We start from the raw sequence: 72,089 nt of genomic DNA, 5'->3' as shown, positions 1-72,089 counted from the left end.
TCATAGTCGAAATACATTCAAATGTAAATTTCTTTTATAAATGAAATTCAACCTTTTTTCTTATCTCTAAGTAAATTAGACCATCCATAACTCTTATAGAATAAGATTATACTGATGATTGTGTTGATGACTATACGGGGCAGAAGAAAAAAATCTCAACTGATGACCTTACTAGACCCATTTGGTCCTCCAGCGCAATCCCTTCACGCGGATTACCTTTGCCCTGAAACTGCCATTGGGGAGGAGGACCTGTTGCATCAAGAAATCGCCGATGGGTCCTTCGGGTGCCGCAACCTATAAAAGGACGTCAGGGACAAGGGAGAACCGGTGTGGCTCCGGCCTAGGACTCTCCGATGCCTAAGTTAGATCTCTCTGAGCAACAGATGAATTGTTTGAATTCAAAATGATTTAATGGGGTAGAATACCTGGGTATTTATAGCTGGGTATGGCGGTGTGGAGAGTCCTAGTAGTTAGTGATAGGTCTCCTTAGTAGTAGAGTCCATCACATAGTAGATCACCTCCTTTTGGGAGGTAGAGTCCGGATTAGGGAAGGTGTTCCTTAGTAGATCGACATGTGTTTCCCTCACATGTTGGATAAGATCCTTGAGGGTCGTGCGTAGATGAGGTTCACCTCCTTGGGGATAAGGTTCCTTTGCCGATAGGATGATGTAGATCATCATGGTGACGTCATGCAGACTTATGTAGTGACCTTGGTCCTTGAGTGACCTACTGGGTCTCTTCCTCTTGGGCCAAGGATGAGTCTTGATGTAGCTGGGTCCGGGTCATTCTCTTTTTCTTGCCGTGCCATGTGGCAGATCTAGATTGGCCCGTATATTTATGGTTTATCACATGCCCCCCACTCTCTTGGAATGAAGTGCTCAAGAGAGTAGCTTCTTAGTTGGTGAGGGATCCATGGTGAATAAGTCTTCCTTAGGCGAGCTCCATGATAAGTATTTTTTGACTGTCTGATACGTCTTGATCTTCATGGTAGATTCCTTGCATTTTTTCGAGTGAGTGGAGGAGGTGAAGAGTTCAAGTCCTCCCCACTACATTTTTTCCCCTTTTTTTTCTTATCTTTTGAGTCTTCTATTTCTCTCTTCTTTGTCTCTCTCATTCTCTACTCATTTCTCATTTCACACTTTTTTCTTTCGCTTATCTCTCTCTTATCTCTCTCTTACTTTTTACTTTACTCTCTCTTCTTTTGAGCTCACTCCCTTTCACTTGCCCCCCAAGTGTTTGCTTTTGGGCCTTAGTGAGCAAAGTGGTCTTTCTCTCTTTTGGAATTTGATCAATCCTTTTGCCCCCCAAAGTGTTTGCCTTTGGGTCTTAGTGAGCAAAGTGGTCACACTTGTGTCGGTTTGGCTTGCCTCGATCACTCGGTATGTGCCCGCCCGCGTTCACTTGTCCTCTCGCGTTGTCCGTCGCCCATGATCTTGCGTCATCCGTCGCCCGGTCACCCACGGTCGCCGTTGCCCATTTGTTCGGTCACCCACAGTCGTCGTCGCCTGCTCGCCCATGTCACTCGCGTCGCCCATGCGCCGCTCAGGTATGGCAATTTTTTTTCACTCGCCCATGGCCTGTCGCCCATGGCTTGTCGCCCATGGCCCCCTTGGCCGTGGAAAAAAATTTATATATATATATATATATACTTTTTTTCTTTTTTCTTGTTTTTTCTTTCTCGCACTCTCCCGTAGCCTTGTTGCCCATGGCTTGTCGCCCATGGCCCCTTGGCCATGGCAATATATATATATATATATATATATATATATATATATATATATATATATATATATATATATATATATATATATATATATATATATATATATATATATATTTTCCACTCACCCGTGGCCTGTCGCCCATGGTCCCTTGGCCGTGACAATATATATATATATATATATTTTTTTTTTTCTTTTTCTTTCTCCCACTCGCCCATAGTCCATTGCCCATGGCCCCTTGGCCGTGGCAAAAAAAAAATTTATATATATATTTTTCACTCGCCCATGGCCTGTCGCCGTCGCCCGCGGCCCTTTGGTTGTGGCAAAATTTTTTTTTTTTAACTCGAATTAGTCTTCTGTTACAGGCACATCTTCACGCGGAGCCTCGATCTCAACCCGCCGCGAATTTCAACCTCGGACCTCGACCTTCTTGGTACGTTTCTCTTACTTTGTTGTTGTCGTCGGCTGTGCGCACTTTCATAATTAGGCTCTAAAAATTCTTTTCTGGCTGAATGTTTGCAGTTTTATTATCGGAGTGCTTTGCTTGGAGTCGAGGGGCGTCATCCAAGTAAGTGTTCTTTTCCGTGTCATGTCGAGTGAGTTGGACCCTGGTACTATACATGAGGGCTGTGATGTTGGTGTGCCGACTTCGGGCTCGTCGTCATCTGCTTCGGACACGGATTCTCTCCCTCCATTGCCTTCTCCCCGACCTATCCTTAGTGATGGGGAGGAGGCCACCGATAGCCCTGGTCCAGCTGATCGGCCCGATAGGGATGGTCCTGGGGTGGCACCCCCAGTCACAGACCCTGACAGTAGGATGGAACAGTATTAGCGTATCATGACTACTTCGGACTTGGCGAACTTCCATCGGTCGTACCTGTAGACACCACATTTTGACACCTTGGAAGTGTGTCTGGGCAATGATGGTTAAGGTCGTAACTCGTGTGGTGACTGAATGGTAAGAATTACCAAATTACCCCTACCCCACTTTTTGTAACCAAACTGTCCCAAATAGAGCCTAAACCCCTAGAATAGCCTTATTTAACCATTTTAAGTTCACACGTAAAGTTTCGGCCAAATCGGATAACTTTTATGAAAATGACCGTTTTGCCCCTGGCATGGTTCTCAGTATCCAGACCGCCCAATTTAGTCTGAAACACTTTGGATGACCTCATTTGGTCATATCAAGCTTTCACGTAAAGTTTCGGCCAAATCGGATAACTTTATGAAAATGACCGTTTTGCCCCTGACACGGTTCTTGGTATCCAGACCGGCCAATTTAGTCCGAAATACTTTGGATGACCTCATTTAGTCATGTTGTGCTTACATGTAAAATTTTGTGTAATTCTGGTATCATTTGGACCTTGATCGGTGTGAAACACCATTTATGTGCTTTCCTCGGTATCTGTGCCACTTTTAGTCAAAATCTGGCTATATCAGCCGCACGGATGGAAAGTACGTGTTGCGACCTTCGAGTCGATATGTGGCGTGCAAAAAACGGCCATCTGGATCAAAAGATGTTGATGTTTGAATGTGGACCCTTTAAAATGGAATCTTTAAAAGGTTTATATAAAAAATATATTTTAAAACAAAGTTTACTGAACCGAGTCAGACCGAGTTAACCCGACCCGGACCAACCCAGCCTGACCCAGCCAGCCTAGCCCTGTCGGCAGCCCAGCCTTGTCGGCAAAGGCTACAAGGCCTAAGGCCCAGGTGCACAGCCCATGGCCATGCACCTGGCCGCAGCCTGCAGGCTTGCTGTGCGCACAAGTCAAACCCGCCAGCTCCAACCCCCTTTTTTGTCAACCTGCCTTCAATGCCCCAGGGTTCATTTAGTCTTTTCATCGAACACATTTTTGCCTAAAAATAGGCTGTGTTTTGGAAGGTTTAAGGACACAGAAAAATTAGTGAAAAATTACCTTCACGCAGTCCTTGATCCCCTATTTCCAAATATGGTTTTTCATCCATAGGTTATGCTTCATTACTCAAATACAATTCCGTAAATACCCCTTCTTCACCACTCTTGCCATTCGGAGCAACCACACTTGGAGCTGCTTTTGGAGGTTTCCGGTGACTATTTACGGTCAAAAAATGTTATAAAGCTGAGCCTAGGCACTTCCACGCTTCAATGGTATTTTTCCATATTTTTTACTTATTTTTAAGCATTTGTTTTGATTTTCTTTACAACAAAGGTCGTTCTTCAGTTATAAAAATGTTAAAAATAATTCAAGAGTGATAAAATTCTGAAATTTTCAGGGATGATGTTTACCACTATGTTTGATATTCATTAATTTTCTAAAGCTCCAAATCATGGTTTTTGTGACATTTTTTCCCCTGTGAAGAATTTCGGATTATGTGAAATCTGAACATGTGGGTGGGTATTTGGACAAAGTTATTGTGACCATGTTAAATATCATGTTTTGATTAGTAGGAATGGGCTCTGGTTTGATCCAATTCGGATCTGTGATGTGGATTTTGTATTTTTCTTTGTTTTCCCTTCTTTTTCAGCATTTCAAAAAATATTAAAAATAGTATAAATGCATAAAAATTCACAAAATTTATGGGATGCACATTTCATCATGCTTGATTTTATGGAATCATTACCTACTGTCATTCATGCTTGATCGTTTTTATATGTGTTCCCAACCCCATTTAGGGATATAAATGTCATTTTTCTAATTATAATGAAAAATCCTGGAAAAATCAGAAAAAATATTTTTATGCATGACATGCTGTTTTAGAATGTTTTAGGATGTTTTCATATGCACACATGACCATCATGCTTGATAAATATGCATAAAAAGTCATTTTCGCCCTCCAGGGGCATTTTGGTAATTTACCAAATGCGGGCCCAGACTATCATTATGGAAATATCATTTGGTATGTTCAATCATTTTAGGATGTTTAACATCACTTTCGATGCCTACAATGATTCTAAGTGTCTTTTAGACACTTTTACCATTTTGCCCTTAGGGGCATTTTGGTCATTTTGCGACCAAACCTTGTTTGGGACCCCGAAAAGGCTCCTGCTACTTGCGCTGCATATTTTAACATTAATAAACATGTTTTTAAGCATAAGTCAGGATTTTCTACATGTTTGCCATAACAGGGGCATTTTGGTAATTTTTACCACCCCACATTTCCTTAGCATTTTATGTGCTCTTGATGATCCAAATACGTGATGTTAATGTTATTTAATCATGTTTTGTTTATTTACAGCATTTAAATATGATTTCACGCCTTTGTACATATTTTGGCCCTTCAATGGCATTTTCGTAATTTTGGCTATTTTGGCATGTGAGCTGTTTTGCTTATCAATAATTGTCCTTCTCCATGATATAATTAAACTTGGTTTTCTTTTTTACAGTCAACCATGTTTTTGACCATAGAGTTAGGCTTTCTAATTTAGGTAAAATCCATTAATTAGCTTAACTAGGATGCATAATGTACATAATCATCTAGCCTAGTGATAGTAATTAGGATTAAAACATTAATCTTAATTAGCCTAATTAGGTTCATAAATTTCAAGCAAGATAATCAAAAATCTTCAAAAAAATTAGTTTAATTAGGTACATAATATGTATAACACAACAGAGTTTGGTCTAGGAAGACCGGTCGTCGACCGGGCGGTTGCTGGGTGCCTAACACCTTCCTAGCCCGTAACTTGATACTTACCCAGAGATCTGGGGTAGACCATCCATTGAGTCATTGGAGTTATTTAGCGCCCCTTTTGCAAAGGAGGGGCACCATTCATGGGTCCTAGACCCTAAATCTAGGTGACGACTCCCATTTTCCCATTTTCTTTCTTTCCCCCGGGTGTACGCCAGCGACCCTCCGTCCGCTACACCTACAGTACCATGTACCTTCCGAGGTTATCCTCCATGTCCCCAAGGTTGGGGATCGTGCCTTCTCCCACCGAGCGGATGAAGTGTGCTTTTACGAGATTTTTTTCCCTTATGGCCTTCACTTTCCCGTCCTCCGATTTGCCGAGTTGGTCTTGGACCATTGGCACCTCACCCCTGGGCGGGTGCTGCCCAATTCTTGGAGGGTTATTTTGGGCTTCTATGTATACTTTGCTCGGCCAGGTCATGCTGCCACCGTTCCTCTATTTTTGCATTTCTACATATTAAGAAAGGGAGATGATGAGTGGTACCGCTTTTGTCGTCGCCCTCTCAAGGGTTCCTTTACCAATTTCGAATTCTTCGACGGGCTCACCAATTCGGTGAAGCGTGGGAGGGATCGATTTTTCTTTGTCACGATCCCCCAATGCCTACTACGGACCCACTGGGTGGCCATTGACCTGAAGGGTGTGAACCGTTCTCTTCAGTTGAATGACTTCGAGAGCGAGTCTCTAGCTCGGTGTCTGGGAGACAGCAGGTTTGATGTTCGCCAGCTAGACTCGGAGGCCTTCCTATTTCTTTGGAAGTTGAGTCCTGGTATGCTCCTCGCTCTTATCTTTATATTTGTGCTTGTACTTTGGATTTGTTTTTTGTTGACTTGATCCTCTCCTTTGTCTGTTGATGTCAGTGGACCTACGACCTGATCCTGCGTGTTTTCGTGCCTCCGCCACTAGACGGGGGGCGGCTCGGCTTGCGGCTGCCCAGGCAGGGCGTTTGGGTCCGAATACCTCTGCTGCTGGGGTAGGAGACGCCGACTCACCCCCACTTCCTCCTCCGTAGTTTTGGCCATGGGTGTCAAGAGGAAGGGGGGTCCTGGTCCCTCTAGCGACAGGAGGGGGTCCGTGGTCTTCAAGCTTCCTCGGGCTACTCCTACTGCTCCTCCTCCACCGAGTGTCCCAGTTGCTTCTGTTTCACCCTCCTCGAAGGGTAAGGGGGTGGTCTCCTCTTCGGGTGTTGACACCGATCCGCCTACCCCATCTCCCATGGTCCTTCCTTGGGATCTCTATGAGGGTGCTTCAGTTATGATAGGTCCCAACGTCGCCCGAGAGTGGTTGGACAAGGGCCGGCTTCCCGCGGGTCGCGAGGCTCTGCAGGTCATGACCGACTCAGATCTACTGAGGTCCCTTTATGTGGATACTGCTTCTGTGAGTCTATGCCTCTCTGCGCGGTAATTAATTTCATTTTTGTGATTGCCTGTTGGAGTTTTGCTGATTGTGATCCTATTTGCAGGTTCAGTACCGTGCTACTGAGGCGATGCTCCGCTTTGAGAAGTACGCCTTGCAGAGGGTTCAGCACGATCGGCAGGTGCGGGGTTTGGAGAGCGACCTTCTGGAGCAGAAGGTCTCCTATGAGGAGAGCATTGTCCGAGAGAGGAGAATGTCGGAGGAGATAGCTGCCTTATCTTCTCGGAGGGTGGCGCTGGAGGCCCAGAGTTCGGACTTAGCGGCTAGGGTCTAGGGACTTGAGGAGGAGATGCTTGTTCTGAGGCAGGAGCGTGAGGCTGACCTGGTCCAGGCTCGTGAGCAGGCCGTGGCGGAGTTCCAAAAGTCTCGAGCCATGTTGGACCTGTTTTATGAGTATAACGACGAGGTTTATGATATGGGCTGATGAGCACATTTATGTGTGAAATCTTAGGGCCATGAAGCATGCATTTTTATACTTGGAACGGAGCTACTCGAGGTTTTTGTTTGTGTTTTCAAGTTTTAGGTGAATTCTTGTGAAAATGGAGCAAATGATTCTAATGAGCCGTTTTTAAGCTGTTTAGTGGTGTTTGGCACTAGCTGGAAGCGCCCAGGAGTCGAGAAAATCAAGTTTGGATTGAGCACTGAAAGAATCACGTCAATCAGTCAAATTTGAATGTGAATACAGTGGGCGCCATAGCATAATTTTGACATGTTAATAGTATGGATGTGTAGCCCATCGAGTCAGCTTCGCAACGGTTCAAACGGCACTTGATTCCGAGTTGAAACAAAGAAGTTACGACCGTTTCCGTACCAACACGCGAAAATGGCATGCCACTATTTTCATTTTTTATTATAGGGGTTTGTTCATAATTATCAAAAATCGGCCGGGGACAAAGTAAAGCAAAAGTTTGGATTCGACAGGTCATATTGCAATTATCAGAAGTTATCTTAAAATTCAAGTAAACGCCGATCCGAAGGCTGATATCAAGTTCGATTTTTAGAGGCAGAACTGACGGCCCAGAATGATGCCGTGGCGTGGAAGTTCTGCGTACGCGCCTATATCGCGATAAGTCCAGAATTGACTTTTCTGTTAGCCAAAAGATTCTATTTGGAAGGCTTTGGAGCAGTCCAACTTCAACTTGAGATATCTTGGGCTCCCGAATTTCAAATTGGACAAAATTTGGGTCTATTTTAGGTGATTTTTCGCAAGAAATGCAACAGTGAGGCCTATATAAGCACCTCATGCTCCACGTTTTCTGGAGGACAGCAAAGGTATTTTATTTATTCTTGAGTGGAATCCTAGTCATCACTCTCTCTCTCCTCCAACTCTCCAAGGATATTTTAGGGATTTGACTATGGATAGATTGCTTTTGGAGAAGATTCCCTTATCCTTGGAAGGTTGAAAAGTCAAACATTGGAGATGCCTTGATCACTTTACTTGGAGAAGACTCCTGTAAAAAAAAAGAAGCACAAGAATTAAATTAGAAAGTCCACCTTTTAGAAAATAACAGGTTTAGGAAACTAAGCTTTGTATCTCTCCCACTTTCTATTTTTTTTTTTTCTTGGGATTCATGCTTTTTGTAAAGGAAGGAGAAGGGAATATTTCTCCTACCTCTTCTCTCTTCCTTTCTCCTTCTCCTATAAATACCCATGCTTTGGGGTTGAAATAAGTTAAATTTTTAGGCTAGTTTTAGTTCAGTTTTTTTAAATAAATTTTTCTTCTTCTTCTTCTTCTAATTTTTGGCTTTTCTAGTTCTAGTTTGATTTTATGAGTTTGATTCCATGGTTGTAATAATTTTATGTTTTCAATTAATGTCTTCAATATGATTGTAATCTCTTAATTCTAGTTTAGTTTTAAAGCTTTCTAATCTAATTTTCTCAATTTGTGAGAAGACTTGGAGATTTAGAAGAGGAAGCCATACAAGGATTATTCAAGTTGTTCAAGCTTCATCAATTACATTCATGCAAAGCCTAATTAATTCAAGCACTTTCAACTTTGGTAGAATGGAGTATTAGTTCTTATTTTTATTTTATTTTTTCTCTTCTTCTTCTTAACTTCTTAATTCTTCCATTAATTTAATTTTAACCTCACATTCATCCCCTCTATTCTCTCCATTCTAGTAGGACTTTCAGTCTCCACTTTTTATTTTTATTCTCATTCTCTACCTCTCTAATTTAATCATGCTTTTAGGATTTAATTTTTGTATTCACTATTATCATCATGCATTATGTTAGGATTTTAATTTAATTATTTTTGTTTTAATTTCAGATTTTGTAGCACCATTTCAAGTGTGTTAGAAGAAGCAAGTAATTTCAGTCCGGTTCAAGCACCTTCGGGTTTCATCTCTTTAATCTCTTTGCTTTATTTTTCCCTTTATTTTTATGTGGTTGTGGTGTGTGACTGCGATTTATTCCCTCCAATCCGCATTAATATTGATAGGTTAGATGGATATGTGTTAGGACGCCAATTCAATTCGTTAGATACGTAATTTTACTAGATGCTTGTGAGTTAGAATACGTTAATTTAATTATCATTAGTTTAATTCAATACTTTAATTAAATTGGTTCACTTTGCATTGCTTTTAAGTGAGTAAGATAGAGTGGCGTACATCTCCTTGAGTTCGACCCGTAGCTATGATTGATCCGTACGCTTGCGATTATTATTTCTTGTAAACAAGTTTTTGATGCCGTTACCAGGGAGATTAGTGTCCACTTTGTTTTTCTTATTTTTAAGTAATTCAGAGTGCTTATTTTCTTTTTTTTTTTCTTTTCTTCTAAAAAAAAATAAATCACATCTTGTTTCTCTTCTGTTTCAAAGACTGTGCTCCCAATCTAAAATTCTTCATATGCCCAAACCCAGCCTATCATGGTGTCCCTCATAGGATTTAGTTACCTATGACGCTGCCCCTTGATTCGTTTGGGTGGATTGGCATGTGACCTATCTTTGGAGGTGACCAACTTTGATAACAGGAAAGTGACATAGTGAGTGCTTTTGTTGTTAGTGATTTTTTCAAGTCCTTTTATTTTTCTTTAAATTCAAAAAAAAAAAAATTTGTTTTAGGGAGACCTCAATTTTGGATAGGTGGTTAGTAAGCATGTTTGGAAAGGTGGAACCATGCTAAGGCACATATGACTTTGGGGGAAAGGTTTAACCAGGCTAGGGCAGCCAAAAGTAGAGAGTTAGAGAACAACTTTGCACCACCCTAGTACAATTTTGTTTCTCAACCCAACTATGGGCTTTTAGGAAATTTTGATTGGTCACATTCTCAGACTATCCATGATATGGAAGGATGCCCTAATCTTTATGAAGGTAGCTATAGTGATGAGAATGTGAGTCCTCTATTTCAGTACAATTCTTTTGGCACTTACAATCAGGGGTGGAGTGATCATCCTAATTTCTCATGGGATCAATGGAATAACCCAGCTGGACCACCCAATTTCCAATATCATGGTCAGTTTGGTCCTCCAATGCCCAACCCTCCACCTCTCCTTGCACCGTATCAACAACCCCCTGATAGAATAAGTGAGCTTGAGAAGACTGTTGACCTTTTCATAGAAAGTAGTAATAACATGGAGAAAAAACTCTCTCAACTGATCACCATGATGCAGGAGGAGGAAACGGGTAAATTACCTAGTTAGCCTGAAGCTAATCCATGTTATAAGATTCCAGTTCAGAATGAACCGCCCCATCCCCAATTTAATGATGTTGAAAGTCCACCACCCTAGTTTGAAGTTAATGAGATTCAACCCCAACAAAATGATTTTCAAGATGATTTATTTGTTGAGATTGAGTTTCCTAAAGATATTAGTGAAGCGAAGTTTGATGAGCTACCTGGGGAAGTCCAACTTTTGTCTGAAATTTCTGATTTTAGTGAGCCTAATGTTTCTACTGATTTAGAATCAAATTTTCATGATAGCATGAAAACTCAGGAAATTCGATCTCCCCCTCTCTCTTTGAAAAACCCAGATGATTGTCATTTTTAGGATTCAACTGTCCCGTATGTTGAGTTGTCCAAACCTCCTAGGTTTGATGATTTTATTGAGGAGGACAATGTTAGTCATGATGCTCTTCAAGCATACTATCATGATCCTTATTTGGCAAACCAAGTTATACAAAGGGCAGATAGTTTTATTGCTAGGATTGATTTGAGTAAACCTCCCATTTTTTATGATTATCTTGATGAGATTACTGATATTCATGATCCTTTTGATGCTTACTGCGATCCATTCCTGGTTGATTTTTGTGACAATGACATGCATTCTGTATTGACCATGGGAGGGAATGGAAGGATTCATGGACTATTTTTCACTGCCTTCATTTTCCACTGTCCCATGTGGATAGATTTCCCTGTTGGATATTTCTCATTTGTGCTTGACTTCCATGTTATTTCTCGCTTTACTAAAATTTATGGTCGAGTGTTTTCTGATTCTGAAGCTCTTTCTACATTTACTGGCCATGGATTGAGATTTCTGTTGCGGCCCCTAGCACTTTTTGTAGAGCTCATGACTCTTCATGATCCTCTTTGTTGATTATATCTGATAAGCCCCCTCATCTCCTCCCTTATCCGTATTCTTTCTTTTCTGCATGCATTGAGGACATTGCATGAATTAAGTGTGGGGGGGGTGTTGGACTTAATTGGTGAATTTTGATTGTGGCAGTAGTTTTGGCTTTATGCATACGTTTCTTTGACTACGAAGCGAGAGAGAGAGAGAGGGAATTAGGTGTCCTGGCATGCGAAATAATAAAAAATCTCTTTTCAAGGACGATAATTGGTATGTATCTGGTGAGAGAGACTGAGTTGGAAAATATAAGCACTATTTCGTTTGATGGCTAGATTCCTTTATGTGTTTTATAGACCCTTTGATCTTTTGGCTAGTAGTGAGACCAATTTGTTTATGGCAAGGCAAGGCATGAAAGTGAATGAAAAAAAAAAAAAAAACAAGAAAGGAAAGTGGAATTCCTTGGGACTAGACAGGGCACTGTTGCCTCAGGAAGCAGGGTGACTTGTTTGAAAGTTCTTGGAAGGAAACTCAAAAAAAAACTCTTGCATCAATGTCTCAAAGTCTTTATGGATATATGCAAAAAGCGAAGCTATCAAGTACTTGGGTGTCTGGTGTATGCTCCACCATGTCATTTAGGGAACAGTAGTGGAGTAGAAATAGAGTTTACTATTGAGAAAGAAAAGCTTTTTCCTTAATGCCTGGAAAGAAAGAATGGTAAAAAATACTCAAAGCCTAAGTCTTTGGTTCCATCGATGCTATGAGTGGTTTACCTGAAGGTGAGTAGTGTTCAGAAAATATGAGGAGATCCCTTAATTTTGATGCATGCTTATTACTTGAATTGATGTGGGGTGATACATTCAAGTGTGGGGGAATCTTTGGCTCCTTGATCTTTAGTTGAGCACTTTTTGGGATTATGTGCACTATCCTACTTATGCCATGATTAAAATTTGCAGCATTCTTTTTAACTTATTGAATTTGGGGTGTACATTCACTGCAAACACCCACGAGACAAAACTCGTCCACTAGGGGTAACCTAGGGGTTCAAAGGCTTTTTGCACATGCTAAGTGCAACCATGATTCCTACGAAAGTGAGTTAGGATTTCTGCAATTTAGATTAGTTTTTTTTTTTTTTGTTTACTTGAGGACAAGTAATGTTCAAGTGTGGGGGAATCTGATGAGCACATTTATGTGTGAAATCTTAGGGCCATAAAGCATGCATTTTTATACTTGGAATGGAGCTACTCGAGGTTTTTGTTTGTGTTTTCAGATTTTAGGTGAATTCTTGTGAAAATGGAGCAAATGATGCTAAGGAGCCATTTTTAAGCTGTTTAGTGGTGTTTGGCAGTAGCTGAAAGCGCCCAGGAGTCGAGAAAATCAAGTTTGGATTGAGCACTGAAAGAATCACGCCAATCAGTCAAATTTGAATATGAATACAGTGGATCCCATAGCATAATTTTGAGGTGCTAATGGTAAGGATGCGTAGCCCATCGAGGCAGCTTCGTAACGGTTCAAACGGCACTTGATTCCGAGTTGAAACGAAGAAGTTACGGCCGTTTCCGTAACTACACGCAAAAATGGCATGCCACTGTTTTCATTTTTTATGATAGGGATTTGTTTGTAATTATTGAAAATCGGCCAAGGACAAAGTAAAATAGAAGTTCGAATTTTAGGGGTCATATTGCAATTATCAAAAGTTATCTTAAAATTCAAGTAGACGCCGATCCGAAGGCTGATATCAAGTCCGATTTTTAGAGGCAGGTCTGACGGCCCAGAATGATGCCGTGGCACGGAAGTTCCTCGTACGCTCCTATATCGCGATAAGTCCGGAATTGACTTTTCTGTTAGCTGAAAGATTCTATTTTGAAGGCTCTAAGCAGTCCAACTTCAACTTGAGATATCTTGGGCTCCCGAGTTCCAAATTGGACGAAATTTGGGTCTATTTTGGGTGATTTTTCGCAAGGAATGCAACTATGAGGCATATATAAGCACCCCATGCTCCATGTTTTCTGGAGGACAGCATGGGTATTTTATGTATTCTTGAGTGGAATCCTAGTCATCACTCTCTCTCTCCTCCAACTCTCCAAGGACATTTTAGGAATTTGACTATGGATAGATTGCTTTTGGAGAAGATTCCCTTATCCTTGGAAGTTTGAAAAGTCAAACATTGAAAATGCCTTGATCACCTACTTGGAGAAGACTCCTGCAAAGAAAAGGAAGTACAAGAATTAAATTAGAAAGTCCACTTTTTAGAAAATAGTAGGTTTAGGGAGCTAAGCTTTGTATCTCTCCCACTTTCAATTTTTTTTTTTTTTTTTTTTGGGATTCAAGTTTTTTGTAAAGGAAGGAGAAGGGAATATTTCTCCTACCTCTTCTCTCTTCTTTTCTTCTTCTCCTATAAGTACCTATGCTTTGGGGTTGTAATAAGTTAAATTTTTAGGCTTGTTTTAGTTCAGTTTTTTTTAATGAATTTTTCTTCTTCTTCTCCTTCTAATTTTTTGCTTTTCTAGTTCTAGTTTGATTTTATGAGTTTGATTCCATGGTTGTAATAATTTTATGCTTTCAATTAATGCCTTCAATATGGTTGTTATCTCTTAATTCTAGTTTAGTTTTAAAGCTTTCTAGTCTAATTTTCTTAATTTGTGAGAAGACTTGGAGATTTAGAAGAGGAAGTCATGCAAGGATTATTCAAGTTGTTCAAGCTTCATCAATTATATTCATGCAAAGCCTAATGCACTTTCAACTTTGGTAGAAGGAAGTATTAGTTCTTATTTTAATTTATTTTTTCTCTTCTTCTTCTTAACTTCTTAATTCTTCCATTAATTTTATTTTAATCTCACATTCATCCCCTCTATTCTCTCCATTCTAGTAGGACTTTCACTCTCCACTTTTTATTTTTATTCTCATTCTCTACCTCTCTAATTTAATCATGCTTTTAGGATTTTATTTTTTTATTCACTATTATCATCATGCATTATGTTAGGATTTTAATTTAATTATTTTTGTTTTAATTTCAGATTTGATAGCGCAATTTCAAGTGTGTTAGAAGAAGCAAGCAATTTCAGTCCGGTTCAAGCACCTTCGGGTTTCATTTCTTTAATCTCTTTGCTTTATTTTTCCCTTTATTTTTATGTGGTTGTGGTGTGTGGCTGCGATTTATTCCTTCCAATCCGCGTTAGTATTGATAGGTTAGATGGATATGTGTTAGGACGCCAATTCAATTCGTTAGATACGTAATTTCACTAGATGCTTGTGAGTTAGGATACGTTAATTTAATTATCATTAGTTTAATTCATCACTTTAATTAAATTGGTTTAGTTTGCATTGCTTTTAAGTGAGTAAAATAGAGTGGCGTACATCTCCTTGAGTTCGACCCGTAGCTACGATTGATCCGTACGCTTGCGGTTATTATTTCTTGCAAACATGGGCATAAACGACACCGTGGCGTATGTCCTTAAGGAGACTCCTGGCTATGACTTCTCCAGGTTTTTGAGCTATGCGCTGCCAACCACTGTGGACGAGGCTGTTGTCGCTCCTCTTGATGTCACTCCTCTTAATGTTGCTCCCCCTGCTGTCGCTCCTCCAGAGGAGGTCGTGGCTCCTCTTGACGAGGGGGTTGTTCCCTTTGAGGAGGAGGTGGCTCCTTCCCCTGTGGCTCCCTCAGAGGAGGACGCGGTTTCCTCCTTTACTTCTTTTGTGTCTTTCTGAATCATTGGATATTGAACTCGTGACCTATACTTCTAATTATTTCTAGCATCTTCTATATTATCTCCTTCTTTTTAAATTTCAGTGGTTGGATCCTCGCCCCTTTATACGTTGCTCTTCGTTGTCTGGTGGCCAGCAGGTCGTGGTGGCATTCCGCCTCGTGGTCGATGACCATGGTTGGCATAGAGCCTTGTGGCCGATGGCCTTGGTTGGCATAGAGCCTTGTGGTCGATGGCCTTGGTTGGCATATAGCCTTGTGGCTGATGGCCTTGGTGGCATAGAGCCTTGTGGTCGATGGCCTTGGTTGGCATATAGCCTTGTGGCCGATGGCCTTGGTGGCATGGAGCCTTGTGGCCGATGGCCTTAGTTGGCGTATAACCTCATGGCCGATGGCCTTGGTGTCATAGAGCCTTGTGGCCGATGGCCTAGGTTGGCATATAGCCTCGTTGCCGATGGGCTTGGTGGCATAGAGCCATGTGGCTGATGGCCTTGATTGGCATATAGCTAGGGATGTAAATGAATAGCCGAAATACGTTTTTGTATCCGTGTCCATATTTGTTTAGCACTATCCAAATCCGTCCGAAAGCTAAACAGATACGGATACGGATACGGATAGGCTCTAGCTATCCTCAAAGCTATATTTACATGTAAACGGATAAAATATCCGATCCGTATCCGTGTCCGTATCTGTTCAGCATTATCCGAATCCGTCCGAAAGCTAATCGGATGCAGATGTGGATATAGCACTATCCAAGCCAAATCCGATCCGTTTACATCCCTACATATAGCCTCGTGGCCAATGGCCTTGGTGGCATGGAGCCTTATGGCCGATGGCCTTGGTGCTTGTGCGAACTCGATCCTCGATGGAGAGATACACAGATGTATCCAAGAACAAACTTCTATTACCTCGAAATCTTCTACTTGAAAACTTTTAAAAAAAGGTACTTTAAACGACTGCTGTAACTGTAACTACCTACGGCTGAAAGCCATATGTCTTACTGGTAGTACTTCTTCAGGTGCTTTGAGTTCCATGCCCGATCTATCTTCTTGCCCCCCAGAGTTTTCAAGAGATATGTCCCTAGTCGTATCTGTTTGGAAGCTATGTAGGGTCCTTCCCAATTTTGCCGATAGTTAGGTCTCCCTGGTAGATCCATTTCGAACCATCTCGTTCTTTTCGAACTTCTCGAACTTGCGACGCCATGCGTTCATCCTTTGCCTCATACTCCTCATTTATTTGGTTTTTCACGGGCTGGGAGTCACTTCGTACGACTAGGTGGGTGACGTGGATGGCCCTTGTAACTTGTAGTCTGGCAAGTAATGCCTCGTACTCGGCCTCATTGTTAGATGTGTGGAAACCTTTAGGGCTGGCGGTCATGAATCCAGCCTTGCTCCTTGCCGCATTACTCAATCCATCTGCGAACATCTTCCATGATCCTCGATCATGCTCCTCACTCATTCGTCCACGAACATCTCCCACGATCCTCAACCATGCTCCTCACTCAACCTGTCGACGAACATCTCCCACGATCCTTGATCATGCTCCTCACTCGACCCATCCACGAACATCTCCCACAATCCTCGATCATGCTCCTCGAACATCCTATTGACCATTCTCTGATAGGTCACCCATGCGTTCTTTAGCCCGAACGGCATGACTTGGTAACGGTGGTTCTCGTTGAGGAATCCCCCAAGCTTGTTTTCCTGTTCTTCACCTAGCAGCGATCCAAACTGTACTACCTTGGTGGGGTCATCCTCGCTAAGAGGATACGGGACGAGGTCCTCCACCAACCTTCCCCTTTGTTTCGTTAGCTCGTCTCTCTGGTCGCTGATGAGGTTCTCTACACACAGTGCCATCCCCCGAGCGTTGCCATTGTTCTTCTTGACGAACATCGCGTAGCACTCCCTGGCCTTCTTTTGGTCTCCTCTTATCTCGTCCACTCCATTCTCTGTTGGGAACTTCACCTTCAGGTGGATTGGCGAGACTATTCCCTTGAGAGCGGTTAGGGATGGTCATCCTAGAATGCCGTTGAAGAACACTATGGACCTCACAACCATGAAGTTAACCATGATTGTGGTTTACCGAGGGTGCTCTCTGACGGTGAGCGGCAATTCCATTGCCCCTCTGATGGGGGCGATGGCGCCCGAGAACCTGTGGAGATGGGTTAGTTTTGGCTTTAGTTGATCGTTGCTAAATCTAAACTGCCTGTAGGCTTCCAGTGAGAGCACGTGCACCAATGCCTCGGTGTCCACCAGCATTTTGTGCACAACTCGATTAGCTATGTCCACCTGCACTATTAAGGCATCTTCATGTCGTAGGCTCAATCCTTCTAGGTCAGCGTCCGAGAAGGAGATGATAGTCTCGGTCTTGGCTACTCTGCTCAGCATCTCTGCTACTCCCACGAACCTAGCATGGGCTTTGGCCTTTCTTGTGGACTCCTACCCTGGTCCTCCCAGTATGATAAGGATTTGGGCTCCTCTAGAGTTGTTTGGTCCCGCTCTGTCCTTCCTTTCATCCTGGTGGTCTCTCTCTCTCTCTCTCGACCTTGATCTGTTCCCCTTTCTTTGCACCGTGGCTCCGCTCGTTCTTGGTCACGGCCTCTGCCTCCTTGGCCCGAACGGCCCTCTCGTCTTCCTCTCAGAAATCTATTTAGGCTCCCCGCCTTTACAAGTTGTTCTATCTCCCTCTTTAGTTGGATGCAATCTTTCGTGTCATATCCTGTGTCCTTGTGGAAGAGACAGTACTTGTGCGGCTTTCGCTTCTCGGGACTTGCAAGCATAGGTCGTGGCCAATTGAGCAAGCCATGGTCTTAGATCTGCATGAGGATCTATGACCTTGTGGTGTTCAGGGGAGTATAGTCAGGGCTTCCAGCTCGATTACTCCTCTCTGGGCAACGCTCAGTCTTCTCTGGTTGGTGATCACTTTTCTCCTGTCGATGCTCGGTCCTCAATCTCTTGCCCTCTTTACGATCCTCCGGCACCGATCTCTTGTTGTCCTGCGGTTTGGCCTCGATCACCTTCTTCCGAGCTTGTAGTACCTCGGCCATGTTGGCAAACTCATTGCACCACTCCAGAAGTTCTCTCATCATCCTGGTCTCATGTCATGCCAGGTCCTTGATCAAGTCCAAGTCTCTGATGCCCCCAGCCAAGGCTGCATGCTGGGTCTGGTCATCTAGGTCTCGGACCTTCAGGGACTCCTTTGTGAACCTAGTGACATATTCCCTTAGGGATTCCCCAGGGTTCTGTACCACGTTCAGCAAATTGACCATGGTCTTCTTTTGCTTGACGCTGCTTTGGAAGCAGGTGACAAACTGCTCACAGAGTTCCGCAAACAAACTTATCGATCGAGGCCTAAGCCTTGAGAACCATGAAGTGGTTGCACCTTTTAGGGATGCCGAGAATGCTCGGCAGGAGACCACGTCCGATCCCCCATATAGGGTCATCATCCCGTTGAAGTAGCTGATGTGGTCATTGGGATCGGTGGTACAGCTGTAGAGCTCGAAGGTAGGTAACCTAAATCTGGAGGGGAGAGATGCGCTCATGATTTCTGTTGAGAATGGATGTTAGCCTAGTATAGAGTGTGTTTCACCTTTTGTCTGCTTCTTCAGTCCTTCCAACTTCTCATCCAGTTCTTGGAGTCTTTTGTCTAGCTCCTCATCACGTGACTGTCTGCCACGCCTGGTTGCGCGCTCACTATGAACCCACTCTCGACCCCTCCTTGATGTTTCCTCCCGCTGTGAGTTTTGACGTGATGGCAAGTGGTCACGACATGATGAGCCTTGACGTGAACGTGAGGGACTTTCTTCATGATAGGTCTGACTCCGCCTTGGTGTGCGACTTCCTCCTAGTCTCCCTTGTAACACTGACCTTCTAATCGAACCATCCTGATTAGGTTCCACCGACCTGTGTCAGTGATGCCCCACGTTCTGATCGGATTGGCAGATCCACTGTTCTCATGGAATGATACGAAGGATCTCCTTGCTAGTGAGTTGAACTTGTGCGCCTGACGAGTTTTTCCGATCGGTCACCCCTAGGGGGTGACCTCCTAGGGTTTTGCTCATGTCGAAGGATTGGCTCTATCCTTGGTGGTGGCAACGCCCTACGGCTGTGGGACGTCACCCGCTGCCTCAGATAGTCTCAAAAGAGTCTTTGGTCTTAGAGGATCAGTCGCTGCAAGTCATTGATCTGACCTACAGTTGCTGGTGCATTAGGGCCAGGTACTGCCTCCATGGCTACTTTGTTATTGAGGTCGACTATGTCGACGTGTTTGTTCTCTAGGTTCTCCATCTCTTGGAATTCATGATTATTGGCTCTCCGATGAGAGCTCTACGGTGGAGGTGACCCATTCCTCTCCCTCACAGCATTGGTGGAGGGAACGACCTTCTTACCCCATGGTGCCATTGAATGCTTGAGGAAGCAAGCTAGTAGATACGTTGGCTAGCGTTGTTCCCACATATGGCACCAATCTGTTGTGTCAAGAAATCGCCAGTGGGTCCTTCGGGTGCCGCAACCTGTAAAAGGATGTCAGAGACAAGGAAGAACCGGTGTGGCTTCGACCTAGGACTCTCCGATGCCTAAGTTAGATCTCTCTGAGCAATAAATGAATTGTTGGAATTCAATATGATTTAATGGGGTAGAATACCTGGGTATTTATAGTTGGGTATGGCGGTGTGGAGAGTCCAAGTAGTTAGTGATAGGTCTCCTTAGTAGTAGAGTTCATCACGTAGTAGATCACCTCCTCTTGGAAGTAGAATTCGGATTAGGGAAGGTGTTCCCTAGTAGATGGACATGTGTTTCTCTCGCGTGTTGGATAAGATCCTTGAGGGTCGTACGTAGACGAGGTTCACCTCCTTTGGGATAAGGTTCCTTTGTCGGTAGGATGATGTAGATCATCGTGGTGACATCATGCTGACCTGTGTAGTGACATTGGTCCTTGAGTGATCTACTAGGTCTCTTCCTCTTGGGGCAAGGATGAGTCTCGATGTAGCTGAGTTCGGGTCATTCTCTTCTTCCTGTCGTGCCACGTGGTAGATCGGGAGTGGCCCATATATTTATGGTTTATCAAGCCCTTTATGTGATATGTCACTAGGGAGAAAGAAGACCTTTGTGTGATCTAGAAACAACGAGGTTATACCTTTGTGTGATTCACCAATTGCACCAACATCAAGCTGTATCAACATTTTCGCTAGTTTTGTACTCCAAGTTCCAGAAGCACAGAAGAAAAACCCCTGTTGATTGACGCATTACCTACAGAGCATAAAACACTCTAGAATGTTATTATTGGTTACAAAGAAGACGTGTAGCTAACAAAATAGGCGAAGGCACGGCCCTTTTAAAGGAGCACCATCGGTCAAGATCCAGTCCGGATGGACACACAACATCAAACTATTGTTCATCTTCGATTGATCTTTTCTATTCTTGTGAGGATCCGTTCCCTTTTTTTTGGGGCGCACGCGAAGCATGGGGTTTTATATAGGGTAGGTTGATCACCAGACCCCCCTTGCCTGCCCTCATCAAACAGTAAGTGATGTATGCCCGTAGCATAGAAATACTGCCCCGATTCCCACCTTTGGGATAGATGTTGCAGGAGATGCACCTACTCAGAATCCTGGCTATAGGCTTGTAGTCCCCCTCAGATTTTGGAGTCCTTTCAACTCCTATAAGAGCGTTGAACACCATCCTCCTAGTGTCCAGTGAGAGCTGATCTGAGTTGTCTACATTGGGCTTGTAATAACATCTGTCACCACTGTCAGGTATCCCCAAAATTTCAGCCAAAATAGTTGAAGTGAACTTCATGTCCACCCCTTTCACTCTACTCTCAAGTCCAAAGCCTTGTACCCCAGAAGCTAGTACAAGATTGCAATTGAAGTACCGAACCAGATTCGGATAGCAAGGTAGAGTTGTGATGAGCACATTTATGTGTGAAATCTTAGGGCATAAAGCATACATTTTACCACATTGGACAAAGTTACTTTGGTGCTTTCTTGTGCTTTTCAGGTTTTAGGTGATTTCTTGTGAAAATGGAGCAAAAGATGCTAAGAATAGCCAGAAGCGCCCAGGAGTCGAGAAAATCAAGTTTGGATTGAGCACTGAAAGAATCACGCCAATCAATCTAATTTGAATGTGATTACAGTGGGCCCCTTAGCATAATTTTGAGGTGTTAATAGTATGGATGCGTAGCCCATCGAGTCAGCTTCGCAACAGTTCAAACGGCACTTGATTCCGAGTTGAAACGAAGAAGTTAAGGCCGTTTCTGTGGATAGAGGTTTATTTGTAATTATTGATAGTTGGCTGGGGATAAAGTAAAGCAGAAGTTCGGATTCTAGGGGCCTTAGCGAATTATCAGAAGTTATCTTTCTGTCAGCCGAAAGATTCCATTTGGAAGGCTCTGGAGCAGTCCAACTTCAACTTGAGATATCTTGGGCTCCCGAACTCCAAATTGGACTAAATTTGGGTCTATTTTGGGTGATTTCTCGTAAGGAATACAATAGTGAAGCCCATATAAGCATCCCAAGCTCCACGTTTTTTGAAAGACAGATTTGACATTTCATTAATTGTAAGTGGAATCCTAGTCATCACCCTTGCTCTCTCTCTCTTTCAACTTTTCAAGGGCACTTTTGGAATTCTACTTGGGATAGATTTCTTTTGAAAAATATTCTCTCATCTATGGAAGGTTGAAAAGTCAGAGATGCCTTGATCTCATTGCTTGGAGAAGACACCTACAAAGAAAAGGAGGCACAAGTTAGAATTAGAAAGTTACTTTTTAATAAATAGAAGGTTTATGTATCTAGGATTCTTTTCTCTCCCTCTTTCTATTTTTTTTCTTTTTCCTTGGGATTCAAGGCAATGTAAAGGAGGAAGGAGAAGAGAATATTATCTTTTCTTAGGAAATATTTCACCTACCACTTCCTTCTTCTCTCTTCTCCCTTCCCCCTTCCCCCTTCCCCCTATAAATACCCATTGCCTTTTGGTTGTAAGAAGTTAGTTTTTAGTTAGTTTCTAGTTTAATTTTAATTCAATTTTTAGTGTAGTTTTTAGTTCAATTAATTAGTGAAATTTCTTCTTCTTTTCTTCTAGTTTTTGGCTTTCTAAGTTCTAATTTGATTTTATGCTTTCAATTTCATGGTTGTGATGCTTTTGATTCATGCTTTAATTTTATGTTTTCAATATGGTTGTAATAATTCTAGTTTAGTTTCAAGCTTTCTAGTCTAAGTTCCTAAGTTGATGACAAGACTTGGAGATTTAGAAGAGGAAGCAATTTCAATCCTTTTCAAGCACATCCAGGTTTTCATTCTCTAAACCCTTAATCTCATTCTCCCTCTCCTCCATCTCTCTCTATCTTCTTCTTCTTTTTCCTCTATTTCTTTTATTTTTTTTTTATATGGTTGTGGTTTGTGAATGCACTTTTATTCCCTTATTCCGTTTTACGTGGTTATTATGTGTGGCTGCATTTTTCAATTTGCGTTAGGTTGATAGGTTAGATGCTAATATGTTAGGACGCCAATTTAATCCCTTAATTTTGTTAGATGCTTATGAGTTAGGTTGCATTAATTTTCAGTAGTTTAATTTAACACTTTAATTTGGTTCACTTTGCATTATGTTTAAGTTAGTTACAAAAACCCCTTTTTAAGAGGGAAGCGAGAGAAAGAGGGAATTAGGTGCCCTAGCATGCGAAATAATAAAAAACCCCTTTTTAAGGACGGTAGTTGGTTTGTATCCGGTGAGAGGGATTGAGTTTGAAAATATGAGCATTATTTCATTTGATGGCTAGATTTCTCTATGTGTTTTATGGACCCTTTGATCTTTTGGCTAGTAGTTGAGACCAATTTGTTTGTGGCAAGGCAAGGCATGAAAGTAAAAAAAAATAAGGAACAGAAAAGAAAGTGGAATTCCTTGGGACTAGACAGGGCACTGTGCCTTATGAAGCAGGGTGACTTAATCGAAAATCCTTAGAAGAAAACTAAAAAAAAAACAACTCTTGCAGCAATGTCTCAATGTCTTTAAGGATATATGCAAAAAGCTAAGCTACCAAGTATTTGGGTGTCTGGTGTATGCTCAACCATGTCATTCAGAGAACAGTAGTGGAGTAGAAATAGAGTTTGTGGTTGAGAAAGAAAAAAAAGGCTTTTGCCTTACTGCCTGAAAAAAAAAAAAAAAAGTACGGTAAAAAATACTCAAAGCCTAAGTCTTTTGTTCCATTGATATTATGAGTGGTTTACTTGAAGGTGAGTAGTGTTCAGAAAATATGAGGAGATCCCTTGACCTTGATGTATGCTTGTTACTTGAATTGATGTGGGGTGATAAAATTCAAGTGTGGGGGAACCTTTGGCTCCTTGATCTTTAGTTGAACACTTTTTGGGATTATGTGCACTGTCCTATAAATGCCATGATTAAAATTTGCAGCATTTATTTACAATTGAATTTTGGGTGTACATTCACTGCAAACACCCACAAGACAAAACTCGTCCACTTGGGGTAACCTAGGGGTTTAAAGGCTTGTTGCACATGCTAAGTGCAACCTTGATTCCTACGAAAGTGAGTTAGGATTTTTTGCATTCTAGATTAGTTTTTCTTTTGCTTTACTTGAGGACAAGTAACGTTCAAGTGTGGGGAAATCTGATGAGCACATTTATATGTGCAATCTTAGGGCATAAAGCATACATTTTACCACATTTGACAGAGTTACTTTGATGTTTTCTTGTGCTTTTCAGGTTTTAGGTGAATTCTTGTGAAACTTGAGCAAAAGATGCTAAGAATAGCCGGAAGAGCCCAGGAGTCTAGAAAATCAAGTTTGGATTGAGCACTGAAAGAATCACGCCAATCAATCTAATTTGAATGTGATTATAGTGGGCCCCTTAGCATAATTTTGAGGTGTTAATAGCATGGATTCGTAGCCCGTCGAGTCAGCTTCGCAACGGTTCAAACGGCACTTGATTCCGAGTTGAAACGAAGAAGTTACGGTTGTTTTCATGGATAGGAGTCTATTTGTAATTATTGATAGTCAAACGGGGATAAAGTAAAGCGGAAGTTCAGATTTCAGGGGCCTTAGCGAGTTATCAGAAGTTATCTTTCTGTCAGCCAAAAGATTCCATTTGGAAGGCTCTGGAGCAGTCCAACTTCAACTTGAGATATCTTGGGCTCCCGAACTCCAAATTGGACGAAATTTAGGTCTATTTTGGGTGATTTTTCGTAAGGAATACAAAAGTGGGGCCCATATATGCATCCCATGCTCCATGTTTTTTTAAGGACAGATTTAACATTTCATTAATTATGAGTGGAATCCTAGTCATCACCCTTGCTCTCTCTCTCTTCCAACTTTTCAAGGGCACTTTTGGAATTTTACTTGGGATAGATTTTTTTTGAAAAATATTCTCTCATCTATGGAAGGTTGAAAAGTCAGAGATGCCTTGATCTCATTGCTTGGAGAAGACACCTACAAATAAAAAGAAGCACAAGTTAGAATTAGAAAGTTACTTTTTAATAAATAGAAGGTTTATGTATCTAGGATTCTTTTCTCTCCCTCTTTCTATTTTTTTTCTTTTATCTTGCGATTCAAGGCAATGTAAAGGAGGAATGAGAAGAGAATATTATCTTTTCTTAGGGAATATTTCTCCTTCCACTTCTCTCTTCTCTCTTCTCCCTTTCCCCTATAAATACCCCTTGCCCTTTGGGTTGTAAGAAGTTAGTTTTTAGTTCAGTTTTTAGTTAGTTTTTAGTTCAATTTTAATTCAATTTTTAGTGTAGTTTTTAGTTCAATTAATTAGTGAAATTTCTTCTTCTAGTTTTTGGCTTTCTAAGTTCTAGTTTGATTTCATGCTTTCAATTTCATGGTTGTGATGCTTTTGATTCATGTTTTAATTTTATGTCTTCAATATGATTGTAATAATTCTAGTTTAGTTTCAAGCTTTCTAGTCTAAGTTCCTAAGTTGATGACAAGACTTGGAGATTTAGAAGAGGAAGCAATTTCAGTCCTTTTCAAGCACATCCAGGTTTTCATTCTCTAAACCCTTAATCTCATTCTCCCTCTCCTCCCTCTCTCTCTATCTTCTTCTTCTTTTCCTTCTATTTCTTTTATTTTTTTTATATGATTGTGGTTTGTGGATGCACTTTTATTCCCTTATTCCGTTTTATGTGGTTATTATGTGTGGCTGCATTTTTCAATTTGCGTTAGTTTGATAGGTTAGATGCTAATGTGTTAGGACGTCAATTTAATCCTTTAATTTTGTTAGATGCTTATGAGTTAGGTTGCCTTAATTTTCATTAGTTTAATTTAATACTTTAATTTGGTTCACTTTGCATTACTTTTAAGTTAGTTAAATAGAGTGGCGTATATCTCCTTGTGTTCGACCCGTAGCTATGATTGACCCGTACGCTTGCGGTATTATTTTAACTCAAACAAGTTGGAGACAGCATTGGTGCCCAACCTAGGGCATTGAACCTCGCAAAAAGTTTTGAACTGGTGAAAGTCTTCCACTTGCACCACGCTTCCATTCACAATGTTTTTGGAAGAGAACCTCTCCCAATCACGTGCATGCTCATAGCGTGAGAACCAATATTGGTCAAACTCGTGGTCTTCAGATGAAGAATCATCTTCGAAACTAGGAGATGGCACGACCGATGGTGATGGCAGCGACGGATCAGACCGTAGACGCTTGCGGGTCACTACTTTCCTTGTCGTACTATGCTTTCCACTAGTAGACATTGCTGCAACATAGCAAAGAGAAAAAAAACATAGGGAGATTAGGGTTTTGCAAACTGAAATTAAAAAAAAAAATGGAGGAAGAAGAGGGAAATCCATTAAAACTTACCTAAGGCACGTGTGGGTGCGAAGAAATGGTGATGGAATGCTTTGAAATGATGGGGGGTTAGTCTACAAACTCCCTTCGTCATTTTCCGCTTTAAGAACGTGGAGGATATGATGGTTGTTTGGAGGAGAGGTCCGATGCGAGTGGATGGCCAATTCTTGAGGTTTTAACAGTGGCGTAAGGACTTTACAGTCAAGGAGCAAGCCATCACTCACAAGCTTACCTGGGTCCGATTTCCGAATTTACCACAGGAGTACTGGCATGAGAATATCCTGCTATTAATTGCGAAAGCTGTGGGTCGTCCTATTGCTATTGATAAAAGGACAAAAGATTCGTACTACGGATACTATGCTAGGGTGTGCGTCGACGTTGATGAATCTTTTCCCAGGGTGGAGGAAGTATATGTTGAGTGAGAGCAGGAAGGCTCTCTAGAGATGTTCGTGTTCATGCAGCCGATGATCTTTGAAGACCCGCCTTCTCGGTGTCTAGGGTGTCGTCATTTTGGGCATAAATTGGATGCATGCCCTAACAGCGAGACAGATAGAGAGGCTAATGAGGCTATTCCAGGTGCTAACTATGTTGATGAGGGTGTTCAACCGAGTAGAACTAGGCAACAATGGTGACCGAGGGGGGCTCCGACAGAGGTTCTGTGGAGGCAGACTCAAAGAGACGTACACGATGCTAATTTGGAAGTTGAGAAGAACTCGGATCCTATTACGACTGCTAGGGGAACTCCTATTCTGAGGGAGGTTAATCAAGAGGAGCAAGGGCACGTGGATTTGAGAGATGACTCCCCTTTGGAGTCGATTTATAGAGTTTGCAACTCTCTCTCCAACAATCGTGAAGATGAGGATGAGGTGGTAAAGGGTGTTAGTGGTAATGGTGGGTCTCCTACTCAGATTGAAACGCCTTTGCCACCACTTGCTATGGGCTCAAACCAAGTTTTGGAGATGAACCGGGTTGGATCGACTCAAGAGGGTGGGCGTTTAGAGGTTGTGCTTTCTCCGGTTTCCATTACTAGCTGTGATAATGGTCGAATGGCAGTGGTACATCATGCTGGTACCTGTGAGGCACCCATCCTCATTTCAATATAACATATTTCCTTTGCTGGCATAAGGCCACGTAATCACCCTTTCGATGCAAAACATTTTCATTTCCTTTTTCTTTTCTTTTCCTTTTTCTCTTTCATATGGGTATTCCCATAGACATCCAACACCTAAACCCATGTTGGCAAGGGTGCGTAGCACAGATGATGATTCTCTAGCCTAATGCATTCTGTATGACATAGTATGAGTCGGGTGGTGTCAACCGCATTCCATTCTACGGGCTACCACATGCCTCATTTCTAAGCCTGCTACGACATCTAGTCTAGCAGTTCACATACAAGCATTCATTTTTCATTCGCAGTATCCATCAGTCAAGCATTCCGTATTTAACAGAGTATAAAGCAATTGAAATAAGTGAACAGAGTAAATAGAATTATTGTAATTGTCATGACTCGTTAGTCATGTTACATTTACACACACAGTGTAATTTCACTCACCTTGTTCTAGTCCTACTTGCTCAGCTGTTAGCTCGATCCCGGCTGGTATCTGACACTGCACCTCGAGCTCGGGATCAAAACCTAGTTAACCAGACCATATAGTGTGTCAAACAAAGTTTAAGATTATATTAGTGTCCTAGAGTTGGTCTAGGCTTCATTATACTAACTCTGTATTTATACAGGTATTACTTAAAATTCTCTGGGTGGGTCTTGCACTGGGCTTTCGGGTCCATCTCCCGGTGCATCATCCAGAGATGTGGGATTCATCTGTCTCAGAATTTCCACAGCATGGTCTACCTATGCATGGCTTTATCAACCTCATAAACCAGTGCAAAGGTTTATAGCCTAACTGAAACTAGTTTTGTGCATGGTTAGCTAGCCCTATGGGGCCCACTTGAGCATATGAGGCATGGATGACAGCAAGGGCCAATGGGAAAGGGTATTTTGGTCATTTTCATCCTCCCCATGCTGTCCTAGACCCATAGGTGAAGGTCCAAAAAGCAGAATTTATATCTAAGTCCAAATACCATCTCTGGGCGTTTCACTGGGCGTTTGGGTCAATCGCCTAATACATTGCCCAAAGCCTGTTTAACACGAGTTTCAGCTCAGTTTCTTGGATTTTACAGTAGGCTTGGCCATGAATTCAATCAGGGAAGCTAGTAGGATGATCATGGACCTAAAATAGGGCTAAATGGATTGGTCCTAATGCATTCAAGGTTGGGTTATCCATTTGGAAGCTGGGGTGAGCTTTGACAGCACAGAGAATGGTTGTCCTGGCTGAGCTCAGGCTTTGGATCCAGTTTTGGTTGCATGCAAGGCATGAATTTCATATATTTACACAAAACAAGTCTGGTCTTATGCCAAGGTGTGAAGAAATCTCTTTGCATGCAGAGATCCATGCCCACACAGCATGGCTGGGTGCAAGTCTGCAGTGCAGCTCTTCTCAGAGACTGACTTCGATCTCTACTGCAGTGGCAGCATCAGATCAGCTCATTTGATGGTCCAATCTTGCATTCAATGCTCATGCATGCAAGATCCAGAGCTTCCCTAGGCATTCAGGTAGGGATGTAAACGGATCGGATTCGGCTCGAATAGTGCTATATCCGCATTCGCATTCGATTAGCTTTCGGATGGATTCGGATAGTGCTAAACGAATACGAACACGGATACGAATCGGATATTTTATCCATTTACATGTCAATATAGCTTTTTGTATTCGTATCCGTTTAGCTTTAGGACGGATTCAGCTAGTGCTAAACGAATACGAAAACGGATTTCGGTTATTCATTTACATCCCTACATTCAGGTGGTGCTCTGAGCACTACTGGTCAGAGACACATCAGTCTGGCATGAGAATTGGGATCTAACATAGTGAACAACAGTGTACAGGGACTGTAATCTTACCTCTGATCTTGTATGGAGGCTAAGAACAATGCCCAAGTCAGCCTTGGTCTCTTCTTCCTCCCGTCTCCTTCTCTTTCTTTCTTTCTATTTCAGTAGAGGTAGTAGAAATGAATGGGAGGTTGGTCCCCTCCTATTTATAGCTTTAGACCAATTAAGGCTTGTTTGGCCATGGGTCCCTACTCCCAAGAATGCATTTTTGAGTGCATTCTGGGCTATTCCAGTTTCACAGGTGGGGTCCACATGATTCCAGAGGTGGGTAATGGTTTCTAAAATTCCCATCTACCTCTAGAGGGTGTTCACAGGCTGTATGCATGGTTCCTACATGTCTGGAGTCCAAAATATCAGTTTCAGACACTCTGGGTGTTTCACTAGGCGTTTGGTTAATCACCCAGTGCATCACCTAGAGAATGTAATTTTACTGTATTTGCTTTGGGCTTGCACAGGGGTTAGGCCTATCACTTGAGCATTCCACCAATACCCCTTCCAAGACCAAATACACATCTGAACAGATGTGGCCCCCACATATTTAGGTAGGAGAGAGATTACCTGGAGCTGGAGCTGTACATCAGGCTGTGGGCAGAGCAGCTACATGGGTATGCTACCCTCCTTCTCACAGGTATACTAGATGACATCCTCGGAGGTTCTCCACTGAATTTAACCACCAGGGTGATACTCCATAGTGTGTTTGGTTGACTAGTCACAGGCTTCTGACCTTCATTCAAAATCCCAGTCAGTCTGGGGCAGGTTTAACAATAGGTATTTATTCTTACTTTTAGTTGTGGTGCCACCAACACCATAGTTTTGAATATTCGAATTCATATTAATTGAATGTTGAATTTAACTGTTTAAATCTTCCGCTGTGTTATATGATGGTATTATTAAGGATTTATTTGGAGATTATGAATAATGATTCAATTTTGGTTCATCTATCTAAAACCATTTCGATCTTGTGGATTTGTGTGATGACCCTTACCCCTAGGCCGATTTGGGGGCATGACAACACTGATTACTTGGGACTTGTTCCCTTTTGATTCTTTTTGGGTCTCGTGCCTTGTATAAACATTCACTGTTATAATTATATTTTGTGTAGTTTCGTTATGGTCAATCCGAAACATTGTGTTAACCTTATTGTATCACATAGTGATTGAACATAATGTAACTATTCTAATAAACGTTTTTGCTTACATTTTAATATCGAGAAATGTAATATTTACCTCTTTTCTGCACTTTAATATTAATGTGATATTGATGTTAGTTTAGGACTGTGGATTGGGACACTGTATCTGTGATCCTGGTAGCTTAGTGGGATGATGTGTGTCATCACAATCACCCCCTTTGTTATTATTATATTCATTGTTGGAATAGGGGCGTGACAATAACACACCAGTTGGTCACAAGGCTTAGGACTAGGTTTCAACGGAAACCTAGCCAAAAATTCCTAAACCTAGGTCACACAACCACAAAAATGGAGAGGGGAAGATGGGGAACATGTGTTCCTACCTGGGACTGAGCGTGGATAACAACTAGTGCGGATCTGAGCTCCTCTCCCCTTCTCCTTTTTCTTCTTCTTTCCATCCTTCCTCTCCCTTTCTTGGTTTTTGATTTGTAAGTTAGGAGCCTTAGAAGCTTGTTCCTATTTATAGGAACAAGTGACTAGGGTTCGTTTGCTCAAAAATGCATTTTTACCCAAATCACATTTGTTATCCTGTCAGACTATGCGGGCCCATCACCTTGACCTCATAAGGTGTATGAAGTTGTGGATAGTTCCCATGATGTGATGAGGTTCGCGTAGAGGGGCCTAATTACGAAACACAAGGTCCCATAGACAATAACCCATTCGGGGGATCTCAGACCCACCGAATGAAGGCCTCCGGTCAATCATTGATCAATCGATGGATCTAAGGTGGATCGACCGGTTGGTCATATATGATCTGTTCAAATTGGATTTTCTCCTATGTTTTTGCCTACTTTCAAGGGTGTTTTAGTGGGACTTTGTGCAAAGTAAAATGATAATATACTACCATGCATTAATAAGTTTTTTTTTGGGTAATAACATTAATAAGTTAAAGCAACATGATTCAGTAACTTATTACCTATCATCCAGAAGTCCACACATATATCTTCTTTTGTTCTCTTCACTCCATGAGCATGTGCATGTGAGGGTAGTCAACAAATCTACCTAACTTATTGACTGCCACAACCCACAAGTCACTAGTGTTGATAGTCGGCGGAGCAGCACCTATTATGAATAGTTCAAATTAGAACGGCTTGGGCACGGGTGTAATAATCTTCCCCAAGCGGTCTAGTTTGGGCCTGCACACAAGAGAACTAGAAGACAGAGCGGATGAGTGGCCCGGAGCTGGCTCCGGGAGGGACTCTCCGATGCCTAAGTCATATCTTAGAGTAAAACAACAGTTAACAAGGCTGGAGACGAAAAACTAACATAAGAGCTAGAAGATCAAATCCAATCGAATAGTGCCTAAAGAATTAAGTTGAGTTCTCAGGAGTTACCTTGCTCAAAGGGTGGTTTCCTTATTTATATGATTTCGTCCCCAATGTTCTTCTTGTCCTCAAAGTTGCGTATTCCTTAAGTCTACTGGAGATTAGAGCGGGAACCGTTAACTGAATTTATCAATGGCTGAGTTGGCATTGTTGATGATTGTGCTTTCTGTAGGTCACGTGTAAAGCTCCTCACACATATTTTGTGAACCGTATCTTCGGCTTGGCTTTTTACGTGTCGTCATATTATTTTAGATCTGGTTTTGTGTATATCAATGGGGATGCATGCCAATATACACAAGAGCATTTGATTTAATTATATTTTAAAATTGGGAAAATTTTATTGTAACCTTACTTTTATTGCCCTCTGCTTGATTATTAAAAGTTATTTTAATAATGGATAAAAAAGGGCTTTCAAAATAAGTTGAAAGTGATTTATCATTATGTTATTTTCAAAAATTATAATTGTTCATATGAAATGACAAGATTACTCATATATTAAATAAATTTTAGGAACAAGATAAGGGGCAAAAAAGTCAAATTATAACTTCTTAGCTCACCTATTCGATGACAACAAGATGCACCCTTTAAAATTTGACAAGTGATTTATCAAAAACCATAACTTTTTCCAATAATAATACTTACCAAAAAAAAAAAAAAAAAACTTCTTCCAATAATAATAACCACATCATCTCATTAGTCAATCTGCAATGTTTAACCCGGCATATTTAAACCATTTTCCTTATCTTTTAGTTTGCTTCACTAAATTTTACAAAATTTATCTCTTTCTTTCCCATCTCATCTTATGATATTATGAAAAGTATTCTTTTTTTGGTAAGAGATGTTACGATATATTCGGTCTCATACAAAAACTGCAGTAAACTACAGTGTATGTGAGTTTCCTTTAAAGTCCCAACTGTTACCTGCATTTAAGTAAAGGCCAAAAGGTTGTTCAGTTTTTCAGTTATATTAGTTAGCGTTTTTATTTTAAAAAGAAAATAAAAAATAATTTGGCGTTATGAGCTGAGCAGGGCTACGCGTGCACACTTCAGTTATTACATATAAATTGCAGAGGCATTTCAGTAATATCATAATTCGGAGAAAATATAAAGCTTCAAATCTATTTAGTTTTAGTATTGGTCGTTTAACTCTGTCATTCGTTCTCTCGTCGCAGCGAGAAGAACGAAGCGCACTGCGCACCTGCAACATAAATATAAAAGAACTCGGTTTCTGAACCTGTACGGATATCCGCATTCTCGATTACTGAAACCACGGGTTATCGATTTAGATCATCTTCTTCTGTGTCTCGGATCGTCTAAAACGAAGTTTCTGCCTGATTATCGTCTCTGTATTCTTCCGCAGCTCAACGAGTTCTTCTCTTAGGTACTTTTCTGTTCCTATTTGGATCTAGAAATCATTTTGAATATTATTATCGTTCATCTGCTGGATTTTGGTTATGCTTTTTAGGTATTTGGTGTTTAGGGCGGTTTCTCTGCGTGTAATATGGAGTTTTTTAAAGGATTCTGACAAATTATTTGGTTGTTTGGTTTTGATGGGCACTGCATACCCTCCGTTAGTGTTATTTTGGTTCGTTACATAGTATCAAGCCTGGAAATGGCGTAGTTGTTTGGTTTCTGCGCTTGTTTGGTAACTTATTTTATTTTTACTGTTAATGGGTTGGATTTGTTCTACGTGCTGGTTTTCAAGATTTTTCGTTTTATATTAATCATTTTTGACCTTCTAGATCTTGTTATGTTAGATATTCTCAGCGAGATTGGATCTGTTATTTGTATTTTCTACGATTTTCGTTTACTATAGCAAACAAATGCCACATTCTTGAAATTTAGTCGTTTTTTTAAAGTTAATTTTCTGGTTTATTGTTTAGTCAGACAGAGTTTCAAACAGTTTGATTTCTGTCCAGATCTTCAGTTGTCACATATGTGTTCTATCTCTTCCCTGTTCCTCCTCACCCCTATCACCAATTCTTTAATTGATTTTTTTTTGGTAGATTATTGCTTTTTCAGTGTTCGAATTGGAACGAACAATGCATACAAAATACCCCTTGAACATTTTTTAGCAACTTAGTATTTTACAGTTCAAGTGAAGAAAAGTTGGTTATTTTCTGAAGTAGGTTAGTTTTAGTTGAATTCTGGACGACACTTGTAGTGTTGTCATAGAAGATGTCACAAATGGTTGCTCTTGCTTGTATGACGCTAATCAGATGGCTGTGTGCGTGAAACTGGTATGCAATTTACGTTTTATGCAGTTGCTCTAATTTTATAAGCTAGGATACCATACCTTGCCTTCTTTCCTGCTTTGCTTTTTTTTTTTTGGTAGTTTAGACATGTTACATTTGCAAATCATGATTTGTGTAGTGTTTCTCCACATATTGCTAATTGGTTCTGAAATTTTCATTTATCGTGACTACAAAGAAAGCTATGATCCTGATTATTCATCTGTTTGATGCCATTGTCTTTGTTTTTCCAATCCCATAATGCATGCTTCCAAACCAACCTTACAATCATACTCCTTTAGATGGTGGTAATTGAATATTTATAGGAGACTTTTCAAACTCATATCTACCGGCTTTCCCTTTTCTGGTGGAAGGCATTTGTCATCGCAACTTTGAATATCTTTATGTTAATATTCTGAACTGTTAAATTATGTACTCCAGAATACTATGGGGGTATTCTGGTCATTTGGAGTTTTATTTTTATGAGTAGCCGATTCCCTTTGTAGGCTACAGCAGGGCATTATTTTCCAGTATTCTTTGTTCCTTTATTATAAATAGGAGGCTTGGGGTGATCACAAGATCATTCAAGTATTACACTCTCATTGTTCTATTAACATGGCATCAGAGCCAACATATGATCTAGGTTATAGAGCAACCACCCTCTTCCATCGTCTCTCTCTTCTTCCACCTTTCTTGTTCTCTTCTTTCCTTCCTTCCCTTGGTCTCACACTTCTTAAATGGCAGCACTAATGAGGTGATCAAATTGATCTAGTTGCTGCCCTCCACCTACCTCCATGATTTAGAAATATTTTTGGATCAATACCTACTGGGTTCCCTTTTGCGATATTTGGAGTCTTCCTATTTTTTGGAGATCGAGTCTTCTCTTGTTGGAGATCCATAGCAAGCACTGTGAACAACATCTATCAATTTTTTCATTACCAACAACATTCCTTTTTCTAGATTGATCTCAATTGTCAGGGTTTTGACAATTTTGCAAAACCCTGACACATCGATTCTAGGGTTTCACTTGTCAGAAGAAGCTAGTTTTTTGAGGGCGGTTCTGCGCTTCCTAAAGTAACATTCGACCTCACTTTCAAGCTGCTTCATTGAAGATTTTTGGAGATCTTAATTTTACACCTTTTTGAGAATTGATTTTTCCACTATATCGATCTGAATTTTGGTGTGGTCTACCTGCACCAATCTGCTATTGGATTTTTGGTGATAAGATTGAGTGATAATGTCTGATCTTACTACTGCCACCCATAGTTGTTAAGGTGGCGCCTAGGCATCCATGCGCCTTGGTCGCCTAATTGGTGTCACTCTGATTTTGGACCCTCTCCAACGCCTAGGGTCGTCTAGACGCTGTGACAACTATGCTCCGGAGTTGAAGGACAGACAAGGAATGACTATCTTCCTCTTGTTGCTGCCATTAAGCTGAATGGTACTAATTACCTGATGTGGTCTAGATCTACATATTTGACCATTGCTGGTCGTGGTCTTATTGGACATCTCACTAGAACCACTATGAAACCAGTTGATGAGGGTCCTCTCCAGGATCAATGGGTATCCAATGATGCTATGGTTAGTCTTGAAAATGTAAGTATCCATGGTCAGGTTCAGCTCTAATACCAAATAATGCAATCTGAAAATCCAGATTACGGATTACAGATGCAAGCATATACCCAATGATCAAACTGTAATAAAACCTGAGATAAAAGAAGCAACAGTTTATTAAGGGAAAAAATTAGGTCGATGGAAGGGAGGGAAGAGAGATGAGATTGAATGATTGATCGTCTAGGGAGGAAGAAGAAGAGAACATAAGAGAATAGAAGAAATTAGGTTTGGGATTCCAATCCCGTATGCACTGCTCAACTACACCAAAACTCTTAAAGAAGAAATTCATTCTTTACTCAAATCATCTCTAATTAATGGGACTTGTATTACATGTATAAAGACCAAAAATCCTAAATTGACTCATAAAAGGACTCTTAATCATACTCACACTCTTCAAGTAAAATTCAAAAAAGAACTCTATCTATCTAACTATTAAGCATTCTAATCTAACTCAAACACTTAACTACTGATCCCGGCATACTATCTTTATCTCCACTTTATGTGCTTATATTTTTTGGCTAAAGGTCAGCAATATATATATATATATATATATATATATATATATATATATATATATATATATATATATATCAGCAGAGGAAGTAACCTGAGCTCAAATTGGTCAAATCTATACAGGGGTCTTTCCTGACCATCCCACAAAATGTTCTCAACAATATAACTAGGAGGAGTTTCCCAGAGATCAGACCTACGACACACCAAAGCTTTCTTTGCTTAGGAATCTGCCATCACATTTATTTCTTTGTAACAATGAGAGATTCTCCAAGATATAGCATTCAAGTATGAATCAATAAAATTCCATCTTTGTTGAAAACACCAAGGAATGGCCATCTCAGATATGCAGAACACAACTGAACTTGAGTCACATTCGATCCAGATCCTTTCAAAACGGTGCTCCCTGGCAATTTGATTGCTTCAAAAAAGGCACTAAATTCTGCCACAAAATTAGGGGTAATTCCCACATAGGATGAGAATCTCAATATGTGAGAACCAGAAGATGATCTGAAAATGCTACCGCACCCTGCATGACCTTGGTTTTCCAATAGCACTTCCATCTATATTTACTTTGAACGAGCCATGCAGAGGTTTTCCCAAAATATTTCAATGACTTCTTGACCATGTTGAGCAACAGTATTAACCTGTAGACTTTAGAAATGATGAGATCCTTGACTGATTTAATATGGCAGGGGTGATTTATACATATCGCTTGCAAGTTCTGGAAAAATGCTTTAACCACAACTTTAAAGTTCCTATGATGATCATCAAACCTTCTCATATTTCTTTCTGACCATATCTGAAAAGGGATAATGATCACAGCAGCTAGCCACACCTCCTTCAAAGGAGCATTCAATGCCTTCCTTTCCCACCATGAAAAAAGCAACTGAATGGAGGGAAATCCAGACCAACATAAATCAAAGATCTTTAACACTTCATTCCACTCCGATCTAGGAAATTGGCAGTCCAGAAAAATATGATTTCCAGAAAAATATGATTAACATTTTCCGAATCATGGAGACATAGATTGCATCTTGAAACCATTGGGATTCTTTTCTTAATAACATTATCATCAGATGGTAAACAGTTATTAATCAATCTCCACCCAAACACAAAATCTGGGATATAAGAATTTACTCCATATGTAGGATATGAAGGAACCATAGGACCTTCAACCGAACTCCCTCCCAAGCAGATTTAACAGAGAACTTACCAGATGGTGTGAGAAACCAAACCTGTGATACTCATTGGAATTTATAGCACTTTATGGGATTATAAGCCCATTACAATGAAACCCAATATATATATATATATATATATATCCAAAGGTCAATTTCAGCCCATTGGACTATCACCAGTACCTAATGGGGCTCCCAAGCTTGTGCATACGCCTCCATACAACTGCATGAGTTGGTCATGAAACATTTAAACACCAAACTGCCACGTGGCAGATATTTAAGACTGTAATAGTCAAGTGAACCTTCATGGGCTGCGATTCTGGGCAACAACAATGCCAATAACTATAAAAGAAGTGAAGCAGGCTGTGAAGGGAACAACAACAACAACAACGGGAATAACTTTAACAGTTAAGTAATGGAATTGGTGGACAAATTTTGAAATTGGATCTTCAAGTCGATAGCAGGGTGTATGGATGGGTTTAATTTGTCTATTTTTGGCTGTATTGTGGTGAAGGGAAAAATGGTAAATTCTTAAAACATTTATTTTTATTTGAATTTTTTTATTGTGAAAAATTTGTTTCGAGAGAAAGTAACAATTGGCATTCCAAAACAACCCTGAATTTTTTTTGAGAGGGGCATGATAAATGATCAATGCCCTGAAACATTTTGTTCAAAATACTTCAGTTTTATAAGGCTATAAGTTCACACGCAGTTATGCATGCGCATACAATATACATGCATTCACACTCACAAACAGAATGACAATTGGCATTTTGAAACAACCTTGAAATATTCTTGGTAGAGGCAGGATAAATGTTCACTGCTCTGAAGTATCTATTTCCAGTGCCTTCACCCTTTAGAATTATTCAAGTTGTAATTTAGTTTCACTTCTATAATGCTATTTCACATTCCGGTCCGCACACATGTATACACATTGTTTTTTGGGGGGAGGGGGAGAGGGAGAGGAGAGATCATGGCCTGCCTGAAGCATCTTTTTCCCATGTTTATTCAAGTTCTTATGCCGTTGCTTCTGTGATTACATTGAGTTTGTTGCTTATGTGTGCTTTCTCTGTGCCTTTGCTATTTAAGTGGTCAAGTTATTAACATAGTTCGAAAACTCGGGTTTCAGTCTCGTTTCAGCCAGACTGAAATGACCATAATTTTGCCGTGGGTTTCCATTAGCCATTTTGGGACACAAACGGCCGAAATGTCCGAAAATTTTAGCTGAAACAGTGCATTTTTCTCTACAATGTAGGCATGACCAAAATTTTGACCGAAGTGATCAAAATTTCGGCAAAACACCGAAATTTTGACTGAAATATTACTGATTCCTTAATTCACCTGTTATTTTTTCTCGGCCTCATCGAAATCACTGAAATTTCCGGAGTTTCGGCGAGTTTTTGAACTATGGTTAACTTTCTTCTTACAAGATTATATTTTTCACTAGCAATTTTCTTAACTGGCTGACCTTTGCTCATTTATGCTTATAGGTTACTGTAGATCAATTCCGATGCAGTCACATTCTGATGATGCTGTCCCTAAGGTGAAGGAAGAAACTGACTTCACAGATACTAGTTCTCAGAGTCATCTGGATGACACTTTTCAGAAATCTGTAGATGTTCTTGAGGTGGATGATGAGGTACAAATCATAGATGATGAAGGTGACCAATCCAGTGAAAATGCCTCAAATCAGCTGGTGGTTTATAATCCAACGAGTGATACCGATCAGACTGAACCGTTTCCTGAACCCATTGGATATCAGCCTCCACCTTTCCCTAGTGACTCAACACCACACCCCCCTTCGAGAGTTTTGCCCTCTGTAGGGGCATTCACCGTCCAGTGTGCTATTTGTTTTAAATGGAGGCTTATCCCAACAAAAGAAAAGTATGAAGAAATCCGTGAAAATATCTTGCAGCAACCTTTTGCATGTGAAACAGCTCGTGAGTGGCGGCCTGACATATCTTGTGATGATCCGGCTGATCTTTCGCAAGATAATAGCAGGCTCTGGGCTATTGATAAGCCTAATATTGCACAACCCCCTCCTGGGTGGCAACGACTTCTTAGGATCAGAGGCGAAGGGAGCACCAGGTTTGCAGACATGTACGTATCCGTCTTACTTTCATCTTTTTTTTTTTTTAATGAAAAAGCTCCTTTTCCTCCTATGGGAGTGGTATCTGTAAAGATAATTTTGTAACCCACTTTAGATGTTAGTTTAGAAAATGTTAGCATGAATTCATTGTAACATGATGCAGTAGCATTATCATGGCTGGACCGGGATGACCTGATCTGGAGACCCAGACCAAGGTGAACCGGACCCAAACCAGATTTTTGGTCCAATAAGGTTTGGGCATGACCTGATCTGGAGACTCAGACCAAGGCGAACTGGACCCAAACTGGATTTTTGGTCCAATAAGGTTTGGTAGGGATTTATTTAGTTATTTGGGGTTACTCTTATAATTTGGGTTTTTTTTTTAAGATACGCAGGAGAGTCTTTATTCAGTTTTCTTGTTTGAGTTAGTTATCAGCTTTCAAGTTTCCTGGTAGGAATCGATTTCAATTTTAGGAGAATCTATTTATACATTTAATGGTTTAGTGTTAGGTAAGTCACAAGCCCTAACTTCAGGCAGGATCTCAGCAAGAAAACTTATTCAAGACAAATCGCAAGCTCTGTTTTGAGTGTATATTGATTAGCAGTTCTAGCAGATTAAGCCTTCACTAATCTGATGAAATTCTGGCAGGATGATTCCCTTTGGTTGGGCTTTGATAGATCAGTAATTTCCTGAATAGAACGCAAGTACAGGATTCAATAGACAAAAGAAAAAGAATATAGAAGGTAGAAGGTGAATAAATAGGATTGAGTCTCACTCTCGGTGAAAGTAGGGGTTAGGGTGCATACATTAGTGATCCTCCCTAGACCCTGCAGTGGCGGGAGCCTTGTGCACTGGGTACACCCTTTTTCTCTCATTCTCTCCCTTATGCCTCTCACCCCTCACAGGTATAGGTATCTCACGCTTCCCACTGCATGTCACAGCATAATATGGTTTCAACTTTCAAAACCAAAATCTTTTTTTTTTCCTTCAATTTGTTGGCTATAGAATCCAGCCACATCCTTGTATTTATAAATTTAAAATCGACTACAGAATTTTAGATGTTTTCCTTAGTAAAAAAAAATTACAAAGCAACCCAATCTTAATCTAATTAGTTAACAAATAAAGAATCCTAGAAAAAGGAAACTACTAATAACCTATAAAAAGAAACTAATCTCGAGCTAATAAGCCCCTACACAAGATATAAAAAACTGTAGAAACCGCTTCCTCTAAAAGGCCGACCTTGTAGGAAAGGGAGGAAACAATATGTATATCATACAGGAGCTCTAACACGGCGGACTATCCAAAGGGGGACACGGGTGGATAAATAATTTTTTTAACACCTGCCCGCTCCCAGGGGGACTAGATACCGTGACCCCTGCCTGCTCTGATACCATGTAGAAACCGCTTCCTCTAAAAGGCCGACCTTGTAGGAAAGGGAGGAAATAATATGTATATCATACAGGAGCTCTAACACGGCGGACTATCCAAAGGGGGACACGGGTGGATAAATAATTTTTTTAACAAAAACCTTCTAAACTTTAGGACTAATAAGGCTGTCAAATCCTCCTCCCCCATGGCCAATTAATCTTCAATCTTTATCACCAAGCTAGCTGGCCGTGGGCCCCACACAACCTGATCATCACCTCCTCCTTAACCAACAATGAAATTTGGGAAATATAGAAGTTATTCTGAAAAATATCTTCCTCCGATTAAGCTGGTCAATGTGGCAGAATGTGCTGGCATAGGTAACTTGATATGCGATTGAATAAACCCAGAATTTGGGGAAGATACAACCCTGGCTTAGCCCAACCGAGAGTCCTTGCTGCACCATGGTTGTAAATTGGATTCGATGGACAGAGATTATTGAAATATTGAGTTAAAGTTTTCTCTCCGTTGTGAGTATGGTGCGTGCTGTTTCCTCTTTCTCTCTCTTTCCCTGGCTTGAATCAAAGTCTTTTTTTTTTTTTCACAGTTAAGTCCCTCTTGTTTCTTACCACCATTGTTGTTCTTCCCTTGTTCCTTCTTCTCACTATTTTTTCCCGTTAGTATTTTCCTGTCCTGCTCTGGGCGGTACCTGCAGCTGCTTTGAGTTGGATCGATATCATCGTGACAGCTTCTTTTGACCTAATATTCTATATTTCTATGCGTTGATTGCCCACTTATAAGTGACCCAAATCCTAGATTTTCAGTTCCTAATACCCTTTCAGCTGTGAGGGCCAAAACCGCGATCAGACTTGAACTTTAGCTTACCGCCAGCGAAACTTACAGGGATTATATCCTGCTATTTGAACCAAGGTTCGAAAACTCGGGTCTCGGAGCCATCTCGGCCCAACCCAAAACCGAGTCCAGTCGGCGAGTTTTTGTAAATTTCTTTTTTTTCCGACTCGGAAGCCCATCTCGGTGGGTTTTAGACCTCTTCTGGGTCTGAAAGTTGGTATTAAGCCTATTTTAGGCCATTTAAACACAATGGCACTATCAGATTTTGCAAAAACAAAGTCCAAATAGGAGTTTCAGTTAGTGGGAAAGCAGGACAGACACTTATGCTAGAAACCAGGAAGGACACTGGACAAACAAGCTTATTTATGTCTAATATCATTTAAGTAAATTCTTTTGTATTTGTATTTCAAAACAAAACTTTCCAACAAGTCCAAGATTGCTAAAATCTGATTTATATTGAAAGAGTTATGTACTGGTCAAACTTAATTCGGTGTGCACGAATGCTGTCAAAATCGCTTTGAATGAAAATAGTTTTTTGGACATTAAAACAAATGAATATTTTACCGCACTTTTGGTTTTTAGCAATGTTTTACCATAATAAGATTTATGGAATTTTTAGATTTGAGAAAAACCTCAGCATTAGAAAGTTGAAAATTGCACCAACCGCCGAAAATCCAGTTTTTGTTCTTGAACTGGGGGGTTGATTTTTTTTCCTTTTGGAATTTGATTTTTTAACTATTTTTGTTGGATTCAAATAGAGGGGTATTTGCTTATTTATGAATAATATCTTAAGTAAATGAAATACAAAAACATTTACTTGAATGATATTAGGCATAAATAAGTGTCTGTCTTGTTTGTCTTGGTTCCTGGCATAGATAGGTGTCTGTATACCAAGAATTTCCAGCAAGATCTCTAGATCTGACACTCATATAAAGGACCTAGATCTCGACCGAGATCCGAGATCTCGGCGAGATATTGTACTTTTGTGACTCGACCCCCATCTTGTCTCGGATTTTCAAAATACCGAGAAACTCGGCGAGATCTCGCGAGTTCTCGAACTATGATTTGAACTAATGGTTGGGTTATTACCTGATTTTTAGAGGACCCATAGTTGCGATTCAGTCCCCAAAGGCCCAGCTCGATTGGATCTCTTAAGGGAGATCTCTTCTTCTAAGTACGACTTTTCTGTCAGTGGTCTGCTATCGAGAGGTTGAAGACAACCTCTCCTTCACTATACTATATTTGAAACTAAGCCCTTTCAGTCCTTAGTTTATTTCATTCATTACCTTTCTTATTATTAGTTTCCAGAAATACCCCACTTACATATTTGCTTCCACTTAAGTTCATAATTTTGTCTCTTCTTTTGTTGGTTTTGAACTTCCATATAATTATGTAATTGTCACTCAATGATTATTGAGTTATTTATTATTCTTGTGGGCCCATAGTGATCCCAGATCAAGGGTTTTGTGACCGTAGATGGCATCATGCACCTCATTGTTCAAAGATGAATTAGGTCCGAAGTCATTGTGTTCTTGTAGTGAATGTGAAGGTTGCAGAACTGTGGATAGGGATATATGTTATATTAGAAAGATGTAGACATCAAGATATTGTAATGCCTCATATGAGCTTTTGTACAAAATGAATCAAGTCAGAATTCATTGGTTGATTTTACTGTGAATGCAAATTACGGGGAGCTGAGAGATTGCCCAGATTGGATCTTATCCCCCAGCCCTTTTCTTTCTTGCTGTGTTTGGTTTAAGTTTTGTCAATTTGTTGAAGTGAAGTTCTAAACCAGTTTTTTAGCGGGTGGTACCTTTGTGGTTCAATGGTTGTGATCTTGTCATTCTTTTAGAAAGTATAAAGGGCATACACCGCATACCCAGCTCCCGCCACTGCGGGGTCTGGGGAGGGTCATAATGTACGCAGCCCTATCCCTGCTTTCGCTGAGAGGCTGTTTCATAATGTCATTGCTTTGTGGGTACTAATGAGTATTTGCCTTGTTAACCCTCAGGTTGTATTCCTTTCTGGATTGGGGGGAGGGGGCATTAATTCTTAGGTACCCTTGATCTCGGCATGTGAAAGTACCGCTGCTGCCCTACAGTAGACTTGAGTTTGCTTATTGGAATTGAGTGTGGAGCTATGAATCTTGTTAATTCTTCGAAAATATCATTAGATTCATGAGAGAAAGGCTTTCTATGGGATTTTTTCTTTGGTGGTTGAAAATATTTGTGTACTCCTTGTCCATGTCCTTCAGTTAGAAGAATTTTCTCTATGGACTCTTTTCCTGATAATAAGTTTGATTTGTTGTTGACCAAAGAAAATTAAAACCATTTGCAGCAGAGGTTCTCTCTCTTTTTTCCCACCTGGTTGGACTTGGTTTTTTTTTCTACCAAATTGCTATGATTATACAACTACTATGCCCCTCTATTATGATGATCACCATCTTCTTCGGTATACAATTTACGCATGCTTGAGGGGGCTACATTGAGGAGGATCCAAACTTTATTATGTAGCAGCATCATTTGTTTTGTATATGTATAACTATTGGGACAGTCTAGAAGAGACAAAAGAAGGGATTAATTCTTAGTTAGAGCCTTGGAGGTCAACCTTGGAAACAAGAGGCTTTAAGATTAGTAGAACGAAGACGGAGTATATGATGGGTAATTTTAGTCACACAATGAGGGATACTGTAATGGTGCAAATTGAGGAAAGAGAGATACCGCAAAATGACTATTTTAGATATTTGGGTCAATCATAAATAAAGAAGGTGACATAAAGGATGATGTTTCACAGAGAATTAAAGTGGGATGGATGAAGTGGAGAGGCGCGTCCGTAGTGCTGTGTGACTGAAGAATTCCTTTAAAGCTTAAAGAAAAGTTCTATAGGACTGTTGTTTGACTGGCCATGATGTATGGGGTAGAATGTTGAGCAGTTAAGAAGTGTCATATTGATAAGCTTTGTGTAGTAGGGTTGAGGATGTTAAGATGGATGTGTGGAAAAACAAGGAAGGATAAAGTACGGAATGAACATATGAGATCGGACTTGAGAGTTGCACCGATCAATGACAAGCTCTGAGAGAGTTGTTTAAGGTGCTATAGTCATATTCAATGGAGGCCTAGGAACGCCCCATTAAGGAGGATTGATATGATTCCGATTGAAGGAGCTACAAGAGCTAGGGGCAGACCTAAAATGACTATAATAGAAGTGGTGAGGAAGGACACGCATAGTCTAGGTCTTGTACCAAGTATGACCTCAAACAGAGCCTATTGGAGGGCAAGGATCCGTGTTGCAGACCTCATTTAGCTGAGAATCTCCTGACGTGCTGGGTTGTGTCGACTCTTTCCTCTTACCATCTTTCATCTTTCTTTTTTCATTATTGCACACCTTTCATTTGTCTTGTTCTTTTTCATATCCCATCTTTTTCCCCATCCCTCTTCCCCCATTTCCCTTTTTGGTTAGAACTCTGTTTTCCCTACTTTGCTTTGGTTGGATCCATGTAGCCGACCCCATTAAGCTGGGATAAGGCTGAGTTTGTTGTTGTTGTTGTAGTGCAGAAGATCTTAGAGTTTCTATGTAGAGCAGCTGGAGGAGTGGTCCAAAAAATAAAAAACAAAATAAAATAAAAAGACATTTGTAGTTACCGTAAATACTGCTTTTAAGTATATGTCCTCATTCTTGAGATGCTTTCAGTAAATAGATTGTCCTGCGAATAACATCTGTGCTTACAGACCTTGTCTGGGCATTCTGATTGTTAGCAAGCTTTATTATTTTATTTTGTGGTATGGGATGTTATCTTTTCATATTGTATGAATATCTTGCTTGATCCAAATTTTTGTTTTAGGTATAAAACTTGACATCTGAGAGTGATACTTCTGTTATAAATGATACTTTGAGATGTTAGCTTTCAATACATTTTCATTATTTGAAGTCATCTTGATCTTGGGATTTTTGGTATTTCCAGTTATTATGTTGCTCCATCAGGCAAGAGACTGCGCTCCACGGTAGAGGTCCAGAAGTATGTCTGCTCCTTGCACTTCATCACTGAAAATTCAACCCACCTCATATAGTCGTTCAATGAATCGAAGTGTGAAACTATAATTTACTGTCCAAACTAATGCGGTTAAAAGAGTGTATGACACACTCCATATCTCCTTCTGCTTCTTAAAGTTTCCTGTTGTACAGGTATCTGCTTGACCATCCAGAGTATGCCACTGAAGGGGTCACTATGGCACGATTTTCATTTCAAATACCAAAACCTCTTCAGGAGAACTATGTTAGAAAGCGCCCAGCACGTGTGCCATCTTCATATGATAGCCCTGGACAAGGGATATCTAGCCCCCTTGAACCCAGGGAAGGTATGTAAAGAAAATTCTGTATCCATCTTCACATATTAAAGAAGAAATGATCGCAATTGTCAGAGTACACTGAAGATGGTGTTGACTAAAATGAATTCTCTTCTAGCTTGGCTTAAGAAATATTTTGTGAGTTACTTAAATTAAGTTTAGGATGGGAATTCATCTGATTGAGAGTTGATTTTTGAGTCCAAGCTATAATTGGGTAGTTGGCTTTGCCAGCCAAGTTCAGCATTTGTTAGGCCAAATAGAGTCAAAAGTAGTAAGGCTTCAACCTATTTAATTGTTAATTGCATTGCTTATTTCTCCTTTATTCCTTTAATTTATCTTTAGATCTGTTCTTATACGTAACTTACTCTTGACATTGTTATCTTAAAGTTTTAGATCAGCAAAGTTTAACATATTAAATGGACAAGCATTGACTGCATGGGATGATGGTGATGGTTTCTTTCTTTTAGTAAATGATGATTAAATACCCTGAACGGTTGATGTGGTCATGTCTTTGAAAATTTGTTGATATAAGACAAGGATTTGTACAATGTTGGAGAGGTGGGATCAGGCTAACCTCCAATCCTGTACAAAAGAGAAGCATTCTCCCAAACCTGAGAATCCTTTCTATGAAATAGACCCCGGTTCCTCTCTATAAAAGAAGAGCATCCACCGAAACATGAGATTCCTCACAATGGACAAAAGAAAGATCCAGATATTCATCAGTTGAATTCTTGTCTGACAAAGGTCTTGATAACCTGATGTGACCTAGAAGCAAGGTAGCAAAACTTTTACTGGTATAGTAGCTGTGGGGTTCTTTCACATGTTAACGCATAGGGATGATTGCATTACTAGCTGTGGAGTTAGTATTGTAAATTTTTCTTCGATTTTTTTTTAGTAGTTATTTATTTGGGGTTCTTTCACATGTTAACACATAGGGATGATTGCATTTCTAGCTGTGGAGTTAGTATTGTAAATTTTTCTTCAATTTTTTTTTAGTAGTTATTTATTTGGGGTCTTGGTTTATTTATTAATATGACAATCTGTTGACAAGGAAATTGAAGGTGGATGAATGTTAGGTTCCTTCTTGAAGTCCAAATCAAAACATGGGCCTCATATATCATTGATCTCAGTATTTACTGGTGTTGGAATGCCATTAAAATGCCATAAAATTGTGTGTGTGTGTTTACAAGTCTTTGATTGTCCTAGGTAGGTTAAAGTACAAAGGCACCTCCTATCTCTTTCCTTTTTCTTATTTTTCTTGGTACTTCTGACTTTTTACTTTGAAGTTCGTTCTTTTAGAAAAGAATTTAACCGCTTCAACTTCCAAGTAGATGTGTGTGTGTGCAAATGTGTGTTTAGAAGTCTTTGATCGTCCTAGGTATGTTAAAGTAGAAAGGCACCTCCTATCTCTTTCCTTTTTCTTATTTTTCTTGTATTTCTGACTTTTACTTTTGAAGTTCGTTCTTTTAGGAAAGAATTTAACTGCATCAACTTCCAAGTAGATATGTGATTGCTTTTGCTATACTTCTTTCAATGCCGTAGTGTGATACGAAAGAGGAAAAAACAAAAGGCAACTTGAATTGTTATTTCCTTGTTCAGTGGTAGAGGTTTTAGGATATGTGGATTAGGAGACCAAGTTGCTTCACCATCTTTTTAGGATAGGCAAACAATTTTGATGTTAGGTTAGTGTGTGAGTTTTGCTGTGAAATTTATGTAGACTTAAGTTGCAATAAGGGAACCAGGTTTAATCCGGGTCCAGAATTGTCACCCGATTTCTGGGATGCTATTGCATATTTGCATTGACCTTGAGATCAGTCTACCATCACCATTATCCATGTCTACTGCATGTGCATTTTTTGGATTGGACTTGTCATTTAACTGTCATTATCCAAAAAAATGTGATAGGTCTGATGGTTGGTTATCCTTTCTGATCTGCCTTTTGGTATGAGAAATGCCTGAGGTAGGCACACATCCTTCAGATATGAAGAAGAGATACCTGAAGGGAATGTTAGAATCAACACAGTTTACTGCAGCGATTGAATTAATATGTGCAATATAGAATATAGAACTTAAAGGATAACTCAATTATTTGTACGTATTTTGCAGTTAATCCACTCAACTGGGCAAGTCCTGCTGATGGTGAGTTGCTGATTGGTAGGGGAGGTCTATTGAATTCCTGTCTTGATGCCCCTGTTTTGGAACCTGTTACTCCACCAGAAAAGAAGCGAGCCAAGAAACCATCCAATGATATGTACAGTAGTACAGTATATAATCAGCCTCAGATCAAGTCAGAAAGTTCTAACCTTTTTAGGAATGGATAAGGAGACTCGCCTTGTTATACCTTGCCTCTTTTTGGGCCTTAATACATTGTACGATCCTATATTTTGCAGAAAATGGTGGAGAAAGTTTTGTTATGTGTGGTGAGGAGAGTTTTGGGCAAGGTCCTATAGGTTGAATTAATCATACGATGTACAAGGATTCATGTAAAAGAACTGATTATTGTAATGCATATCTCTTTTTGAGATCGTCCACTTGCTCTTGCTGTTGTTAAAGGTGATTTCATGGTGTAGTGGTTATGTAAGAGAGCTGCTACGGTCAAGCTTTGCACCTTGAGTTTTGGAAGGGAAATATAAAGCTCAGATGATAATTGCTAAATACTGTGAAGGGTCAGTTTGATTGGGAATTAGTTCCTGGTGGGTTGAGTTTAGTCTGTCAGAAGGATTCGAGCAATAATAAGTGGTCATTTGGAGATGCAGTTTTTGAACTAATGCCATTAAAACGGGTGAAATGCATCATCTCTAGTTGATGGATTTCTGGTAACCCTTTCTTTTGGGTTGCTATGTGTCTCACGCTGAATCTTATGGTAGCTTCAGCCTATACTATGCTGCAGGGATGCAACTTGGGCGGGCCAAACTTAGTCCGAAGTCAGCCTCCCCTAATCGTTCTGGGCCGAGAAGGAATCTTTATTGCTGTTGTTTAGGTTTGGTGGCACAGTAGGATGTCACATTTTGCACGTGTTGATCTCTCAGGCCCGAACTGCAAGACACCACAAGATTAAGGCACTGCAGAGGATTTTTTTCCTGCGCACGATCAGGTAACATTCTATTACCGTAATAATAATAATTCACCATTTTAAATAGAAATAATACATCACAGGTTATATGCTAAATAAATAAGTAGAGATATAACCATCTAAAATATGTCTACCAACTCCGTAAAACATATCGTGGGTGTCTTATGTATCCGTCACAATTTGCCAAATACTCGGCCATAGAGTTAGAATCCGGATTAGTTCCTCATACGAGTTGCAAGGTTTCTCCTTGCACGCTCCCTAGAGTATGCGTGTGAGAAAAAACGGATAGTGTCTCATTTCCTCCTTCCTTCTTCTTCTCTCTCTTTCTTTCTCTTCTTTTATTTTTTTTATTTTTTTATTTTATGCATTGAGTTTGATTAATTATTTGATAATCATAGGATGTAAAAGAAAAATCCGAATCGATCTATGTTTCGCTGCGCATTTGGGTATGAGATGGATCCCTCTTTCCATAGGTTGGAAAAGAGATGACTTTTTCAATTCTTGTTGATCACATACATTTTATGTGACAAGAAAAGAGCGGTTTTAGTAAAAAAAATTTATACCAAACTCTAATTGGGATACAATAGTGTTAGGATATGGAAACGGGCTCGATAAGAACGAGCTATAGAGGTCGTCAAGCCAGGTCAGGGCCTCGAGAACGTCGATCGCAAGCACGTGCATCCCGTCTTGCACCGGGGGTGCGTAACTCGTCATCTTAGAATAACACTAAGAAAGAAGAGAATAACCCTTGCGGCTTACGTAAGGCACTATGAGTCTATCATGGACCAACAGGGTTCGAGACTTTCGCCCACGTCACGCCTAATCAAGAGTGTGGGAAGCAACGGATAAACATTATCTCCGAATTACACTCTCTAATGGTCTCATTCCACTTCGGGATTCCAGCTTTCCAATTCAGGCACAACTCGAACTCTCCACCATCTTAAATAAGGGAGGTAACACGTGTCTAAGCCATCTGAACACTCATTGAATTGACTATTGCTCAGAGATCTAACTTAAGCATCGGAGTGAGATCATCGGCGACGCCCGGTACTCTCTGCTAACCGCTGTCTTGCAGGAAGAACTCGCTCCAGTAGGATTTCTGATGCAACAGTTTGGCGCCGTCTGTGGGAAACGATACAATTCTCAAAGCCTTAGACTCTCTATCCAGTTGAACTCGAGATCATGGCTAGAGAACCAAACGTTGTTCCATCCAATACTCAGGCCCCTCCGGCCGTAGTAAATCCGGTGACACGTCAGGCGACGAAGAGCACTCGTGGTGGCGCAAATGTGGGGAAGAAAACACAACAACGGCGGACAACCACTGCGCCTGTCGATCCCCCGCTACCACCAGCCGGAGAAACAGTAGGAACTAAACCCTTGGCGGCAATGGGGACTAGCCAAGGCACGATACCGGACCAAGGCCAATCTAGCCGCGACATCCAAGCTTTACCGCCCCCACCACCGCTGCCTCAAGGATTTGTCCCAGGAACAGATCCTAATGCACCTGCCAATGTCGGCCAAATCCAGGATCTGCAACAGCAAGTCCTCAATCAGAATGGAGTCCTAAGGGATGTGATTCGAGAGATGCAAGCGCTAAGGGCGACTATTGTAGCGGCGGCCACGGCCGCAGGCCTGCCTCTGGCTCCAATACCTCCTCCAACGCCGATACCGCCTCCGGTACTCCCAAGGACTACCCAGGAGAATCCGAGGCCAGCAAGAGAAGACGTACGAGCGTCAGGGAGTAGAGTGGGGTCGTCTCACCCGTCCAGGCGAGAGCTACCTCCTTTAGGAGTAGCTCGTACGGGGAACCTGCCTACCAGGAGCAGGCCCTCACGCGTGGAAGACCAGTCAATCTCCACTAGCCGGGGAACTCACAGCCAGTCCGAAAGGACTCGTTCCAAGGCCTCAGACATACGCACTAATCGGGTAAATCCACCAAGGCTACCCCGTCAAGATCTTAGGGACGAATTGAATGCACGTCGTGCACTCACTGATGTCATCAACAACCAGGTTGTAGAAAACGAGCTTGGCCGTAAGCTCAGAGAGATGAACACGAAGATAGCGGCCCTGGAAAGGGGAACAGCCCCAGAAGAAAGTTTCAGGTCGGGCCAACACCCCTTTACAAGGGAGCTCATGAGGGCAGAGCTTCCTAAGGGCTTTAAACCCCCTACGTTCGAGGCTTATGATGGAAAAGGTGATCCCAACGATCACATCAGTTACTTCAATGCCATGATGACGGTCTACGGTGGATCTGACATAGTGTCGTGTCGGTCTTTCCCCACCTCCCTTAAAGGACCCGTGGCATTGTGGTTCGCCAAATTGAAACCCAACTTGATCCGAAGCTTTACAGAGTTGGCCAAGGCTTTTGTCAGCCGCTTCTAGAGCAGTGTGAAGCAGAAGAAGACCGCAACCAATTTCTTGGCCGTAAAACAGCGCTCTGATGAGTCCATCAGAGATTATATCACCCGTTTCAATGCGGAGAGCCTAGAGATCAAGGACCTGGACGATGCAATGGCCTTCAATGCCTTGCACAACGGGGTCACCAACCACGATCTAGTGAAGTCACTTGCACTGGACCCGGTGACAACCATGCCACAGGTACTGGATTGTTGCTACCAATACGCCAACATGTTCGATATCATGAAGGCAAGAAAAGCAGTGGATGGCAAAGTCCCTGAGAAAAAGAGGGCAAGTGAGAAGGATGAGAAGAGTAAGGACACCAAGAGAGCGAGGTCAGACAGGGACCAAAGCCCTGACTACACCCCGCTCAACACCACCAGGACCAAGATCCTCATGGAGGTCTACGATCGGGGCCTATTGCAGTGGCCTAGACCAATGTTCTCAAATCCTGAGGACAGGAACAAGAACAAATACTGCAAGTTCCACAGGGATGTCGGGCACGATACCGAGAACTACAGGCAATTGAAGAGAGAGATAGAAGATGTGATACAGAAGGGTCACCTGAAGCGGTATGTGAAGGAAGACACAAAGGACAACCCCCGAGGTCGTGACACCATGAGGAACGTCCGGGGAAGGGATGACAGAGCTCGTAGAGGAGACGATCGAGATCGCCAAGGCAATCGCCGAGACGATCAACGAGAGGTCCGTGGAAATCGGGACGAGGCCAATACGTCCCCGACCCCTGCCATTCTCACCATCCTGGGAGGACCAGGACAGGAGTCAGCCCGCAAAGCCAAGGCGAAAGCGAGGTTCGTGGGAGTGGCCGAGGTCCCCGAGAAAAGAGCACGCACTGAGCCCGAGATCACGTTCTCGGACAAAGACATGGAAGGGCTGAGCTGGCCACACGACGATGCTGTCGTGGTTCAGGTAGTCATAGCCAACCGACCTGTCCACAGGATTTTAGTGGACATGGGCGCATCTGTAGATATGCTATCCTACGATGCATATTTACAATTCAGGATCGAACTGGGCACGCTGAAGCCCGAGGCAGCACCCTTATACGGATTCTTAGGCGCACCTGCCCCGATTGAGGGGTCAGTAGAGCTCTTACTGACGGTGGGAACAGTACCGTGCCAGAAGACCATAAAGGTCAATTTCGTGGTCGTTCGAGTAGCCACTGCCTACAACGCCATCCTGGGCAGACCCAGCTTGAACGAGCTGGGCACCGTAGTTTCCACCAAACACCTGAAAGTCAAGTTCTCCACCCTCAACGGCGTAGGAAAAATGCCAAACGGAGCAGAAGAAAGCTTGGGAATGTCACACTGTGTTCCTGAAAGGCATCAAGGGCAACTATAGGGGAATGACCTATCAGGTGGAGGTCACGGATAACCGCAAAGAAGATAAGCGCTATCAGCGAGGCGAGCCAGTAGAGGAGCTCGTAGAGGTCCCGTTGGATGGACAGAACCCCGCGAGGACTGTAAAAATCGGGTCCTCACTAAGTAAAGAAGAGGCGGGGGAGCTCACCACTTTCCTACAAAAGAATAAGGACGTGTTTGCCTGGTCAGCAGCTGACATGCCAGGCATACCCCGTCACATTGCCGAGCACACTCTGCACGTGGATCCCAACAGGAAGCCAGTGCAGCAGAAAAGGAGGACGTTCGTGCCAGAACGACAGGCCACGGTGAAAGAAGAAATTGAGAAATTGAAGGCATCCGACTTTATAAGAGAAGAACAATTCCCCACCTGGCTTGCAAACATGGTGATGGTTCCCAAGCTGAATGGGAAATGGAGGATGTGTGTTGACTACACCGACCTCAATAAGGCATGTCCCAAGGACGAATACCCATTGCCCAGGATCGACCTGCTGATAGATGCGACAGCAGGACATGAAAGGTTAAGCTTCATGGATGCTTACTCCGGGTACAACCAGATCCTGATGAAAAGGGGAGATGAAGCGTATACTACTTTTCGATCAGACCAAAAAAACTTCTGCTACCTAGTGATGCCATTTGGGCTGAAGAACGCGGGAGTAAGCTACCAAAGGATGGTGAACAAGATCTTCAAAGCCCAGATAGGCAGAAACATGGAGGTATATGTAGATGATATGCTAGTCAAGAGCATCAAAGCCCAGGATCACTTGGCCGATTTGGATGAGGCATTCCAAGTATTACGTGCTCATCAGATGAAGTTAAATCCGGCCAAATGCGCCTTCGGGGTCAGCTCGGGTAAATTCCTGGGTTACATGGTGTCCCAAAGAGGAGTCGAGGCCAACCCAGCGAAGATCAAGGCTATACAGGAGATGAGCCCGCCCAGGATGGTTCGCGAGGTACAAAGGTTGAACGGAAGGATCGCGGCACTAGCACGATTCGTGTCTCGCTCGGGAGACAAATGCCTACCCTTCTTCAAAACCTTGAAGAACCTGAAGGATGTGAAGGGCTTCGCGTGGACAGAAGAATGTCAGAAAGCTTTCGAAGACCTCAAAGCTTACCACACCAACCCGTCGCTCCTGATGCGTCTAATACTGGAAAAAGAACTGCTCCTATACCTGGCGACGTCACCGATAGCCATAAGCGCTACCCTGGTGAGAGAGGAAGATAGAGTTCAAAAGCCCGTGTACTATGTCAGCCACGTCCTGCTAGATGCAGAAACTCGCTACCCCAAGATCGAGAAGCTAGCATTCGCACTGGTGAAAGCAGCCCGAAAGCTAAGGCCGTACTTTTAAGCCTATCCAATAGCAGTCATGATTGACCAACCCTTGAAAAAGATACTCCATAAGCCCGACGTATCGGGGAGATTAACAGCCTGGGCAGTAGAGCTGAGCGAATATCAGATCGAGTATAAGCCCAGAATAGTTATCAAGGGACAAGCCCTAGCAGACTTTATGGTTGAATGCACGTAGAACGAGAACGAGCAAGAACGGGAGGACAGGACAGAAGCAGAGCCCGGCCCGGAGTCATCCTGGACCATATTCGTAGATGGGTCGAGTAACGTAGAAGTCAGGGGAGCTGGCTTCATCTTAACAAGTCCTGAGGGCTTCAAGATACAGTTCGCGCTACGGTTGAACTTCCCAGCCTCAAACAACGAGGTCGAGTACGAAGCATTGATTGCAAGACTGAGGACTGCCAGGGCCATACAGGTCAAAAGGCTAGCCGTACAGGTTGACTCACAATTGATCGTGAATCAGGTCAACGGGGACTATGAAGCCAAGGATAATCGAATGGCAGCGTACTTGAAAGAAGCCAAGAAGCTAGTGAGCTCGTTCGAGACATTTGAGATAAGTAGGGTGCCATGCAGAGAGAAAGAGAAAGTAGACGCGCTCTCACGTCTATCCAAGGAAGAGTTAGCCCAGCTCAATGGCTCAGTATATATTGAGCAGCTCGATGCACCCGCACACATAGTTCGAGAGGTCGTGCAGGCCGAGATTGAGCCCAGCTAGATAGATCCAATCATCGCTTATCTAAAAGATGACATTCTACCCTAAGATAAGGTTGAAGCACAAAAAGTTTGAGGTCGCGTTGCTCGATACACCCTAATAGAAGGGGAACTCTACAAAAGATCGGTCTCAGGTCCACTACTAAAATGTCTGACTCTCACGTAAGCTCCGAACGCCCTAGTAGAAGTACATCAAGGCATATGTAGCAGTCACATGGGGGGGAAGGCATCTGGCTTACAAAATACTGAGGGCAGGGCTCTATTGGCCCAACATGCAAAAGGAAGCAATTCAATACGTGTGAAGATGCGAGCCGTGCCAAAAATTTGCAGACATACCACGGGCACCCTCTACAGAATTGGCTTCCATACTTAGTCCTATCCCCTTTGCCATGTGGGGGATGGATATACTGGGCAACTTCACCCCGGCTTCAGGAGGAAGAAAGTATCTCGTGGTCGCGGTGGATTATTTCACCAAATGGGTAGAGGCAGAGCCGTTGGCAAAAATTATGCGACAACAGATGGAAAAATTCTTTAGAGATAGAATTATCTATAGATTCGGCCTACCAAAGATATTGGTGACAAACAATGGGAAGCAGTTTGACAACCCAAAATTTGGAGCATTCTGTGCCTAGTACGACATCGAACATCGAACGACGTCGGTTGCATATCCCCAAGCAAATGGTCAAGCAAAAATTACCAACCGTACCCTGCTCGCAGGAGTAAAAAGAAGGCTAACCAAAGCAAAAGGAAGATGGGTAGACGAGCTCCCCAGCGTATTATGGTCATATCAAACCACAGTTCGAACACCCACGGGGGAGAGCTTGTTCCGGCTTACCTATGGATCAGAAGCACTGGCTCCGGTTGAAGTTGTAGCGGGATCATTGAGAAGTCTAAAATTTAATGAAAGAACATACCAGGACGGGCTGAGAGCCAACCTGGAATTCCTAGATGAAGTCAGAGAGGACGTGTTGATGAGGAACGTGGCTTACAAGCAGAGGATGGCTCGCTACTACAATTCCAAGGTCAAAGAAAGGACATTCCGAGCTGGCTACTTAGTGTTGCGAAAAGTAAGTGCCTCCAAACCACAACAGTAGGGCAAACTGGATGCGAACTAGGAAGGACCATACGTGGTCTCCAAGCAACTAAGGCCAGGGACCTATCGCTTGAAGACCCCTGGGGGCAACAAGATACCACGACCTTGGAATTCAGAAAACCTAAAATTTTTTTACCAGTAAGTGGTCATTGTAAACAGTTACTTTGATTAATGAAATATCAGTTCGTGCTCCAAATCCCGTGCAAAATTCTATACCAAAAGCCTAGCTCACAGAGTTAGCATGAAAGACTGATCTCATTGGTCAGCAAGAAAGTCTAGCTCGCAGAGTTAGCACGAAAGACTGATCTCATTGGTCAGCAAGAAAAGAAAGTCTAGCTCGCAGAGTTAGCATGAAAGACTGATCTCATAGGTCAACAAGAAAGTCTAGCTCACAGAGTTAGCATGAAAGACTGATCTCATTGGTCAACACGAAAGTCTAACTCACAGAGTTAGCATGAAAGACTGATCTCATTGATCAGCACGAAAGTCTAGCTCACAGAGTTAGCATGAAAGACTGATCTCATAGGTCAGCAAGAAAGTCTAGCTCGTAGAGATGGCATAAAAGACTGATCTATTTGGTCAGCAAGAAGGTCCAGCTTGTAGGGATGGCACCAAGGCCTAGGTCGTTATACAGGCACCCAAGAGCTAAAAATACAGAAGTCTTAACTCTAGAAAGAAAGCAGAAAAGTGCTTGCTAAACGATAGCTCATATGGAGAAGGAAAATCGCAAGTAAAAGAATGAAAGAATCTTTTATTAATGCCTCTTTGGAATACAAGTACATGAGGAGATTACAATATACAAAGACAGTTACAGAGATCGTTTTATGATCCAGATACATCTCCTTAAAAGAAGAAAACGTGGCAAACTAAAGCCCATCAGCGACATGAATCCAAGGGAGACCATCTTGGAGCTCAAACAAAAGAAGGCTAATGAAGCACAAGCACTAGGGGCCGCCAAGTGTGAGACAGGAGTAGCATAACAACAGCATCGGATAGATCGATACTGAGCTCATCAAAAGCTTCTGTCACTGAGCGACCCCGAGAATCAGGAGCAGACGGCCGGGTCAAATGGGATTCACCATACAGATGCTCTGGGACCCAAGAAGCTCAGTCATCACCCTTTTGCCTCCACCAGGAGTGAAGACCTTGAAGAACAGGAGTGGGCTACGGCCTTAGGTCCTTCGGCGCACCTGATGGTTCCACATTGCAACCTGCCAAATACGTTAACAGTGGAATAGGGCAGGGGGCGGTCTCCTCAAGATTCTCCACCCCTTTGATGTAACCCCACTACTCCAATGAGATTGGTATGGAAGGAAACACAAAGGGGATGCCCCACGGCCAATCGCCTGAGGGACATGGCATGTCGATCGAGGATTGAAGCTGTGAGGGCCAATGTCGATGGAAGATTGAAGTCAAAAACAACACCAACGAAGGAATCAAGCTCCCAGAATTTGCAGCCTTTGTACCCAAAAAAAGGGCGAAGCCATACATGGGGAAAGAAACGTAAACCCCAAAGGAGGAAGAGAAGCAGCAAAGTAGCATAAGAAGCCATAATTCTGTGAACGATGCAAAGGTTGAAAGACTCAGTCTCTATTTAAAGAGGAAGGGCGACAGTTCAGAGGCCCAAGTCACTTGAGAGATGAATTAAGCCTTGAGCCACGTGGTCTAGTCCCATTGGCTCACGCTTCCCGTAGACATTGGGAAAGATACGGGCACAGAAGAATAACGACTTAAAGTCCAGAGCCACGTAAATGATGAATCACGTTGTGGACCAAGTGGCCAGATTCTACTGGCCTCACGCCTCTCTAAAAAGTTAAGAGCGGTGCGGATATAGGGGTAACGATTCGATTCCCATGTTCACCAAGACACGTGTCCAGCCCCCACTGGCTTGAAGTCTCTCCAAGAGATCCGAAGTGCGTCATTATCAAGAAAGCAGTTCAAAAGTTGGTCCTCATAAATGGCAAGAGAAATCAAAGGTCAATCGAAAAGGAAAGGCAATAAAGGCATACTTGGGAAATTTGCAGGGAATATTTAGGAAAGATTCAACGTCATAATAACACTTACGTCATGAAAAAAGGTGAAGCGTCACAAGGGAATCAGTATCAAAGGGTTAGACAAGAGAACCTGGCCCAGGAAGATGATAAAGGAGGTGCGACCTAAAGAAACAGCTAGCTCGTGTAAGAAGGGCGAAGAAAAGGAAAAAGTACGCGCTCCAACACTTAGAGAACATATGTTTCATTGATGGCAAGCTGAATATTTACGTGTCAAAAAAAAAAAAAAAAATAGAAGAGAGGAAAAAAGGAGAAAAGGGGAAAACACTGGGATTCTCAATTTTTGGTTGGAGGATCAGAGGCAACAGCCGCATTTGTTGAAGATAAGTCAGCTGGAGGAGGGTCCGGAGTAGGATCCACAAGGACCAAGGTCATGCCTGCTGAAGGAGGAACGTGCTGAACAAGTTCATCTGCGGAGGACGAGACCGCGGTAGGGGGAGACACTGGAACAGGAAGGTCATCCATGCCCACTGGGTCCTCCACGGCTTTTGGCACGTCCGAGGTCACCGACATAGGAGGAATATAATAGCTGAAGCCCGAGAAGTTATAGCTAGGGGTCGTCTCGAGAACGTGCTCCACGGTATCATCGACTCCAGCCCTGTAGCCCTTGCGACTCACCTCCTTCATGCGATCTTTCAACTCATCCGAGGACTTAAAGGCTTCCAGGGCCACCCTAACGGCCTCATCAATCACCTGGGGCTGCCGGTCTTGAAAGTTGACAAAATCTTGCAGAATGCTGTCAGTCTTCCTCTTCTCCAAAGCAGTCGCGTTCTCCACCAGCTTCAGCTGTGTCTCCAGCTCCTCGATGCGCTTAGTGAAGGACTCGACCGCATCCTCGTGGCCCTTAGCCGCCTCAGTCAAGGTGAAGATGGTGGTCCCAGGGACTACCGTCTGCTCCTCCGCAGCCACTCTCATCTTTTTCTCCTCCTCATAAGAAGTGGACAGGCTCGCTACATGCCGCCGTAGCTCACTCGCCCCCCGAGTAACCTACAGAGAACAGGACGATATCAGAAGTGCCCTGAGCAAACTAAGGAAGGAGTCATCTTGGCCTGAGGCTTACCTTGGCGAAATCCAGCACAAACGAATTGAGGAGTTTGTCATCCGGCCGAGCACAAAAATCATCGACGTCCCCGGGAGGCCCATGATCCACAACTCCCCAGCAACCCGGGGTGAATGGAGGGAGGAATCGCCCTCATAGACCTCCCACTGAAACTAGAGGTACTTCTTCCCCTTGGGAGGAGGCCGAACGCCCGTCTCACCTTGGCCAGATTTCCCCTTGATGAGGTCCTGGGGAGCTGTCCTTGAAGCTCTCGAGACCTGGACAGTCTCCTCCAGGGATCCAGCACTTCGCGCAACTCTTTTCGAGGAAGGGTCAGAGCTCGCCACATCTTCGCGCGTCTTCTCCAGGGACCTTGGGCGGAAGAGCCTTATTGGACTTCTCTGCCTGCTCCTTCCCCTTGGAGGAGGCGTCCTACTTCTTCTGAACACTACCAAAGGACGGCAAACCCCCTATAGAAATACCAGGGAGCGAAGGGCGAGGTGAACGCCCGGATTGCTTCTCCAAGGCCTTTTGTCTGGACGATACGGCCTCTCCGCGAAGCTCGTTGACATCCGATTCGTAATCCACTGGAAGAAAGAACAATTCAGGTCAGAAACAGCTCGTGGCCGTTAAGAAGATAAATTCTTTAGGGTAGGGACTCACCCCGCGCTGAGCTCAGTCCGTGGTCAACCAGCAGACCCTCATTTTCCAGATTGCGCACGTCGAAGGCCGTGCCCTGTACCATAAGCTCGAGAGACCGCTGATCGTATGAGCTCAGCATGGGGACCTGGTTCACTGATCGTAGTTGTACAGGTCTCCACTCCGCTCTGAAGGGATTGCCCTCAATACGTGCAAAGAAAAAGCAATCCTTCCACTTCTTCGCAGATTCAGGCATATAAGAAACAAACGCCTTAAGTCTATATGACCCTGTTGTACTATGCAGGGCCAGGTAGAACCACTCGCCGCCGGTCGGCTTTAGGTGGTAGTAATAAAGAAAAAGCGCCCATGAGGCCTCACGGCTAAGCTAGGTGAAATACAGGTAGAAGCTAAGGAGGTGCTTCCAAGCATTTGCCACTAACCGGCCTGGAGAAATCTGAAAGCTGTCTAACACTTCCAGAATAAAGTGGTGGACGGGGAAGCGTAAGCCGCACTGAAAGGCGACCTCGTACAGACATACAGTGTTCGGCCGTGGGGTGTTCGCCCTCTCGGCTCTTGTAGGAACCCATGTCTCTATCCATGGGGGAAAGCTGTACTGAGTTCGAAGAGCAGCCAGGGAATCCGCAGTCATGGTACTCTCAAAGGCTGCCACACTGGTAGGTCTCACCAGGGCCTCCTCCTCTTCATCAACACCAGAGGCACCACCATCGTCGGTAGTACGCTCTGCTGGAATATCAGCCGACAATGGCCAGCCACTAGACCGAGAGGCGGAGCCCCGGGTCAGGCGTTGGGCCTGGGCAGCAAACCTCTTTGACCCAAAGAGTGCAGATCGCTCCTCTTGGGTCCCCTCGAAACTCACTTCGGGGTCAGAACCCCCACTCATTTCGGCAGCATTGCCAGAGTCCCTGTTAGACTCTGACGAAGGAGAAGACATGACTAAAGAGTGACTTACTGATAAAGAACGGTAGAGATCGAGAGCGGAGGATGCAATATGATCGAAGCACGTGACGAACGTTCGCAAAGGACGAACTCCACTAGAAGAGCGCAAGAATCCTTGAACGCGATGGTCGCCGAAATAAACGCAGCGGCGACAACAGGAAGCACAGAGAGAAAATCCCCAAAAATGAACGAAAGACAGTAAAAGATTGCTGTAAAAAAGTGAAGTCCCAATTTATAAAGAAGAAGAAACGCTTCCAAATCCAATGGCCCAGGGATGCGACGCCTCGAATGGCTGAAGGTAGCCAATGTTTGGGATGGATCAAGGTAATTAAAGCTCAATCCACGTGGCTGAAACGCAATGGGGGGCTTAGCATGACGAGGATCAACCAACGGTAGGCTTGGCCCAGAGATCAGAATACTTACGGCAACGTGTAAATACAAAGAAGGAATGTCAAGCGTCGCCTCGAATCGAGACATCTCCAGGGTTTCAGACACGTGTCAAAAAGCCGTTGGAGCAAAAAATCACACTCAACCACCTATTTGTCGAGGCACGTGCGCCGGAGTAATTGTCATAAAGCGAAATGAACCTGACCCCCCTGAACGCCCACGTTCAGGGGAGTGGGGGGCTCGTGTTGGGATATGGAAACGGGCTTGATAAAAATGAGCTATAGAGGTCGTCAAGCCAGGTTCGGGCCTCGAGCACGTCGATCACAAGCACGCGCACCCCGCCTTGCGCCGGGGCCGCGTAACTCATCATCTTGGAATAACACTAAGAAAGAAGAGAATAACCCTTGAGGCTTACGTAAGGCACTATGAGTCTATCATGGACCAACAGGGTCCAAGACTTTCGCCCACATCACGCCTAATCAGGCGCATGGGAAGCAACGGATTAACATTATCTCCGAATTACACTCTCCAACGGTCTCACTCCACTCTGGGATTCCACCTTTCCAATTCAGGCACAACTCGAACTCTCCACCACCTTAAATAAGGGAGGTAACACACGTCTAAGCCATCTGAACACTCATTGAATTGACTATTGCTCCGAGATCTAATTTAAGCATCGGAGTGAGATCACCGGCGACGCTCGGTACTCTCTGCTAACCGCTGTCTTGCAGGAAGAACTAGCTCCAACAGGATTTCTGACGCAACAAATAGGTTTCCCATGGGCAACCATGGGATGATCCCGATTTTCCAATACTTGTGAACCCACCATTCCTACATGAATCCCAATCGAGTTCCAAATTCCTTGTGCCCAGGGATAGTGAAGAAAGAGATGAGAAGTATGTAGGTATGGATATGAACACATGTGACAATGAGGTGGTATATTTAAATTGCAGCGATTAAGAAAGTCCACAGTAGAAAGACAATCATGTGAAAGCTTCCATATGAAAAAGTGCACTTTTGGAGCTGTTGGCACATGCAAGATTTTCAGCCATATAGGATTTTCCAATAGGGAAGTCTCTCCAAGAGCTAGCATGCCGAAGCTACTGAAAAAATGCCATTCGCAGTTGGTAGCCAAATAGACCTATCCTGTCGATTGGATGAAGGAAGAGGAATAAATATAAGGGAAAATTACATGATTAGCTACTTTTGGGTTTTCATTTACAAAACTGTCCACCCTATGTTTGAGTTAACAAAAATAGATAAAAACAAGTATGGTTTTACAAAACTAGACAAAACAGAGACTCTCCTTCCTTCCTCAGCAGTTCCCTTCTGAAAAAATCTCTTTTTTTTTTCCTCTGTTACTTGGGGTAGCAGAGAATGGCGGTGGCTAGGACAAGGGTAGGGTTGTAGGGAATGGAGGATGCTTGGGCAAGAAGGCAATGACAGGGATAAAAATGTCTAAAAAAGTAAGTGTGAGAGGGAGAGACACTATTTTGTCTAGTTTTGTAAACCTTAACTTGTTTTTGTCTATTTTTGTTAACTCAAACATAGGGTGGACAGTTTTGTAAATAAAAACCCAAAAGTAGTTAATCATGTAATTTTCCCAATATAATTTGGAGAACAACATCACGAGGCCACCACAAAAACACCATATCAGCTCTCCAACTTCTACTATTCTGATCAATTAAATGACTTACTCGATTTGGAGCATTCCTTCGAAGGGGAAACGGTGCTATAGGAGGTCAATACTTTGGGATCCAAAAATCCGACCAAGGATTAATTTGGATTCCATTGCCAACTTGTATACCCTTTTGAATAAGAGACCGCACCCCTACTATTGATTTCCAACCCCAAGAAGCGGAGGTCGGGGTAGAGGCATGGAGAAAATCAGAACGAGGGAAGTTTTTGTCTTTTATATGTCGACCCCATCTAGAACCTTCTGGATTTAGTAACTCCCACGCCTTCTTTGCCAATACAGCTCTGTTCATTGGAGTGGATAGTTTCAAATTGTGCCCTCCATTACGTTTCAGAGTACAAATCTGTTTCCACCCAATTGTCGGAATCAAGAACAATTCTCCATTGGGCCAAAATAACTTTCTGCAAATAGTGTCCATCTGATTTAAAACTTGCGTTGGTAATTGAAAACATGTCATGTAATAAGAGGGCATCATGGCTAAAGTGGATTGAAGTAATACATGTTTCCCTGTCATAATCAAGTATTTTGCCTTCCAATTTTGCAATTTTGCATTAACACTCTGCATTAAGGAGGCACATTGAGATTTCTTGAGCTTACTTGAAATGATAGAAATTACCAAATAAATATCCAGCGTTGTTGTGGGTGCAATGTTGAACCTGCTCGATAGTTCTCTCTTTAAAGAAGAACTAACATGTGGACTATAATGGGCCCTTGTTTTAGACACATTGATATTTTGACCAGATTTGAGGCAATAGACGTTCAGTATCTCCGTTAAAGTTCGAACCTCAGACCTAGAAGTACAGCCAAACAAAATAAGATCGTCTGCGAAGGACATGTGAGATAGACATTCACCATTTCTAGAAATCTTAATATCATGAATTCAAGAGTGATTTAACGCATCCTCCAGACGAGTAGACAAGATTTCAGCACAAAGAATGAAGAGGAATGGTGAGAGAGGGTCACCTGTTGGATAATCTAGAAGGGGTGAATAGGTTATCTTTGTGGAATATATATTTTTTTCGATTTTTACTATCTTTTCTCAAATTAACAAGACTTAAAATAGTACAAATAAATGTAAAGGAGACACAAACATTTATTGTGGCTCGACTCTACCTTGAGTCTATATCCACTCCTCTCAATCATGAGAGAATTCTACTAATCTTTTTCCTTTCAGTACAGTAGGTGGGGAAAATACCTTTTACAAATCTTTTTACCAGGATAAGAGGATCCTTTAATCTTTTAAGGATAAGAGAATCCCTTACACACAACCTAAGTATAGTCTAGGTAAGTGTAAGAACAACATTACTCATCTAGAGTCTACCCCACTCAAGAGTAAAAAAAATAATTAAGGAGAGAGGAAAAGAATGTTACCTAAGCAAGAAGTGTGCCAACTTCTTCTTGCAATGCAAATGAAGACATGCAAATATGAGTTCAAATGATGCTTGACCTTTTGGGGCTTCCCTTCAGAAACGATCTTTCACTAGAGCAAGGTCTTAAACAAAGAAGTCAAACTAGAATGATAGAGAATTCTTCTTAACTTGCAATTATGGCGCAAGGAGCTTTGAATTGACCTTTTCACTTCATAATAAAGTGTTCTTTTGGACTGTAATGATGGTGAAAAGGTCTAATGCATTTGGTATTTACATGCATTATTTAATGCTCAAAAATCATGTGTCAAAATAGCTCTAACAGTTATAAAACGACTAGTTTTTGGGTCTATTGGTCGACCTCTGAATGTGATCGTTGGGTTAAATAGAGCCGTTGGGACTTGTCCTTGTCCTGCTGGTCAATGGCCGGTCGATCGGTTGATAGATCGTTGGTCGATGGGTGACCGGTTTGATTGTCGGTTGAAATCGGGAAGCCACTGTTTCCAAAGGTCGAAAATGCCCTGTGGACCGGTTGACCGATGGATCGACTGCTTGTCTGTTTTTGTCCTTTCTGGCTATCTGTCTCTGATAGGCTTTTATCTATTCTTTATCCAACTTATGTTAAAGTCTTTTAAGGCCTATAAATCACCTCCTAAGTTCTCTAAACATGTATGCATGAATGATATGCATTCTTTATTTTTCATGCTATACAATATGCATAACGTGTGCTTCTAATTATTTACATAGTCTTTAGTCTTGGGTCTTCACTTCTTTCAATCTTCAAGCTCGTCTTTATGCTTGTCTTCTTCAAACTGAGATTTTTAGCTTCCATACTTTTTTTCTTTTAGCTTGAGCTGTCATTTCTTTCTTGAGACTTGTTTCTTCTTTAAGGCTTGTTTTTTCTTTTGAACTTCTACAATTTGTTAGTATAACGGTTTGTTTGTTTTGGCATGTGTTTGTTATCATCAAAACTTATCAAAAAGGGATTTAGATAAATGTGTAGTAGAACAAATTAAAATAACCGCAAGCGCACGGTATCATATAGATACAAGATTAGCTGTTTTAATTCCTTAGTTTTTATTTTTATGTAATTAGTGGTCATGTGATCACTGAAGTGATCATGTGACTTGGTTAAGTGGTCATGTGATGTAAGCTGGGCTGGATTAGGATTCTATAAGTTCAGCCATATTTTGAGTCTATTTCTTTTAGTATTTTAGTTTCTTAGTCAGTTTAAGTTACCTAATAGGTTAAGGATTGGGTTAAGCTTTTCCTGGGGACCTAACCCAACACATCTAATTTGCACGGTCCTAACTCCACAACATCTAGCAATCGTAAAATAAAGCAATTAAAGGAAATAAGCAAAACTAAAGCAATTGAAATAATGAAGTAAAACAGCCTACCTCAACACAACTATATGCTATGAATGAACTAATGAGTGAAATGCTGAATTAAACCTATGCTAGAATGACAAAGTGAAACATGCAAGTGATGAAAGCTAATTTAAGAGAATGGTATAAGATGAATTAATGTGAGAAAAGAAACACTTGGGGATAAGAATCCACCATGAAAATGGGTTGGGGAGATGATGACATGAAATATTAATGCATTGCACATGGCCTAGGTCTATAGGAGATATAGTCTAAGTCTAAGCATAGATGACATTTCCTATGAAAATAATGCTCACGATCATGCAATGAAAATCTGAGAAGTACTTGACTAATAATGGTGTCACAATGGTTTCAAAAACCATAATGCATATAGTCTAAAGAGATGGCATGCAATATGCTAAGACAATTAATGTAAAGCCTTCTTAGATCAAGCACAATAAAACCTGAATCAGTGATCACCAACCCTTCCCTCTTTCATGGCTTCATCCTATTCCCAAGAAAGAAATTTAGTTGGCCATGAACAAGGAAGGAAGAAAAGGTATTGATGAATATGAAATCATGATGCACTTTGAAATTACAAAGATGAGATACTCACAATGAAGGAAGAAATCTGAATTTTCTTTCTCGAGATGAGTTGAACAACGAAGAAGAAGATGCAATCCACACTTTTGGCTTTATCCAAACTTGAGCTTGATTTGAATGCTTTAACGAAGAACTTATTACAATACTTGAATTAAAATTGACAATTGAAAAACAAATCTAGATCTGGGAATTAAAAATTACATAAACTTGAAGAAGAAATTATACAAACTTGAAGAATCAAAGACATTCAGAGAAGAACTAAAAACTCCCAATTAATTGCTAACTCACTCTCTCCCTCACTCAAAATTTTTTTGTGTGGCTTAATAGCCCTCCCTCCAGGAAATTCGGTGGTAGGGGTGGAGAGAGAAAAATATGAGAAAAACAAGGGAGAGAAAATAAGAGAAGAAAGGGGAGTGGAGAGAGAGAGAGAAAGAATAGAAAGAAGGAAAAATCCTAAAATCCTCCTCCCAATCCCCTTACAAAAATATCCCCTTACAAAATATAGAAACTATTACTCCTCATAGCCTCCAATTCTTGTTTTCTTATTCTTCAAGAATTCTTCTCTAAGCTTCCTCTTTTCTTTGAAATCTTTGAGTGTGAACCAAATACAATCTTTGACAACTTGACTTTCCTTGTAGAAGTAGCAGTCTTCATCACCAAAACTCTTCAAAGCAAAATACCATTGCTACCCTTCAAATTTCTATGGAGATGAAATTGGCTTCTCTTCATTGACTTTTTTTTTTTAACTTTAATTTGGATCTTCAAAAGATGCTTTCCAAAGATTTCATGGAATAAAACCAAAATGCCACCTCGACCCCTACCTACAAGAATCGGCTAGGAGATGGTAGAGGGGCACAAATTTCGTGGCTTATGCATATGTGGCCTTGTTTGACTTCTAGAAAGATTGACTTTTGAAATAAGGCTCCTCAAAAGGTCCTTCTTTAGGCTCTTTAGCTCCATTCTCTCTTTCTTCTCCAAAATACACCTACAACACAAAAAACAACAGAAAACACCCAAGTAACATGTTCTACGTATGTAAAATGTATGCACTATGTACCTAAGATTCACACATAAATGTGCTCATCATGAATTCCCCCATACTTGAACTATGCTCGTCCTCGAGCAAACAAAAGGAAAACTAGGAAACAAAAGAAAATCCTAACTCACTTTCGTAGGAATCACGGTTGCACTTAGCATGTGCAACAAGCCTTTGAACCCCTAGGTTACCCCTAATGGACGAGTTGTGTCCCGTGAGTGTTTGCAGTGAATATACTCACAAAATTCATGATTCCAAAGAATGCAAATTTAAAATTTGGCATAAGGTGAGAAAGCGCACATAAAATCTGAAACTAAGATGCTCTACTTAAGATGCCAAAGGGACCCCCACACTTGAACTTTATTACCCCGTATTAATTCTGGCACAAAGCACGCATCTTAATTAGGGAATCTCCTCATCTGCCAATCACCATTTCACCCAAAGGTGGGGCCACTCATGGCATCTAGAGTACCAAGGACTTTAGGTTTTGGAACATTTTTTACCATACTTTATCCATGCAATGAGGCAATAACTCCCTTTTTTTGGTTCTTTTTTTTCTCTTTTTTTTTTTTTTTTTTGACTTTTCCAAGTAGTGAACTCCATTTCTACTCCACTATAGTTCCCTGAATGACATGGTGGAGCATACACCAGACATCCAAGTACTTGGTAGCTTCGCTTTTTTTTGCATATATCTATAAAGACAGTGATGCTAGAGTTCTTTTCAAAAGTTTCCTTAAGTTTTCTTCCAAGGAATTTCGATCAAGTCACCCCGCTTCCTGAGGCGTAGTGCCCTGTCTAGTTCCAAGGAATTCGACTCTTACTTTTTCTACTTTTTTTTTAATGCCATGCCACAATTTGGTCTTATCTCCTAACCAAAAGTTCAAGGACCCACAAAATACATAGAGGATCCGACCATTCAAATAGGGTGTGCTCTTATTGTCTAAGTCGAACCCCACTTCAAGATACGTACAAATTACCGTCCTCTCAACGGGATTTTTATTACTTCACATATTAGGGTACTTAAGTCTCTCTCTCTCTTCCTTTGCATCAAAGTAATAGAAAGAACATGCAAATATTACCAAAAGCCAAAATCAAAATCTACCAATTAAGCTCACACCCTCCCCCTTACTTAAATCATGCAGTATCCTCAATGCATGCAGAAAATAAAGAACAAGGAAAAGGAAGGGGTCATACCAGATGGTGTCAATCATCAAGATAAAGAGGCTCATGGAGATCCATGACCTCTTCCACTCTAGTAGAAGGCAGCACTACAAAAGGCTTCAAGCGCTGGCCATTCACCTTGAAAGTCTCGTCCGTACCTAGATGCATAATCTCAATAGCCCCATGTGAGAAAACAATTTGAATAATATAGGGCCCATCCCATCTGGATCTCAACTTTCCTGGAAAGAGATGCAACCTAGAATTGTAGAGCAGTACTTTGTTACCCAATTGGAGTGATTTCTTAAGGATGTGTCTATCATGGAAGGCCTTAGTCTTATCCTTATAGATCTTAGCACTGTCATACGCATCATTCTTAAATTCCTCCAACTCAGCTAGTTGGAGTCTCCTATGGGTACAAGTCTTTAAAAGGTCAAAATTGATCTTTTTTATAGCCCAAAATGCTCTATGCTCAAGCTCAACTGGAAGGTGCTAAACTTTCCCACACACCAAACGGTAGGGAGACTGACCAAGGTCGGTTTGAAAGCTGTCCTATGTGCCCATAAGGCATCTACCAAACGGTTAGACCAGTCCTTACGGTTAGGGTTGACAGTCTTTTCCAGGATTTGCTTGATTTGCCTATTGGAAACTTCCACTTGGCCACTTGTTTGTGGATGATAAGGGGTAGCAAGCTTATGGGTAATACCCTACTTCTTCATCAAAGAATCAAAAGGACGGTTACAGAAATGCTTACCCCTATCACTAATGATAGCACGAGGTGTACCAAAGCGGGCCAAAGTATTCTCCTTTTAAAATTTAACGACCACGCTGTGGTCACTAGACTTACATGCAATGGCCTCAATCCATTTAGACACAAAATCCACAGCCAAGAGAATGTAAAGATTCCAAGGGAGTTAGGGAAGGGACCCATGAAGTCAATACCCCAAACATAAAAAATTTTCACAACAATAATAGGGTTTAGGGGCATCATATTTCTCTTGGTCACACGACCTAGAGACTGGAAAGCTTTGCAATAGAGGTACAAATCCCTAAAAAGAGTAGGCCAATAAAAGCCAGTTTGAAGGACCTTCACAATTGTTTTCTTAGGACCGAAGTGGCCCCCAAAAGCATGGTCATGACAGAATGAAAGAACAGAGAGTTTCTCATACTCGGGGACAAATTGCCTAATAATCTGATCTGGACCCGTTTTGAATAAATAAGGGTCATCCCAAAAGAAATACATGACTTGAGAGTGGAACCGGTATTGGTCTTGGGTGGACCAATGGGTAGGTGTCGCACCCGTCGCTAGGTAATTGACTATATCAGCATACCAGGGTTCACTCATAACAGCTAACAGTTGCTCATCAGGGAAGTGCTCACTAATGGGGCAGTCATCCTTCCATGCATTAGGCAAGCGGTTCCGTCCCTTTCTTATCCCTTATCTCTAAGTCAAACTCTTGAAGAAGCAAAACCCAACAAATGAGTCGGGCCTTAGCATCTTTGTTACCTAGAAGATACTTAATGGCAGAATGGTCAGTATAAACAATAACATGTGAGCCAATTAAGTATGAGTGAAATTTCTCCAAAGCGAAAACCACAGCTAAAAACTCCTTTTCAGTGGTAGTGTAATATAGCTGGGCATCATTCAGAGTCCTACTCGCATAATATATCACAGTGGGCAGTTTATTGAGTCTTTGACCTAGAACAACACCAATAGCAAAGTCCGACGCATCACACATAAGCTCAAACGGTTCAGCCCAAATGGGAGCTTAAATGATGGGGACTGTGGTCAGCTCCCTCTTTAGCCGCTCAAAGCTAGCAAGACACTCAGGGGAGAAATCAAAGGGGTGGTCCTTTGCAAGCAAGGTAGTGAGTGGTCTAGCTATCTTACTAAAATCCTTGATGAATCTCCTATAGAAGCCAGCATGCCCCAAGAATGATCTGATATCCTTCACACTCTTGGGTGGTGATAAATTAGCAATGAGATCGACCTTGGCTCTATCAACCATGATCTCGTCTTTAGAAATGTTATGACCAAGAATTATGCCGTGCTTCACCATAAAGTGACATTTCTCTCAGTTCAAGACCAAATTCTTTGCTCTGCACCTTTTGAGGACTAATGAAAGATGGTGCAGACAATCGGAGTAAGTAGAACCGTGAATAGAAAAGTCATCCATAAACACCTCAATGAAGTGCTCTACCATGTCAGAGAAAATGCTCATCATACACCTCTGGAAAGTAGCAGGAGCATTACAAAGCCCAAAGGGCATGCGCCGGTAAGCAAACGTTCTATAAGGGCATGTGAACATGGTCTTATATTGGTCTTCAAGGGCAACAGGGATCTGGTTATAGCCAGAGTATCCATCAAGGAAGCAATAATACTTATGTCTAGCTAACCACTCTAACATCTAATCGATAAAAGGCAAGGGGAAATGGTCCTTCCATGTTGCCGCATTCAGTTTCCTATAGTCAATGCACACTCTCTACCCTGTTTGGACATGAGTTGGAATCAATTCATTATTGGCATTCTGAACTACAGTGACCCCAGACTTCTTAGGTACTACCTGCACAGGGCTCACCCATTGGCTGTCAGAAATGGGATAAATGATACCATTGTCCAAGCACTTTAGGACCTCTTTCTTGATGGCTTCCTTCATCACAGGATTAGCCCTTCGTTGGGGTTCCTGAGAAGGTTTAGAGCCCTCCATAAGATGGATATGATGTTGAACGATGGTAGGGCCAATACCTTTGATGTCTACCATAGACCAACCCAAGGCTTCTTTATTCTCTCTCAAAAGCGAGATTAACTCTTCTTCCTGACTGGTCGTCAAATCAGATGCAATGATGACAGGAAGAGTTTGATCTTTTCCTAAGAAGGCATACTTTAGATTGGGGGCAACTCCTTCAACTCTAATGTGGGGGGCTCAATAATGGAGGGTTTAGGAATGGAGGTGGATAGGGTCCAAGGGGCTCTATAGATGGTTGGATATTTCAGACCTCAGAAAGGATGGTATCATCTACACCTCCTAACTCCTCCATATACTCCTGAAATCCCAAATCAAAATCAATCTCAAAGGTTGTCACGCCCCCATCCCGATGAAAGATATTTTACAATAAAAGGGGTGACTGGGACAACAAGTGTCATCCCAATACCTACCAGGATCACAGATACAGTGTCCCAAGCCATAGTCCACTCTGTTATCGAGTCATGATAACAGTAGGGAACGTATCCAATGGAATAAATCGTTCCAATTACAGAGTTAGCGGAAGCAAAATTTATTTAAATCATGTGAATATAGAGCATCGGTTCTCTAATAATAACACATAGTACAGTTGCAATATTCGAAACCATCCATTTCTCTCTGTATATTTAAACATAAAGTTTATACATGTATGAAAATAAATATAGAAATAAATAAATAAATCACGCCACTAGGGCACCATCCTTGGGTGTACATCCATCCAAGTCCCATCCACCGGCTTCGCTTGATTCGCATCCATAGGTATGCATCAAGAGATTACCTGCATATCAACTAAAAAGGAGTTGCGCGAAGGGGTTAGCTCCACAAGCTAGTGAGAGAGCAAAGAGGAATGCACATACACACAAACACGCAATTTCAAGCAATTTATGATGCATGCTAATGTTAGATTCATTTTCCACCTAGTACACAAATTCTATGTCAAGTGTATGCTACTGTGATAACTCGGGAGACATTGAGGGTCACTTAACTTATCGCTCCAATGAAACCTCAGTTATTACGAGGGAGCCTACGCCGGTAGAAGCCATCAGACCACCCAGTGGCAGACCCCGATAGCCATCACTACCCCTGACCTGGCCTCTCTCCCCCACATGCAACAGGTGCTCAGACTATCAAACACATAAACCCCTGTTCGCAAGGGTCATAGCATAAGGGAGCAAGAATCCTAGCCACAGATACACTACATGCAAGTCCTGTCGTCTCGAGAGGTATTCCGGGTGCATCAACGTCCCATTCCATCTAGTACCAGTAGACACCAATTTTTGTCACCACCTTTGGCGAGGATGACAATCGGACACGGACATTGGGCGATGCATTTTCCTCTTTCCTAAGACTTAAAACACCAAGCCCGTGGGCCTAGACGCACCCCAACACCAAACAAAGCCTGTTTTAGCCCAAAAATGAGAGAAAAAAGAGGGTAACACTATCCACGACATCGTGGATAGTGCCCACGACACCGTGGAGGCCTCCCATGGCATTACACTACAAAACCACGGCACTGGGACAACTTTTGACATCAGCCCGATGACGTCGTCCACGGTGCCGTGGAGGTGGTCCCTGGCCCAGGCTGGGGGTCACCTCCTTATA

The 72,089-nt window shown here is 42.0% G+C and overlaps 2 protein-coding genes across 3 annotated transcripts; both read left to right on the top strand.

Annotated features, from left to right (window-relative positions):
* Positions 1 to 32,427: 32,427 nt before the first annotated feature.
* Positions 32,428 to 48,010, top strand: LOC122660268 (methyl-CpG-binding domain-containing protein 2-like). 2 transcript variants are annotated; one of them, XM_043855500.1, is made up of 5 exons: positions 32,429 to 32,640; positions 38,286 to 38,895; positions 45,064 to 45,117; positions 45,285 to 45,457; positions 47,552 to 48,010. In XM_043855500.1, the coding sequence occupies exons 2-5, from the start codon at positions 38,306 to 38,308 to the stop codon at positions 47,764 to 47,766; spliced, it is 1,032 nt and encodes a 343-aa protein (XP_043711435.1). In that variant the 5' UTR covers positions 32,429 to 32,640; positions 38,286 to 38,305; the 3' UTR covers positions 47,767 to 48,010. The 2 variants fall into 2 exon arrangements, with proteins under 2 accessions (XP_043711436.1, XP_043711435.1); XM_043855501.1 differs by lacking the exon at positions 45,064 to 45,117 and having other exon boundaries at positions 32,428 to 32,640.
* Positions 48,011 to 51,029: 3,019 nt separating this feature from the next.
* LOC122659365 lies at positions 51,030 to 52,274 on the top strand. The gene has a single exon (XM_043854479.1). The coding sequence runs from the start codon at positions 51,030 to 51,032 to the stop codon at positions 52,272 to 52,274; it is 1,245 nt and encodes a 414-aa protein (XP_043710414.1).
* Positions 52,275 to 72,089: the final 19,815 nt, after the last annotated feature.

Source organism: Telopea speciosissima, chromosome 4, assembly GCF_018873765.1.
Source record: "Telopea speciosissima isolate NSW1024214 ecotype Mountain lineage chromosome 4, Tspe_v1, whole genome shotgun sequence".
NCBI classification, from domain to species: Eukaryota; Viridiplantae; Streptophyta; class Magnoliopsida; order Proteales; family Proteaceae; genus Telopea; species Telopea speciosissima.
The sequence above is the reverse complement of the archived record's forward strand: the minus strand, read 5'-3'. Positions and strand labels throughout refer to the sequence as shown.

Coding starts and splice junctions, on each gene's coding strand:
- LOC122660268 (XM_043855500.1), top strand. CDS start 38,306: ATGCAGTCACATTCTGATGATGCTGTCCCTAAGGTGAAGGAAGAAACT. Junction 38,896..45,063: donor AGCACCAGGTTTGCAGACAT/GTACGTATCCGT, acceptor TGGTATTTCCAG/TTATTATGTTGCTCCATCAG. Junction 45,118..45,284: donor TCCACGGTAGAGGTCCAGAA/GTATGTCTGCTC, acceptor CCTGTTGTACAG/GTATCTGCTTGACCATCCAG.
- LOC122659365 (XM_043854479.1), top strand. CDS start 51,030: ATGGCCTTCAATGCCTTGCACAACGGGGTCACCAACCACGATCTAGTG.